At 45.3% G+C, this 71,472-nt stretch overlaps 3 protein-coding genes across 8 annotated transcripts in view; all 3 read right to left on the bottom strand.

Moving 5' to 3' along the window:
- LOC117434751 (gap junction gamma-1 protein) overlaps nucleotides 1–20,246 on the bottom strand; it is a 38,606-nt gene extending 18,360 nt beyond the window's left edge. The window contains exon 1 of one of the 2 annotated variants that reach the window (XM_034057391.3): nucleotides 19,720–20,246. The gene's annotated coding sequence lies outside the window, so the exon portion shown is untranslated. The remainder of the gene's footprint in view (nucleotides 1–19,719) is intronic. The other variant, XM_034057392.3, reaches the window with a different exon arrangement.
- Nucleotides 20,247–27,981: 7,735 nt separating this feature from the next.
- On the bottom strand, nucleotides 27,982–55,803 carry LOC117435100 (116 kDa U5 small nuclear ribonucleoprotein component). 3 transcript variants are annotated; one of them, XM_059002922.1, is made up of 28 exons: nucleotides 55,605–55,803; nucleotides 54,809–54,921; nucleotides 53,648–53,813; nucleotides 53,251–53,329; nucleotides 52,879–52,954; nucleotides 52,218–52,283; nucleotides 51,786–51,821; nucleotides 50,975–51,065; nucleotides 50,790–50,872; nucleotides 50,115–50,281; nucleotides 49,105–49,229; nucleotides 48,453–48,516; nucleotides 48,011–48,101; nucleotides 47,195–47,330; nucleotides 46,193–46,320; nucleotides 44,912–45,105; nucleotides 44,356–44,467; nucleotides 42,414–42,554; nucleotides 39,208–39,309; nucleotides 38,235–38,317; nucleotides 38,014–38,100; nucleotides 37,573–37,699; nucleotides 36,406–36,493; nucleotides 35,882–36,000; nucleotides 35,006–35,100; nucleotides 33,536–33,689; nucleotides 31,417–31,524; nucleotides 27,982–28,969 (listed from the first exon to the last, which is right to left on the bottom strand). In XM_059002922.1, exons 2-28 carry the CDS (start codon nucleotides 54,908–54,910, stop codon nucleotides 28,874–28,876), a joined length of 2,916 nt encoding a protein of 971 aa, XP_058858905.1. In that variant the 5' UTR covers nucleotides 54,911–54,921; nucleotides 55,605–55,803; the 3' UTR covers nucleotides 27,982–28,873. The 3 variants fall into 3 exon arrangements, with proteins under 3 accessions (XP_058858905.1, XP_033913934.1, XP_033913935.1); XM_034058043.3 differs by having other exon boundaries at nucleotides 55,642–55,803; XM_034058044.3 differs by having other exon boundaries at nucleotides 53,648–53,810; nucleotides 55,642–55,803.
- Nucleotides 55,804–62,420: 6,617 nt separating this feature from the next.
- LOC117434619 (probable phosphatase phospho1) lies at nucleotides 62,421–68,152 on the bottom strand. Of its 3 annotated transcripts, none has more exons than XM_034057205.3 (3): nucleotides 67,837–68,152; nucleotides 64,763–65,615; nucleotides 62,421–63,535 (listed from the first exon to the last, which is right to left on the bottom strand). In XM_034057205.3, the coding sequence occupies exons 2-3, from the start codon at nucleotides 65,584–65,586 to the stop codon at nucleotides 63,523–63,525; spliced, it is 837 nt and encodes a 278-aa protein (XP_033913096.3). In that variant the 5' UTR covers nucleotides 65,587–65,615; nucleotides 67,837–68,152; the 3' UTR covers nucleotides 62,421–63,522. The 3 variants fall into 3 exon arrangements, with proteins under 3 accessions (XP_033913096.3, XP_033913098.1, XP_033913097.1); XM_034057207.3 differs by having other exon boundaries at nucleotides 64,763–65,536; nucleotides 67,846–68,152; XM_034057206.3 differs by having other exon boundaries at nucleotides 64,763–65,536; nucleotides 67,837–68,151.
- Between the last annotated feature and the right edge of the window lie 3,320 nt (nucleotides 68,153–71,472).

Raw genomic sequence — 71,472 nt, 5'->3', positions numbered from 1 at the left:
AGGCCATTCAGCCCATCTTGCTTGTTTGGTTGTTAGTAGCTTATTGATCCCAGAATCTCATCAAGCAGCTTCTTGAAGGATCCCAGGGTGTCAGCTTCAACAACATTACTGGGGAGTTGGTTCCAGACCCTCACAATTCTCTGTGTAAAAAATTCAATTGCAGCTGCTAAAGAAATGGCCTGAAAACTCTCTGCTGTTTGATATTTTTTTGTGAAATGCCTAAATGATCCAAACACAGTGGAATGCAAACTGTGCAAGTGGCTCTTAACATGTGAAGGCTGTGATGGACTGGCTCTGTGTGATAAGTTTCTCTCCTTCAAATAAACGAGTGGAACACCACGATGCCAGAAAACACTGTTGCGTGCGTTTATTGTTTGCAATAATAAAACTAAATAAACTAAACAAACCCTAACCGGTCTGGGTCCTAACTAAGCATACGTGTTCCTACTTACGAGACAGACTAAGCCTCGTCTCCAGAAGCAAATTGCGATCCAAGCTCTTCATCCAAATACCTTTTTCAATGTTCGTTTTCCACTTTTAACAGTAATAATAACAACTGTACTACTCGCTCTCCAACTCCTCAGCCAAACTCCTACCATCACCCTCCCCGAGCCGCACACACACACACACACGCATGCACGCACACACACACACACCTGTACGTGCACCCGCATGCACACAGACGCCCGCACGCACACGCACATGTACACACGCACACACACGCACGCACAAGCCTGCACTCGCACGCACGCACACACACTTGCATGCACACACACACACACACACACACAAGCACACGTACACACGCACGCATGCACGCACACACACACACACACATAACCCTAACCCTAACATTTTTACCACAATAAAAAACATTAATGAAAAAGAAAATGTAGAACATAAAAAAGCACAACCAGATATAGTCAACGAAAGACAAATTCTTTGTCGTATTATATATTTATTTAAGTTAAAAGGCAAGTTTATTTGTTGTGCTGCCCAGCTGTACAGAATTCCTGGGGGAGAACCCTGAACACATCGCAATCGTAGCGTTACTGAATTAACGAACAGGCCGTAAGTTTATCGTGTTTGTTTGCTTCAGCACAGATTGGGCTGCCTAAATTCCAGGAACCCGACACACACGCACAGCTGACAGCAAGTAGACGCTTTGTTTCGGCAGACAGTTGCTTACAAGGAGCGCCTTGGGGCCCGGCTCTGACAATCTGCTGTGTGGCAGAGAGGGGGGGAGGCAAGGGGGGCTGTACACACATAGTGGGGGGGGGCAGGAGAGAGAGAGAGAGAGAGAGAGAGAGAGAGAGAGAGACAGTGAGAGAGAGAGGCAGTGCACAGGCTGGGTAGAAGCCCTGGTGATTCTGCTTCCCTTAGTCAGCTCTACACTTACTGGTAGGTCTAGACATGCTTGCTGTGCCACAGTGTGGAGAGAGCATTTCCAAAGGGGAGCGTTTTATATTGTTTCTGTTTTTGCAGCAGTAGCTGTGATATCTGAGATAAGGCTTGGTTCTTACTAGTACCGCTGCTCTTCACACCTGATTTAATATAAAATGTATGCTGCTATGATAATGATGCATCAATACATCATTATCTTGTGCATACATTATTTATTCATTAATTCTTTAACCAGGAATAAACCCATTGAGACAGAGGCCTCATTGTCCTGGGAAGATGACCAGCCACAGACAGCTGTAGCATCACACTGTTAAAAACAGCATCACTCTAAAAGACAACCTCAAACATTAAATCTGGGATTGGAAACATTTACACCTTGATAACTCTTGTATTCTCAGTCGTTGTTTTACGTTTAGCCGATACATTTGGGTTATTTATTTATCTGATGCACTATCACATCCCGGATACTGGCCCAGACTATTCCATGCCATAGGGGGCGCTGTGACTAAATGCTGATCGGCCAACACAGGACCTTCTCCAAGGCTCTTGATAAGTAACAGTAAGACTAGATCTCAACCTGTGCTCAGGGATATTAACCTGTCACATCAAGCCTAGGTAACCAGGCAACAAACACAACATACCCCGTGCAATTCAGTGGCCTCCAGTTTAAAGAAGCAAATAACAGTGATGGGTTTGAGGATGGCATTCTATTACAAATCATGCTTTGTTCATGAGGAGATGCAGTTTTTATAATTGTTCAGCAGAGGCATGCAAAAATAAAGTATTACCATAATCAAACAAGGGAAAAATACAGCTCTTAATAACACCATTTCCACACAGGAGCGTAAAGTTTTTTAGCTGTCGAAAAAGAAAAGTTTTTCAGCTCATTTCTTTGAGACAGTTGAAATATGCATCAAACTTCAGCAATGGATTTCCAACCATTCTTAATCCAAATAGTATTAAAACAAACTCTATCCGTTTACAGCTGCCACCCATCGTGATGCTTTTTGAAGACCCACGCACAATGAAAGGGAAATGGGTACACACTTAATCAAAACCAATGTGGATAATCACTCCGAGATAGAGAGCGTGGGAGCAGGTAGTAATGAAACGGCCCTCTCCCTCGCTCTCTCCTCGCGGCCCCGCGTGCACATTCATCACGGAAGTGTGGCTGCCAACTGCACAGCTTGACCCTCTGCTGACCTCCCAACCCCTTCCCCAAACCGGTCAGGTGGAAACAGCTATTATAAAGTTAAAAAGAAACAAGCATTTTCATACAACACTTTCATAGTGTGAGCGCAGCTCAGTGCTGGCCCCTCAACACAGTCTTGGCCTCTCTAAAGGGGGGGGGGGGGTGGTAGACTGTAAGACTAATTTATGCCTGACATGAACTTCTAGGCGCAGGAATGAATTTAATAAGTTACAGGTATTCTGTTAATAGCAGTGATAAAAAAAGCACTTTCTTTGTTTAGCAAGCGTAAATACTCTCATAAACAGACTCAAGACGGTCTGAAAGACCCCCCAGCAGTCTGGTTTGTATTATTTGTTTGTGTCGTTTTACAATACGCACATAATTGACCTTCTATAAAAAGCTGTGGGAAGGAATAAAGGAATGTGTGACACACAGACAGATACATTATTTCTATTTTTAAACTTTTTCCATTCAAACACCAAATAGGAATGAAAAACAGAAAAAAGCTGCCGGAGGTGAAATAACCATGTCAGTGAACTGACTGTGTTGATTATCTCCTCCAGTAAGATTCCTGAAGGGCGGAGGGGTCTGCGGGGTGCGCTGCCGTGGCCCCAGGATTCTGGGAATGTTGGTGCTTGTGCTGGGAATGTTCTCCCACAGCGGAAACAGCCGGAGCACATCAACGTGTGCTCTATCACAGAACCTCGAGCTCGTCTCCCTGGGAAACAAAATACATCCTGTCCCCTTTCCCGAAAAATGGATATAGGGTGTGGGACAGAGACAGCAGCCACCCCCCCCCCCACCCACCCACCCTCCACATACCCCAGTGGCCCTGACAGCTGTATGAATGGAGATCATTTAGGTCTGTGCACAACTGGGTCACTCATGAGGTACTGAAATGTGAAATATGTAGACGAGAGGTGATGTGTGTGAGAGAGACAGAGAGAGAGATGGAAGGCAGAGTGAGGGGAAAGGTTCATTAAGTCCATAAAAGTTTTAATGATAAACAGAAATAAACTGTAGGAATTTTGCACAGATTTCCACAGAACCTGTTGGGGTCCAAGCCTTTTGTTCGTTATATCGAGGGGTTCGTTATAGTGAAAGGACAATCAAAATGAACAATAAACTGTTGGAGTAAATTAATGAGATGAGATTGTGAGTAGAATTACATGTACCTGATATTCTCATGTATGCAGTATTCTGCCTTTGCTTTATCCAATTTGTTAAAGAATTTGAACGCAGTACAGAAAGCACAAATCCCGAATCGAAGCGGAACATTTGTTTAAAATCAATCTGACATGAATCGTTTTCAAAGTAAATCAAATCAAATCTTAATCCAACACGCAAGAATCCCAAACCGAGTTTTTATTCCAAATCAACCCGACATGAAAAGTTTGACATGAAAAGTTCAACAGATCCTCAATTTTTGTTGTTGTTGTTGTTGTTTTTTTTTCTTTAATCAATTTTGCTTTGCCGCATGGTTGCTGAACAAACCAAAAAACAGAGTGCTTTTTGACAACCTGTATTCACGACAGAGATATGCTGCATTACTGCTTTTTTCAAACAATCAATATAGTTTCCAGCTCTGTTGCAACATAAAATGATTTTTGCTTTGGAGGCAGTTACACAGAGCAAGCTTTTTATCAAGACAAAAGAGTTGACTTCACTGCGGAGGTGGCATCCCGTGCGTACAGACCGGGATGTTGACAGTGTGTGTTTAGATTATCTTTTTTTTATTTATTTTTTTAATTTGGGGTCCAGGGGCCAGGTTCGTTATAATGAAGGGCGTTATAGCGAGGGTGTACTGTATCTCAATGCCTTGTAAAACACTGTGATTGAATACTGTATGTAAAATCACATTTGCACTAAAGGGTTAATTGATTAACCTATTAAAATGAGGACTGACAGTCCATGCTTTTCATGCCATAGCTGGAGGAAGAGGAAGAAGATGTGATCAGAGGAAGGTCGTAGCCTCCTGACCGCTCTCTTTCAATCCTCGGCAGCCACACTTACAACAGCCAAACTGACAAAAGGCACACGGCCCAGGCAGACTGCAGCCTGCTGAGGTTTCTGGGGACCGCCACTCTCTGGGGTACGAGTCACTACTGCTTTGGAGAGGACAAGAGAAGAGGAGGGCGTGGAAGAGGTGGCTTGCGTCAAGCCAAACCAGAGAAGAGGAGGGCGTGGAAGAGGTGACTTGCGTCAAGCCAAACCAGAGAAGAGGAAGGTGTGGAAGAGGTGGCTTGCGTCAAGCCAAACCAGAGAAGAGGAAGGCGTGGAAGAGGTGGCTTGTGTCAAGCCAAACCAGAGAAGAGGAAGGCGTGGAAGAGGTGGCTTGCGTCAAGCCAAACCAGAGAAGAGGAAGGGGTGGAAGAGGTGGCTTGTGTCAAGCCAAACCAGAGGAGGAGGGCGTGGAAGAGGTGGCTTGTGTCAAGCCAAACCAGAGAAGAGGAGGGCGTGGAAGAGGTGGCTTGTGTCAAGCCAAACCAGATAAGAGGAAGGGGTGGAAGAGGTGGCTTGTGTCAAGCCAAACCAGATAAGAGGAAGGGGTGGAAGAGGTGGCTTGTGTCAAGCCAAACCAGAGAAGAGGAAGGCGTGGAAGAGGTGGCTTGTGTCAAGCCAAACCAGATAAGAGGAAGGGGTGGAAGAGGTGGCTTGTGTCAAGCCAAACCAGAGAAGAGGAGAGCGTGGAAGAGGTGGCTTGCGTCAAACCAAACCAGCCTGGAATGAGAATCTTAGACCTGCTGGTTCACTGCTGGCTCGAGAAGTCCAGCGACACAGCCACTTTCTTTTTTGAGATAAATATATATATATATATATATATATATATATATATATATAGTTTTTGTTTCCCTTTTAATAAAAGTGTCCCACTAAACCCGCTCATTATAACTTTACCCAGCGCAAAACAATATAACCAAGGAGGCAAATTGCTTATCCCCTGTTCACACTTGTATCGGAACGATACTGGTAAAATGTATTTTGATTTATAATATACCGATACGATACCACTCTCTGTCCTAACTCACTTTTCAACACCAGTACAAGAGCGATACTGTTGCGATACAGCTGTCCACGATTAAGCTGGTTTATATCAGGGACGCAGCCACGGGTGGGCATTGCCCACCCAGTTAGCACACAGGCCCACCCACATCTGCGCCAATGTGAATGCCAAGTTTAAGTACATTTATAATAAAAAAAAAATGTAACTGTGCACCCCGAAGGCGGGAGCTCAAGTTCAGAACAAATAGCCTATTTTAAAAAATGTCGATGGCTTTAGCCAATCAAAGCAAAGTAGTCATTGTGATCCAATTTTTGGGTGGGATCTTCCTCCGACACAACGAATCATGTGCAAGCTACGTTTGATTGACAGCTTGTGAGGCAGCTGGCGCAGATCTGTTCAAAGTGCAGACGTTTCCATATTTCAACTGTATTTTAAATGTGCAGTTTTTTAAGCAAACTGGCAGACTAATTATTACCACTGCGGCAGTCAACGTGGCAAAACAAATGAGTCAAGTTGTTTAAAAAGACAACGGACAGATAATGAAGTCACAAAACCTGACATATCACCCTCTTCTTACTTCAGCAGTGGCTGAAATGGCAACATGTGAACATAAATGTCAGAAGAGAAAATGACCAAATGGACTGGATGATTCGTTGCTTCTTCTTTGGGAAAGTCAACCAGGGATCACTCTAACGAAGATTAATTGAGAACAACGTGGAATCATATTTTAGATTTAGAACTTCGCGAATTGAAAAGCCGCTTTCAAAATGCCACATTTGTTTCATGTAAGGCACGTATGCATGCATCCAATCCCCAGCAAAGACCGGCGACTTTGCACAGCCAGGAACCTGCACTCCAGACTGTATGACTCGGTGACCCCGACATTTAACAATTATAACCCAAGTGAAAACTCTTTAAATGGCTCGAGCCAGCCACTTAAAATGTTTACTCTTTCCAATAAATAAATAAATAAATAAATAAATAAATAAATCTGTTCTCACTTTAAAAAGAAAGTCCCACAATGTTTACAAAATACATAAAAAGCAAATAAATTGCAAGCCAGGTGTTGAAGGAACGTCTCCTCCTTTGCCAAGCCCGTTCTTGGTCAGACTCCAACCACAGCTGGTACAGCCACGAGAATAACTCAGAACGTTCCACACAGCTCAACTTTATGAATCACGTAAAACATAATGGGTCTGTTGTCCTGCCTGGATCAGTAACGAGAAGAGCAAGCCTGGCACTGGACCTCAGAGAACGTGGAAAAAAAACAAAACTACAAAACCCACACACAGAGAAGAAGCGCTGCCAATGAGACCTGGCAGCGGCTTTAAAACACTGAAGAGCCCAAACGCTGTGCAACACATGAGTTTGTATTTAATCCATAGTGAGCAGCAGGGATTTGTATGAATGTGTCTCGCCCTTCTCCTGCCAGCGAGATCATTGAACCCCCTCTCTCTGCTCCGCTTTGGCAGTGCGCAGTGATAAGGCTCTGGTCTCCTCCAATGAGATTGAACCCCCTCTCTCCACTCCGCTCTGGCTGTGTGCAGTGATAAAGGCTCTGGTCTCCTCCACTGAGATTGAACCCCCTCTCTCCGCTCCGCTCTGGCAGTACTTTTTTTTAAATTTAGTAAATCGCCAATTATTTTATTATTTTCTCCCAATTTGGCATATCTAATTATTTTTAGGCTTAGCTCACCACTAGCACCCCTGCGCTGAATCGGGAGGGCGAAGACGAACACACGCTGTCCTCCGAAGCATACTCAAGTAGCACTGTCGCTGCCCCCTCCTCCCCTCCAGGCTTGTTCACTAATAAACGCCCAACAGTGCTCAATTTAGAAGCACTAAAAGAAACTAAATACATTCAATGAAAGATGTCTTCGCATCGAAAAACCCCTTAATTGAAGCTTCTGGCTAGCAAAACATTGTCAGTGCAGGGAGGGTGAGAGCACAGCAAGACTCAGGAAAGCTGCCCCCCGAAGGAAGGGAAGCTCGACTCTGTGCAATCCCACGCTGGGTAACTCCGGCGTTGCCCTGGCACTGTGGCAGAAGCAGCAGCCGGTCGTCAGAGCTCAGTTCTGTGCAGAGAAAATCAATCTTCTTGCAATACTTACGTTTTAGTTTCTTTGATTACATTATGTTAAATTATATATATATATAATCTTAAAATTCGAGGTGACGCAAAACTCTTGGCCATGACTGTCCATCAGGGAGGAGAACCCAAGGTGGAGCTGGATTCTGAAAATGATTCTTTTTTTGTCCTCTGAATTCCTTTGTGAATATGAGGAAGCGGTCAGGACTCTGCCTACTGTGGTGACAGGAGAGGAGAGACACACACCGTGTACGGCCTGTAACGGAGTCTGTGTGCTCTTCACCACACCAAACCAGGAGCAGCGCGGCACACACACAAGAGATAGGACTCACTGGGCACTGAGCCATGCTTAGGGCCGTGCTGTTTCAGCAGTCACTGGATCTCAGGTAAAGGGGACCAAAACTATGTTGTTATAATCAAGGTGTTATCCTCAGTGTTCACACAGTAGTTAGTGTACGGTGTCAGACTATTTATTTCACACTCGATATTCCTTCAATGTCTATGCCATGCTGAATTCCATGCTGTACACGCGCAGTCACAAACAGGAAGGCTGTTCCGTGTCAGAAAGACCACGCTGCCTCCCCCCCTCCTCACTGCATCTGGAGGAAATCCTGCCCGCTCAGCCCCGACTCGCAGCGAGAATCACGGGGTCCTCCAGAGCCAGGCACTGCAAATTCACAGACCTGGTTGGCTCTCCGGTTGGTTTACATTCCCTAGGGTCGTTTCAGTGTCCTCTCTCTCTGAGGAGCCTGGTTCTGTCCTCGTGAGCTGATGTGGACCACAAGATTAAAACAAAGCCAAGACATGCGTACAGTATGCATCAATTAAAGGTTAAATATATAAATACATTTGTATAATAAAGGCTACTTTTAAAAAAGTGTTTGAAGCAACTTAAATAATTAAAAAAAGTTATGAATACAAGGGGCTCCCGAGTGGCGCATCCAGTAAAGGCGCTCCGCGTGGAGTGCAGGATGCGCCCTATAGTCTGGATGTCGCCGGTTCGAGTCCAGGCTATTCCTTTGCCGACCGAGGACGGGAGCTCCCAGGGGGCGGCGCTCTGCTCACCGCGCACCAGCGACCCCTGTAGTCTGGCCGGGCGCCTGCGAGCTTGCCTGTAAGCTGCCCAGGGCTGCGTTGTTCTCCGATGCTGTAGCTCTGGGTGGCTGCATGGTGAGTCTGCAGTGTGAAAAGAAGCGGTCGGCTGACGGCACACGCTTCGGAGGACAGTGTGTGCTCGTCTTCGCCCCTCCCGAGTCAGCGCAGGGGTGGTAGCGGTGGGCTAAGCCTAAATATAATTGGACATTCTAAATTGGGAGAAAACAATAAAAATAATTGGCGACCACTAAATTAAAAAAATAAAAAAAGTTAAGAATACAATACAAATGTATTTTTAAATAGCGCCCTTCACGGCATGGCATCCCAGAGCTCTGTACAAAGTTAAAAACAAGAGAGCTCATATGAACAATACACGCCACTTACAACCAATTATATGAAAGCACATTAAAAAAAGTATGTTGTCAACCGGAACACAGTAGGAATATACAGAGTTAGCAGTTCTTGGAGATAGGATGAAGGACCTTATAAGTTATTACGGCAACTTGAAAAATCACTGAACGCGGGCGGAGTGACGTTTTGTGTTTCTGAAGGCAGCAGAATGAGATGCGGCAAGAAGGAACCCCCCCACCCCCACAACAAAACCATCTTTTTGTTGTATTGACAACGATCACGGCCTTATAAGGCAGCAACCTTGTATGAAGCGGTTTTCAAAGGCACACTCGTGTGTAATGGCATGGTTTTATGGTGGCGGGACAATGCTGTGTACAGCCCCTGTCCCACAGTGAGGGATCCATTAGTTTCTTTCAGAGTCAGTTTGAAGGAAAGCAGGGCTGCCGTCCAGCTCTGCTCTACAAACACCATCACTCTCTGTCTGGAAAGTTTCCATGGGAGTCGACACCAGCGCCCCGCTGTAATGCTTCCCTGTTGCACGAGGATACATTACCCTTACAGTAACAACAGCTCACAAAACACGTCTACATCTACTCCCTCAACAGGTCTCAAACGTGCAGTTTTGAAAGAAACACATGTTAATCGCAGGCTGGTCAGCTGCCAGAGTCTCTCGGTTGACTGCCACTCTTCGGCACTACATATCTTCGGTCCCAGGTGATCCTGTATAAAAGACGCACACAGTAAAGAGCACTTCACTACTAGAGAAGAAAATGCATCACTGAAAACCCAGCAACTATCGGAAAAGCAGCGACTGGTTACTGGGAAGAAGAGCAAAATCGTCAAGCTTCTGGGAGTCTGAATTCTGGAAAAGGAAAGAAGCGGAAGAAATTGAGACTGTTTCAAATGTTTTTAGATTTCTTTTTTTTTTAATAAAATAGATTGCTCACAAAGACTCTGACAAGAACTCAAACTCAGAAAGAAAGCAGAGTTATTCTGGATTCCAGTCAGAGAATGATCCAGAGCAGAACTCGATCCCACAGTAAGAACTGCCTCTCATACGGTACTTCAGGCTTGCTAGTGCGATGGAGCACTGCCTCACCCCTCCGTAGCGCACAGACAGTAGTGCGGCTGGGAGCTGAAGTGTGTCACGTTCACGTGGGTACAGTAATACTGTAAACAATGCCAAGGATTATTTCACTGAATGATTTCAATCTGCGACAAACACATATCATTCTGTCCAGCCTCCAGTTAACCCCAACAGGAAAATATCTATCTATCTACAGAAAAATCTGCTTGCCCCCTCACCGTCCCACAAAACACATGCACAAACAGAATATCACTTTTAGGATTTTGCTTTTATTAAAGAATGAATGAGTGATTAATAATAATTTTTGCTTCATGAAGTCAAATAAAGACAACGTAATTCATTCAAAAAAAAACTGAGCCATCTAAAAAAACAAAAATAATAATTCAACTAAAAAGATTCAAACTACGTCAGACTTTCAGGTAGGTGATCACTAAATTACACTTAAGGAGACATTTCTGAAGAAAAATGAATTTGAGTACATTTTAAAAAACGTATTTTTTACATTCAAACTAGGTAATCGTAGGGTATATTTCACCAGAGAGAAAACGTTGTTCTCTTAATAATCTTCAGATTCTGTTTAGAAAAGTATAACACGGTATACTGTCGGTGGATATTTGTCCTGATATACAAGTCGAAAGTCACGTTATGTCAGTCACACCTCCGGAGCGGAAGGGTTGAAGGATTGGTTTCTGAACTACATTACCCAGAAGAACGGCGATGACGCTTGTTTAAAATGTTTTGGTTTCCTGTATGGCCATTGGATAAAGCGACATCATTTAGTTTTGTGGGCGTTTCAGTGGGATTCTCGCGTCAGAATTCAGAGAAGGTAGCAGTTCAGTTTACAATGCTAGGAAGTCATTTCAAAATTGTATTTAAAATAATTAAGTTAATCTATAGCTTTACAAACCTACTGCCAAACACCCGGTTAAGTAGCATTTAAAAAAATAAATCCATTGCTAAACCGTTACATATAAAATAGTTAAGGTTTTTGTAATTTTTATTATGTTAAATATTCATCCTAGAGCTGCGAATCAAACTTTACTGGGCTCGTCCTGCAGATAAAGTCAATGTAATAGTACTGCTGTATTGATTTAAATACGTTTGTTACTGTGTGTGACTGAGGGTTTGTGAATTAAAAGGATGTGTGTATTTGTGTACTCTGGATATATTTTTGCTCCAAGGTTTAGTTGCGCTTTTTTCATTTTCATTTGTATGAAGTAGTTTTCCGACGTGCAAAGTATAACGGTAAAACTCAAACGTGAATGCCAGACTCAACCTGCTCCTTATGACGCTGTTTCTGATTGGTTAAAAACATTCATACTGTAGCGGTTGAAACAAACTAGCGAGTGCAATTCATACTGTAGAGACTGATTCAAACTAGCGAGTGCAATTCATACTGTAGACTGATTCAAACTAGCGAGTGCAATTCATAAGAAACAGCATCGACCTGATTAACCCTGTGATGCCCATTTCTGTACCACATACGATACATGCTTGCTTAGCCAGCCTCACAAGCCAGAATTTTTCATATGCAGAATATTAAGTGTTGCTAGACACAGGAAAAAATTCAATAAAGCTTTTCTCTTTTCTCATTTCAGAATTGCTTGGGCATCGTCTTGTTAGCCCTCTGCTCCTGCAGCGCTCTGCGCAGCCTGGTCAGGTACCCAGCAGGCAATGCCACAGTGTACAGCTCGGGCCAAAAGCTCAGCATCACCTAGGATTTTAGGGTTGAGACATCTTTTTTTTTTTTTTTATGAACGTAATTTAGATATTTTATTTAACATCATGCAATCAAAGAAACTACATTGCAAAAGTCTACCAGAAGCCATAATGTAGTACAGAATTTCATGTTAGATTTCAAAATGTCACAATTTACAATTTTTGTCAGTTTTACCTTTAGGTATATGGAAAGCTACAAAGTGGTGTGCAATTCAATGTGTTAACGTAACATTATTCCGCAGGTTTCATTCGACTGCATGAAGCACACTGAGTTAATTCTACAGGGTGATGAAAAGCTGGAGATGCAGATGCTCAGCAATGAGCCGCCCTCTTGTTCTGTCCTGGCTGACTGGACTCTGGGAACCCAGGTCCCCCTCGTCTCCCATGGAGGGAATGTTCAGTATTCACCCAGGGCAGAGAAACACAGCATTCGAATGCTTACAAAGACAACAGTCAGGCAAAGCAAGTCTCCCAGAACACTGCTGAGAGAGAGAGAGAGAGATGTATATTGCCATGTATGTGCTTTGGCAACACAATTATTGTTATTGTCATGCCAGTAAAGCCAATTTGAATTGAGAGAGAGAGAGAGAGAGAGAGAGAGAGAGAAAAGACATCGTCCCGTGAGATTTCTGGACCAGTTTCATATAAAAACATTAAAAAAATATATTTAAACTAATAAAAAATTAAAACCACACTAGAAAGCTGCTGATGAATAAAACACTATTGTAGCTGCTATAGGTGTACAGCTATGGCCACATCACATACTACAGTTCAAAACATTGACTGAGAATCATGCATAAAAACAGTCTGGCAACACTGCAGCTCTGTTTCAAGTAGAGCCAGCGATGCACAGGACTGCATCAGAGCGGTCTGTGGGGTTTGACGGTGTTCCATGCAAACCAATGCAAATATAGCAGCCATAGTGAACTGTGACAATACTGAACAACTTGACCGAGACAATGACAGAACAGAATACAACTGAGAAGGACATTTCAAGCCGTATCTGCCAGCTTCTGGGTTCAATGATACAACAGTCATATTGCAGTAGGTCAGAAGTCAGTGAGTCACAATATTTTCCTGAGGGCTTTCATGAAAGATCCTGCAAACATGAAGAAGTCTGTAAGGAAATGGTACAGATTTCTGAGATGTGATGTGCTGGAACTGTGCCAGCAGATTGCCTTACTGCTATGAGCAACGCCTACAAGAACAGCAAGCCACTGGATTGAACTTGTGGGGAACTTACTGTTTGCAACCCAAAGGAAAGACCCCTTCTTTTAAAGCATGTAGTGATTTATATAAATCCACAAACGTTCTTAAAACGGAGGATTTTATATATATATATATATATATATATATATATAACCTTTAATCTTTGTGAATTGTCTAAAAAAAATAATGATAATAGAAATCATTTGAATGCTCTCTGCTTTTTCAGGACCTCCTGTGAAGTGACTGCAGTAACACCCTTCCGTCAAACAGGAAATGCATGAGGAATAACAAGCATGTCATTCAACCCCAGAATCAGAGCCAGCGCTGACATGGGAAAGCGGATCACCACCACCTGCATACACTGTATGCACGTGTGACCAACACAAAGGTGCCTCCAGACAGCTGACTCGGATTCTCTCAATCATTTCTACTGAAGAATGTCCTGTTCAAGTTTCATCAGAATTCAGTAAGTGCAGCTTCTCTAGACATACAGAAAAAACTCCATAGCTAAAGAGTGTCCAGCACTGTCCATACCATGAGATAAAGAGTGTCCAGTACTGTCAATATCATGAGATAAAGAGTGTCCACTACTGTCCATACCATGAGATAAAGAGTGTCCAGTACTGTCCATACCATGAAATAAAGAGTGTTCACTACTGTCCATTATTATTATTATTATTTATTTCTTAGCAGACGCCCTTATCCAGGGCGACTTACAATCGTAAGCAAATACATTTCAAGTGTCCATACCATGAGATAAAGAGTGTCCTGTTCAAGTTTCATCAGCACTGGGTGAGCCATTCTAGGTGAGTGCATGGCATGACAGGCACATTCTGATGACACAATCGTAGCATGTGCTAAAGAAGATCCTCAGCACAGTTAATCCCCGTTGCCCAGGCAACACTACATCCCTCTGTTTTTCTGGGGATGCCCTTTGCCAGCAGGGATAATAAAGCACTCTGTGTCACAGAACCTCTGCACTATGCACAATGATGCCTCCTAATGAGGCTGTGTGGTCCAGTGGTTAAAGAAACGGGCTTGTAACCAGGAGATACCCGGTTCAAATCCCACCTCATTGTGTGACCCTGAGCAAGTCACTTAACCTCCTTGTGCTCCGTCTTTCAGGTGAGACGTTGTTGTAAGTGACTCTGCAGCTGATGCATAGTTCACACACCCTAGTCTCTGTAAGTCGTCTTGGATAAAGGCATCTGCTAAATAAACAAATAACAATAGAAGCTGCACCAGGCCTGAGTTTAGGTACATCATTGAAATGACCTGGCTGTTCATTAATAGTTGTTCATGCAGCTTTAGGAAACAAACCATTTATTTAACAAGGGACCTGATTGCTCAGACTCCTCATCATTATTACTGCTGGTTCTGAACCCAGCGCTAGCGGGAGATTCTTACTCTGTGGTAGGGAGTAAATATCTGTGGTGCTCAGGCAATGACTGCAGTGCAATACTATATTCCAGCGACAACTAGAGAAACAGAGAAAGTGCAAACACAGTCAGACTAGTCAATAGTGTATGTCCACACTCACACACACCCAGAGAGACAGACAAACACTCCCACACAGACAGACACACTCCCAGACAGAGCAGGGCTTGAATTTCATTTCTGTCTGCTGGGGGGATTTTCCCCCTCTGCTGCACCCAATGGGGGGGACTCCGAAATTTTAGGGGGGGATGGCAAAAGAAAAGGCACTTTTGCATATAAAAAACGATATATATTTTACTGCATCATCATTCACAATGGTGTTGCTTTAAAATAAGCTGTTTCCAGGAGACCTAACAGCTGTTCATCACTGTGAGACAGAGCACTCTCCATTGCTTTTGTCATTGCCTGACGTGAAGTTGTTTCATGCAGCAGAAGAAAAAGGTGCTTTTCTTTTAAACGATCACTCCATTTCTTTTTTTCTTTTATTTAACTCTTTACACTCAGCCCTATTTCCGCCTGTTTTTCACTGTTTTCATTTATATATGTTTAACTACTGGATAGTTTGTACTTCATGCATGTAACATATCAAATGAAAGGCCACAAAACTTCCATTCATATTATGTAAGTTGCAACAGGATCAGGCATACTATATGTGGTAGAGATGAGAATATATGTGGAAAAAAAAAAGTGCCCGAGTCATATGTGCATAACCTTCGGTGCACTGGCGCCCCAAAATGAATGGGGCTGAGTTTTAAGAGTTAAAGCGAAAGTCACTGCTTGCAAAACAACACCTGTTTACTTACTGCAGTGTACTGAGTTTCTATAATCCTTAAGATAGTGGCCGAGAATCACGTACGAGAGAATAAAGTCTTGCGGCACTTAAAATATCCAGCGCTACTTTTATTTATTTATTTATTTTAACTACTCAGAATGCGGCTCATTGTGCTTTCGTTACTGACACCCACTTCCTTATAGATTGTTGTAGAGTTTCAGGCTTTCTAAATTGGGTGAATAATACAGTAGCTTGGTGTCTTCAAATGTCTCTGCAGGATTTTCCCGCACTGAAAGTTGCAGATATGCGGGAGCATCTTGGAAAATGCGTGATTCCCGCAATCCTGCGATGAAATTCAAGCCCTGCAGAGACTCCCAGACACAGACACATACCCTGACAGACAGACAAACACTCCCACACACACACTCCCAGACAGACACACAGGCACACACACACAGACAGACACACAGGCACACACACAGACACACACACACAGTCCCAGACAGACACACACACACACTCCCAGACAGACAGACATACAGACACACACTCCTAGACAGACATACAGACACACACACACACACACACACTCCCAGACAGACACACACACACACACACACACACACACACACTCCCAGGCAGACACACAGGCACACACACACACACACACACACTCCCAGACAGACACACAGGCACACACACACACTCCCAGACAGACACACAGGCACAGTTGGTTTTCAAGCCCAGCTCCTGGTGGCATTTAACTATCTAGTTTTTTTTTCACCTAAATATTTAGTACATCTATAAAAGAAAAACAGGACTAACAATACAGAAGAGATTTCCATTGTGGTTTAAACAAATGTTTTCCTGTTGTTTTCAGCCTCCCTTCTCCTTCCCTGTGTCTGCACAGCCCAGTCTCTACTCTCTGTGTCTGCACAGCCCAGTCTCTACTCTGTGTCTGCACAGCACAGTCTCTACTCTCTGTGTCTGCACAGCCCAGTCTCTGCTCTCTGTGTCTGCACAGCACAGTCTCTGCTCTCTGTGTCTGCACAGCCCAGTCTCTGCTCTCTGTGTCTGCACAGCACAGTCTCTGCTCTCCCTGTGTCTGCACAGCCCAGTCTCTACTCTCTGTGTCTGCACAGCCCAGTCTCTGCTCTCTGTGTCTGCACAGCACAGTCTCTGCTCTCCCTGTGTCTGCACAGCCCAGTCTCTGCTCTCCCTGTGTCTGCACAGCACAGTCTCTGCTCTCCCTGTGTCTGCACAGCCCAGTCTCTGCTCTCCCTGTGTCTGCACAGCCTAGTCTCTGCTCTCCCTGTGTCTGCACAGCCCAGTCTCTGCTCTCTGTGTCTGCGCAGCCCAGTCTCTGCTCTCTGTGTCTGCACAGCACAGTCTCTGCTCTCCCTGTGTCTGCACAGCCCAGTCTCTGCTCTCCCTGTGTCTGCACAGCACAGTCTCTGCTCTCCCTGTGTCTGCACAGCCCAGTATCTGCTCTCTGTGTCTGCGCAGCCCAGTCTCTGCTCTCTGTCTCTGCTCTCCCTGTGTCTGCACAGCACAGTGTCTGCTCTCTGTGTCTGCACAGCCCAGTCTCTGCTCTCCCTGTCTCTGGGACCGGCACAGCTGACTTCAACACTTGAAATGAGATATATACCTCAGAGGTTCTATTCTGGTTAAATACATTTGAAATGTGAACTTATATGGATCCAGAAGCAAAATTCCAGCATCATAAAACTGTTAGCAAATGCTGTTCCATGAAAGGATTAATCATCCATAACTATTAAACATTATTACTGCTAAATTAAGAAATACTAAAAAATAACTTAATAAATATACTGACAATAGACCCCAAAACCCCCAAACCCCGCGAGGGTTAATACTGTGCGTGATGATGCTGTTCAGTGCAGTGACTGCTCTACATTAACGATGGAAGAGAAGCACAGGAAGAAAACAAATCCGCCTCTTTACATTTTAGATTTTACTGTGTGTTCTATACAAAATAATTATATGAAAGCTTTTAGCTTCATGGCTCCAACTCTCTGGAATCTCCCAGCTTGAGTGCGTGACACTCCCACCTTCGCTCGTTTTAAATCAACTCTCAAGACCCACCTGTTCTCTCTTGCTTTCCATGCTCTTTAAGCCTGATATCTGTTATTAGCTGTTGTCTAAATTGCTATTTCAGGTTTTTCACTCCATCGTATTCGTATGATCCTGTATGACACACGCATCCACAATGTTTAGAATTCACATCCTAGCCCTGTATTTAAAGTATTATGCCTGTATTTAATGTATTTGCATTGTTTTTTACTGTTTGTATTTAATGTACTATGCCCTGTATTTCACTGTATTTAATGTATCATGCATTGTTCCTCACTATCTTGTAAAGTGCTTTGTGATGGTGGTCCACTATGAAAGGCGCTATATAAAAATAAAGATTGATTGAAAGCAAAAAATATATTATTATTATTTATTTCTTAGCAGACGCCCTTACCCAGGGCGACTTACAATTGTTACAAGATATCATATTATTTTTTACATACAATTACCCATTTATACAGTTGGGTTTTTACTGGAGTAATCTAGGTAAAGTACCTTGCTCAAGGGTACAGCAGCAGCGTCCCCCACCTGGGACTGAACCCATGACCCTCCGGTTGAGAGTCCAGAGCCCTAACCACTCCTCCACACTGCTGCCCATATAGTAAAAAACTGAGTAGAAAATATATATATTTATACAACACATGCATCTTTAAAAAAGGGCAATTTTTTGTGTATGAAAGTAACAAATCCAAAAGGATTTGAATTATTTATTTACTCCTTTGAATGTATATATATATATTTTTTTTTAAACTAAAGGTTTCTGCTTCAAATACATTTGAGAGCGACTCGAGCATCACGAGGAGGAAACTGACCATTCAGATAACCCGATCCACCCGGTCAGTCCATTTTAAACCCTGTATCATGCCCCTCATTGCATCATCACTTGTACCTACAATTGTACTTCAGTACAATTAAAAAATCACTTTCCTATAAAGATCTGGTCAACTTGTTGTTTAATTAATTGTCACTGGAGTCCATATATGCCTCATTGTGCAATATATTTTTTATATATTATTGTATCTTACTCTGTTCAATAAAGAATATTCAAATAAAAAATAAATTATAACAAATAAAACATTCTGAAGTCAGCTGTTTGTTCTCTACACATCTAAATTAATCTTAAGGTTTGGAAATACTGTGCTTTTCCTTTTAGATAAAAAATTAAAAAGATTTCCAAACTACACTGGTGCAAGAGGGCAGCATATGTGCCCTATTGTGAAGCTGCCCGCGCGTGTGGCTAATCTGGGCCGGTTCAGTCCTCTGCCTGGGTCTCATTTTGCAGCGAATACCTGGCACTGCAACGTGACGCTCCGGGATGGACTGAGACGTGCATCACCATCGGATATTAATGCTGGACTCAAACGCTCTGAACCCAGCTAGCTCCCCGGCGAGGTCTCATCATGACAAGGCAGAGTAAGCGAAGCTGTAAGAAAGGACAGCTTTGTGTTCGTTAACTCGGCGCGGCTGCAATAAACTGCAGTTGCTCTTCACCGGGTTGCTGCGGCTGAAGTTGCACGCGAGATACACAAATTGCAGAAATATGCCTGGACGCGAAATACAGCAGCCAGCAAAACAGCATGAAACTGGATTTCAATTGAAGGGTGTTTTTTGCACCTTACCGGTTTCTTGTACCAAATCTGCACAGAGCACATCATGTATTAAAGTATACCGCACATTGCAACTTACTCGTTAATATAGGCTACCCCGTGCACTCGCATTTGCATGACCTAGCTCTGCGCCGTTAATAATTTGGCGCCATTTAAATGGAACGGGGTCTAGATTCTAACACTCGAGGGGATAAAACTGAACACAGATTCATCTTAACAAAAACAACAAGTAAACACAAAGTCATACACACGTTAAGTACAGTTTTAGCGGGTTCTTAATGAAAACGTTAAACTAAAAATAAGACGGTCCTTGTCTTCTTTAATTTGTTTATATATTTTAGATGGATCGTGTTAAGCGAACGAATCCTCTGGTTTTTAATCAACTAATACTGCTTTTGCCGCGTCGCTTGCTGTGTTTGTTGACAAATAAACTAATATTTATTTAGTTACAAAACTAGCAATTGTGTTAAAAAATACATCAGTTGTCAGTGTCGGTGTCTATAGACTATAGTATAGTGTCGTAATGGTTCTGCACGGCTACGAATCTTTCGTTTATTGTTTTATTTCGCAAACCCTTAAAAATGTAGTCAAAAGGTGGTAATACTTGTATTATTTAATAATGTTTATGTACCCACATTCCCCAAGAAAGTAAATATACTTACTCACAGCAGCGTTTACACTTCACAGTACTGTCTTTTTTCGTTTAAATCTGCTCAGCCTGTTTTAGTTTCAATAAGATCTGATGTTTTCTTCCAATTTTATAAACCATGAAACAAAACAAAAAAATATATATGATCTTCTCTCAGTGAATCACTAAGAGTTCGTTTTTATTATATATCCTCTTTCCGTTTCTCAGTCAAATTGACAATTTAAGGTCCCGAGCAACTCCATTGTAGTTGCGCCGATTCTTCTGAAATGCCTTCACATGTAATTAGTAATATACACTATATAAAAAAATAGGGTTTCTTTTTTAATTCTCCGTTCCAAAAACAGGCAGCTTACTCCTCTCCAAAAAAAAAAAAAAAAAAGCAGCCTTCTACTACTCCCCTTTTTCGGTGATTCCTCCTCCTTCTCAGTTCCAGACCTCGGACTCCTCCCGCTGTCTCGCCTGCCCATAAACTCTCCATCCTAAATACAAATAATGAAACGCTGTAAGCAGCTCCATATCACCCCCCGGCCCGGCTCACTGTAGTGATGACAGGCTCCGCGTGCTGAGGGGCTCAGTGAGGCAGAGGGGAGCCGTGCGCGCCCCCTCCCACCGAGCGCGCTCCCGTCACAGCTGTTCAAATGTAGCGTGAAGCAATTTTTATTATTATGCCTCGACCCCACAGTGTCTATAAAGAGCTGTTTTTCCATAAGCAATACTGAGCCGAGGTCAATATTAAATGAGTTTGCTTGTCTGACAAAATGTCAACTAAGCCTGCATTATTCTGTCATCAATTTCAATGGCAAAAGCATATATCCAATTGGAGAAGGCATCCTGTCAGTGATGGAAGTCAATGAATTGGATAGAGGAGTGAACTTGCCCAGACCGTCTGTGCCCATACCATTACTAATAGCACTGCCATGCACGTCAATGCAGATGTAATAACTATGACAATATACTTGATAAGACACTGCTGTGCACTGCAGGAAAGCGTGTCTTGACCATCCTGAGCAGAAATGATCTGATCAGCTTGATTGATTGCACGGGGCTCTGCTCTGTTTGGTTTTTTAAAGAACCCCGCTGGTCTGATACTACCAGTGAAATACCCAGTGAAGCCGGGGCAGCGAAACGCAGTCCAAGAGACCACACCTGTAATAAATGCACATTTGCAGAAAGGTCGCTGTTGATGAAATGTAAAGGGTGTGGTGGACGTTGCTTCATAACAGAAGGGGTTGGTTTAATATTGTATGAAATGAAGCAGAACTCCTGAGTGGATTGGATTGCTGCAGTGTCTCCATGTGTCCAGACATCCCGTTCTGGGGAGCCTGGCAAGGGGAGGTTCCAGTGATGGGCAGCAGCTCCACTGATTCCCCCCCCCCAGACCGGGGCAGATCCTCACTGATCCGCCCCTGCAGTTTGAAAAGCAGACCGGGCCTGTCTAAATATAGCCGAGCTCTGCAGATTGTGTGCACAGCTCCAGGCCCTTCCACTCCTCATGCTCCAGAATGCCTGTCAGCAAAGGGTCAGGTCTGGACAGCAGCTACCACTATGACAGGGAGGCTGGCAGACAGCTGGCGACTGACTCCCTCCCCTGGGAACTGCATCAGCAGCCTGCCCCCTCCTCTCCCCGATGCGCCTCTTATCAGCGCTCCGAAGGGCTCCACTGGCTTTGCTGCTCTAATGCTGTCTGAGGTGTAGCTTTTCCTCCAGGCTCTGTAAGAGTCGTGATGGCAGCCCTGTCTAGAGTCCTCTAGCCCAGGCCTGCTGCACTGAATATTTTTCCACAGATTGCATTACTGTGTGACATACTTACTTTAAGACCATTCTGTATGTTGCTGATGGGATGTGGATCAGTTCTGTATGTTGCTGATGGGATGTGGATCAGTTCTGTATGTTGCTGATGGGATGTGGATCAGTTCTGTGTTGCTGATGGGATGTGGTTCAGTTCTGTATGTTGCTGATGGGATGTGGATCAGTTCTTTATGTTGCTGATGGGATGTGGATCAGTTCTTTATGTTGCTGATGGGATGTGGATCAGTTCTGTATGTTGCTGATGGGATGTGGTTCAGTTCTGTGTTGCTGATGGGATGTGAATCAGTGCTGTGTTGCTGATGGGATGTGGATCAGTTCTGTACGTTGCTGATGGGATGTGGATCAGTTCTGTATGTTGCTGATGGGATGTGGATCAGTTCTGTGTTGCTGATGGGATGTGGATCAGTTCTGTGTTGCTGATGGGATGTGGATCAGTTCTGTATGTTGCTGATGGGATGTGGATCAGTTCTGTATGTTGCTGATGGGATGTGGATCAGTTCTGTATGTTGCTGATGGGATGTGGATCAGTTCTGTGTTGCTGATGGGATGTGGTTCAGTTCTGTATGTTGCTGATGGGATGTGGATCAGTTCTTTATGTTGCTGATGGGATGTGGATCAGTTCTGTATGTTGCTGATGGGATGTGAATCAGTTCTGTATGTTGCTGATGGGATGTGAATCAGTTCTGTATGTTGCTGATGGGATGTGGATCAGTTCTGCGTTGCTGATGGGATGTGGATCAGTTCTGTGTTGCTGATGGGATGTGGATCAGTTCTGTATGTTGCTGATGGGATGTGGATCAGTTCTGTGTTGCTGATGGGATGTGGATCAGTTCTGTGTTGCTGATGGGATGTGGATCAGTTCTGTATGTTGCTGATGGGATGTGGATCAGTTCTGTATGTTGCTGATGGGATGTGGATCAGTTCTGTATGTTGCTGATGGGATGTGGATCAGTTCTGTATGTTGCTGATGGGATGTGGATCAGTTCTGTATGTTGCTGATGGGATGTGGATCAGTTCTGTATGTTGCTGATGGGATGTGGATCAGTTCTGTATGTTGCTGATGGGATGTGGATCAGTTCTGTGTTGCTGATGGGATGTGGATCAGTTCTGTATGTTGCTGATGGGATGTGGATCAGTTCTGTATGTTGCTGATGGGATGTGGATCAGTTCTGTGTTGCTGATGAGATGTGGATCAGTTCTGTGTTGCTGATGGGATGTGGATCAGTTCTGTATGTTGCTGATGGGATGTGAATCAGTTCTGTGTTGCTGATGAGATGTGGATCAGTTCTGTGTTGCTGATGGGATGTGAATCAGTGCTGTGTTGCTGATGGGATGTGGATCAGTTCTTTATGTTGCTGATGGGATGTGGATCAGTTCTGTACGTTGCTGATGGGATGTGGATCAGTTCTGTATGTTGCTGATGGGATGTGGATCAGTTCTGTGTTGCTGATGGGATGTGAATCAGTTATGTACGTTGCTGATGGGATGTGAATCAGTTATGTACGTTGCTGATGGGATGTGAATCAGTGCTGTGTTGCTGATGGGATGTGGATCAGTTCTGTACGTTGCTGATGGGATGTGGATCAGTTCTGTGTTGCTGATGGGATGTGGATCAGTTCTGTATGTTGCTGATGGGATGTGGTTCAGTTCTGTATGTTGCTGATGGGATGTGGATCAGTTCTTTATGTTGCTGATGGGATGTGGATCAGTTCTGTATGTTGCTGATGGGATGTGGATCAGTTCTGTATGTTGCTGATGGGATGTGGATCAGTTCTGTATGTTGCTGATGGGATGTGGATCAGTTCTGTATGTTGCTGATGGGATGTGGTTCAGTTCTGTGTTGCTGATGGGATGTGGATCAGTTCTGTGTTGCTGATGGGATGTGGATCAGTTCTGTATGTTGCTGATGGGATGTGGATCAGTTCTGTATGTTGCTGATGGGATGTGGATCAGTTCTGTATGTTGCTGATGGGATGTGGATCAGTTCTGTATGTTGCTGATGGGATGTGGATCAGTTCTTTATGTTGCTGATGGGATGTGGATCAGTTCTGTATGTTGCTGATGGGATGTGAATCAGTTCTGTGTTGCTGATGGGATGTGGATCAGTTCTGTGTTGCTGATGGGATGTGAATCAGTTCTGTGTTGCTGATGGGATGTGAATCAGTGCTGTGTTGCTGATGGGATGTGGATCAGTTCTGTACGTTGCTGATGGGATGTGGATCAGTTCTGTGTTGCTGATGGGATGTGGATCAGTTCTGTATGTTGCTGATGGGATGTGGTTCAGTTCTGTATGTTGCTGATGGGATGTGGATCAGTTCTTTATGTTGCTGATGGGATGTGAATCAGTTCTGTATGTTGCTGATGGGATGTGGATCAGTTCTGTATGTTGCTGATGGGATGTGAATCAGTTCTGTATGTTGCTGATGGGATGTGAATCAGTTCTGTATGTTGCTGATGGGATGTGGATCAGTTCTGTGTTGCTGATGGGATGTGAATCAGTTCTGTATGTTGCTGATGGGATGTGGATCAGTTCTGTATGTTGCTGATGGGATGTGGATCAGTTCTGTATGTTGCTGATGGGATGTGAATCAGTTCTGTGTTGCTGATGGGATGTGGATCAGTTCTGTATGTTGCTGATGGGATGTGAATCAGTTCTGTATGTTGCTGATGGGATGTGAATCAGTTCTGTATGTTGCTGATGGGATGTGGATCAGTTCTGTGTTGCTGATGGGATGTGGATCAGTTCTGTATGTTGCTGATGGGATGTGAATCAGTTCTGTGTTGCTGATGGGATGTGGATCAGTTCTGTATGTTGCTGATGGGATGTGAATCAGTTCTGTACGTTGCTGATGGGATGTGGATCAGTTCTGTGTTGCTGATAGAATGTTGATCAGTTCTGTATGTTGCTGATGGGATGTGTACGCTATTGAATTCGCACATTGGCATTTGTGCAAGTTTTCATTATCCTTGGCAGCATGCATTCACACATTGTGTTAGTTGATGGTCAGGCCTTGTCAACAGCACGTATTTTATAGTTCAGCAGGTCCTCTGGCACTGACTGCAATTACTTCCATCTGTGAGCCCGAGTGCACGAGGAGAAGGCTTGTGTCTAAAGGGCTGTCTGCATTTCATGCCGCTACAATTATCTGGGGAATGACTTCAATGGAGAGAAGTGATGAGATTGATGGGAATTCTTTTCACTCATTGAGTAGAGTAGATTCAGGGCTCACGCTTCACAGCCACAGCAAGGTCAGCTTTTCCCATGCCTTCTAGGGAATCGCAGTCATGTGATTGATTTATTCCTTCGGGATTCTCAGAACTCCAGTTCACCTCACAGGATGTGCCTGAGTGTGGGAGAGAGCTTCACAAAGCTTCAACTGAAGAGTTATTTTAAGGAGCCATCCCACTGGACTGGAAAATTGGCAATGTTGTTCCTATATTTAAAAAGGGAGATAAATTTGACTCTGGGAACTACAGCCCTACAAGTTTAACATCAATCAGATGTAAAATCATGGAAACTATAATAAGGACCAAAATGGAGGAATATTTATATAGTAACAACATATTGTAAGTGACAGCCAACATGACTTTAGGAAGGATAGATCTTGTTAAATTTACTAGATTTCTTACAGGAGTGGTCTACTAGAGTGTACAAGGATAGTGCGTATGACATCATCTACTTAGATTTTCAAAAAGCATTTGAAAAAGTACAGCATGAAAGACTATACCTAAAGATTAAATCAGTAGGAATAAATAATACAGTAGCAGCATGGATTCATAACTGGTTACAAGACAGAAAGCAGAGTTATAATTAGAGGCCAGGCATCAAACTGGAGTCACGTAACAAGTGGGGTACCACAGGGATCAGTACTGGGACCATTGCTATTCTTAATCTATATAAATGACTTGGACCAAGACATAATCAGTAAACTATGCAAATTTGCAGACGACACAAAACTGGGAGGGGTAGCCAACTCCCAATCAGCAACTTCAATAATACAAAAAGATTTAGACAAGCTTGGGCTGACACATGCCAGATGAAATTTAATGCGAATAAATGCCTTGCACATAGGGCGTAAAAACATTACAGGCAAGTACAGCATGAATAGTAATGAAATAGAGGAGGGTACGTATGAAAAGGACTTGGGGGTAGTAGTGGATGAATCTCTTAAGCCAACTAGACAGTGCGGAGAAGCTATAAAAAAGGCAAATAGAATGTTAGGTTACATAGCCAAGACAGTGGAATTCAAATCGAGAAGTTCTATTAAAATTATTCAATGCACTGGTACGACCACACCTAGAATAGTGTGTCCAGTTCTGATCCCCATACCATAAGAAAGACATTGAGGCATTGGAGAGAGTACAGACGAGAGCGATATGATTCATTCCAGGATTGAAGAGTGTGTCATATGAAGATAGACTGGAAGAGCTGAATCTGTATAGCCTAGAAAGGAGGAGAGCCAGAGGCGACTTAATAGAGGTATTTAAAATTGTCAAAGGGTTTAACAAAGTAGCTGCTGGTAATTATTTTTCACAGGTCACAGAAAACAGACCCAGGGGCCACAGGTGGAAGCTGAAGAAGGGCATATTCAGAACTGAGGGGAGAAGGAGTTTTTTCAAGGGTGGTGAACCATTGGAACAGGCTGCTGGACAGAGTTGTTGAAGAGAACAGACTGGATTCTGTCATGAACAACACTGTATAACGCTCTCTGTGACATAAGACCTTTAGAGGGAAGTACATGTCTTATGCTGATGTCACTATTATTAACCCATCAGCCGCTAGGAGACGATCTGTTACAAGCAGTAAGGGGCCAAGCACTGACACTTGGTACCACACCAAGAATATCACCCAATGATGATTTTACACCTCTACAAGCAGTTTTCTGTTCTGTTTTCAGTTCTGTATCCAATTAAATGCTCTTCCCAGTCATTTTACCCAAAATACACTGCTAATATGGTGAAAGCCTAAATAGAAAGCAATACAATTGCGTGTGCAGCAATCGTGTGAGGACATCTGAAACAGATCGTTTTTATGTGGGTCTTACATGTCCATTTTTCCTTAAGAACGTTTTTTCAAAGTCAGTTTTTATGAACCTTCTGCGCCACCTAGCCCGCATAAGAAAAAAAATCACTGATGTCAATTTGATTTACTGCTTATGCTGCTTTTACTGAAAATACTAATCCAAAAAAAGTGTTTTAATTTTAGTAAAACGCTGTGGGAAGTTGCCTAAGAGTTCGGAACTGCAAATGATACACGTCTATGGGAAGGTGTGTATCGTTTGCAGTGTGGTTGATCAGTGACACACAGAACAATGATGCCATGTCGCTCTTCCTCCTCGCTCACAGCAAGCAGGGTGACGGGTTCCCAGCTCTGCTCAAGGCACGCAGCCCGCAGCGACTGCTCCTGCACGGCTTCCTTGCAGAACAGCAGCGCTGTGCAGTCTCGCTGTCGCTGGGAACCGCCAGCACTGCCAGAAGTCCAGGACTACAACGGTGCTACAATTAGTAACGTGTCGACTAAAACTGAAAAGACTTTCATTCACTTGTAGGATGTGCAGCAATACTAAAGGAAAGCAAATTAAATTACAAGTTCATTCTGCATCAGTGTTGGGCATCTCTCTCTCTTTTTTTTTTATCAGCCCCTGAAGGCACACAATGACTTGAGCACTTGTTCAAACGGTTTCTTCTTAAAATACATTTGAGAGCGACTCAAGCATCACAAGGAGGAAATTGACAATTCGGATGACCAGATCCAACCTGCCAGTACTTTTAAAACCCTGCTTTGTGCCCCTCGTTGAAAAAATATGAAAGTTAGCATCGTATTACCTTAAAGGGTTAATTTAAGCACATTTAAGGTCCATGCCCAAATATGATATTCAGCAGCTACACAATGTTCTACGTATTAAAGAGTTGGCTTCCTGCTTGGGAAAGGTTTGATTGCTAGCACTTTACCCTTTGGCAAATTATTCATCCCAGTGCAAGCAAGGGTTAACATTTTACAAGTCGCATTATCAGATACAAACCCAGCGACATCTTCAAAATCATATGCATGCCACGCTTTATCTTTCAATGCTCTCCATTTCTTACAGCAGGGGTGTCCCTCCTGGGTTTTTTTGGACCAATTAAGTGCTTATTAGAAGCTTAATTGGTCCAATTAATTAATTTAATTAATTTAATTAGTGCTGTTGGAACAAAAACCAAGATTGGACACCTCTGAGTATAAAAATTTTCTTAATTAAAAAAAATGTCAGAATTAGTGTGTTAAAAACGTAATTATTATTTAGATCAGTTTTATTGGAGCTTGTTTTTGTTAGTGCAACCCCCCCTGAATTTCTCCACTTTTCTCACGTCAAATATTCACTATCACTCAGAATTAGAGACTACTCTAACCCAATTACTAAAAGTTTTTATAAAACCATCTACATTTACATAACAAACACCACCCATTAACGGCAAACAGAGACGGTTTTTATTTGGAAATTCCAGCAAAGCCTTTTATTGTATGAATTTAAACATTCATGTCGTAAAAAATGTACAAAAACATCCGCTGAGCTCGGTTACCAATGTTCCTGGGTATGTCTCCTAAACAAGACATTACCAGACTTTCTCTGTGCCTTGTGGCAGGATATTTATTTTCCTTGTCAGTTCTGCTTCTGTGTACCAGCTATAGGATCTTTATGAAGATTTGCTCCTGTGCAGCATGCTCCATTCCTTAAGTGGAATACAATCTACTGAGGTTTCATACACATTTGACAGCAATATAAAAAAAAAACTTTATTACCACTTTGTGAAAGACAATAAGAGTTCAAAGCAAACTGAAGGAAAACAAATATCCTTAACCAGGTGAGAGAGAACGAGACGTGGGTTACACACGTCCTGCATCTCAGTTCAGGTTTATAAAACCAGAGACCAAAAGTTCCTTCACAGCTGTTCCTGAAATTGGGAAGAGCGCACGGACGGAAACATGCAGAGTATGACAGCTGAAATCGCTTGGATGAAACACCATGCAGCTGAGATCGTATTAAGCTGTGTTCAAAGAGAGCTTCTTTTTGTCTATGCACCACCTGGTGGATGTCGGCCAGTACTACACCTACGAATCACGTAATGGGAGCTTGGGATGTTGTTTCAAGAACTTTAAAAAAAATAGTGGGGCGGCCTTAATGTTGAAGGCCTATTAACATTGGAGTCAATGGGATTAGGACTGTAAAAATACAGCCCAAAAGCTGCAGGGTGGCTTGTGCCCAGGTGCCCAGGTATTCCAGGATACAGCTGTTCTTGGTCTGAATGCTTCAGTTAGCAGACCCCTCCCTCCAGTGAAGCGGTTCCCTGCTGGGGGCTCCGGCTCCCAGGCTCCCCGGCTACATGGGATAGTTGAGCACCACGTCCTGCTTGGCCAGCTCCAACAACATGGGATCATCGAAGAACTTGCTGATGCTGACGTCCTCGCTGAGACCCTGCGGAGACAAACACAGCAGCCCGTCAGCGACCTCGGGGGTGGGGGGTGGCTGCTCCGGCCGTGGCGTCGACCATCCAAACCCCCGGGCACAGGGATTACATCGTTTTCCACTGAAACGTTCTGCGCTGCACTGCCCTGTTGATAATTAGTCAAATGGTTGCTGCTGTTTTGGTCATTTGTTGGGGATGCACAGCGTGCGAGTGCATAGTGGGTAAAAACAGTCGCCCACCAGATGGTTTGGTGCACACCGTTTTCAGACCACGTACACCGACACGTCACGGTCGTTCTTAGCGTGTATAGCTGCTGTATCATGTTGCCTATGTATGCTGTACTTGTTTTTCATAATCTTAGGAATATGCTTTCAAACTTAAAAATAATGATTCCTTTATTTTGAATATTTGTAGATATATTTCTGTATTTGGGTTTTCATTATAATGAATACGAAGTCTCGGTGGACCTGCCCCGTACATTGTGGGTGTGTTTTTTCGTTATTGCTGAAGCTCCGTCACTTCCAATTCACCCTCAGGAGTATCTGCACCATGTCTGTCACTGCCCGAGCGTCGCTGCCCAAGCATCGCCACAGACACGCTGCTTTGACCGGGCTGTCTGGTTAGATTTAGTGAGCTGTGACAGTAGGTGTTTGTTAAGTCTGAACCAGGCGGATCTTTGAGCTCATAGCTCTACTGTGTGCATCGTTACAACAGGCTTTGAACTTGACAATGGTAAATCACGCTTTGGAAAGTCGTCACATAAAGAGAAATATAAATGCTGCTCCATTTAATTTGTGTTTGTTTTTACTTCGCCAGAAGAGTATCTATTGAGACTAAAGTCCTGTTTACAAATGAATCAGTTTGATCTTTTTTGACATACTAATGTCTACCAATTACGTTATTCATTTCTGCCTCTAAATTAAAAGCCATTGGTCACTGCACTTCTGCACTAAACACAGCGAAGGCGCAGTTTAATCTCCTCTATTACTTGGTGGAAATTAAAGCAGCTTAATTCGATTACTAATTGCTAATTCCTATTGCTTCTTTTCAATTTCAGAAGCGTTTCTTGCAGTACTGCCACATTCCTTGACCATCTGTAAGCAACTCTTCTGTTAAGTAGCTTTAAGTCATTTCTTTCTTTCGAGTGCTCAGCCAGAGCAGAGAGAGGCACAACGTTTCAATCAAATTCAAATGAAAGGAAAACAAATATTCCACCGGTACCAAAACTGACAAACTGCATTAAAAGGTTTGTAGATTTGTATGCCTTTAACCCTTTGCGGTCCATTTATTAATCGCGCATCAGGCACGTCAGGTCTAATTAATTTTCACACGCGCAGTTAATTTTAGACGTGCTGTTTAAAAGTATTTTTTTCCACAGTCAAACGGGTTTAAATGGCCCTGCATATCAACAAAGCACTCACTAGGCATCTCCAGCCCCGCCCCACCCTTTCGTTTGCTATAGCGTTCACCTATGTAAGAAATAAATAATAATAATAATAATAATAGTCGTACATACCTATCGATCATCTCCGGATCACTCCTTTTATCACCAAACTCCTCAATAATGTAATCCAAGTCATTATTTTATTACTATAACATCTCAAAAAAGCTCTGCAAATGTCTGTGTTTTCTGTGCGCTGATTCAGTCAGCCAACTTGTTTACTTACGACCGCCCCATTATCTGATACCTGATACCATGTATGACTATTCATGAGATACGCCTTTATTTATTTATTTATTTATTTATTTATTTATTTTTTTCGACTTGTCTCGGCTCCTGGTGCTCCCACTCGGCAATTGAATGGTTTTCTCGACTTTTTCCGGAGAAAAAACGACTAGAAACCCGTTTTTTGCATTGCTATAATGATGTCGGGCCCAGTCCGACAAAGGACCTGTGAGGAATAATTGCAATGTCGGACCCAGTCCGACAATGGACCGCAAAGGGTTAAAAGGATTTCCTCAATGGTGGGTCCACTCACTGTATTGCAGTAATGTGGTACAGGTATCCCACCCAGGCGCCCCGGGGGTGGAAATGGATAACATTAGTGAGGCGTCTTGCTTATTAAAATCTCTTGCTTGTCTTTTAAGAGGGGATGACTATTCAGGGATATCAAGATTAAGATTAAGATTAAGACCCCAATTAGCACTAACCTTGGACTAGTTTACCTGAAACATCAGGGGGTCTCTGACAGCATCTATAAACATTTTAACAGTAAACCAAAACAGCCCAGCATTTTACTAAAAGAGTGACAGAAAATTGACTTTTATCAGGATTGTTTTCAATGTGTTTGTCATTATTTGTAGCATATTGATGCACTGTAAAAACCATGATATGGCATGTGAAAATCAAAGTGAAACTGGAAATAAAATACAACAGCAAAACAAAGACTGTCGACACTAAATGCAGCCTGCGCTGTCCCTGCAAGCGTGCCGCTGGTTTACAGGGCAAGGGTACCTTGCGCCGACGGGTCTTGATCATGAACTCCCTGGCCAGGTGAGGGGCCGGCTGGGGCTCCAGAGGACGGATCACGATGCTCTTATCCAGGGGGTCACCCGGCACAATCTGGGGAGAGAAACACAGAGAGACAGATGAAAAAAAGATGAAAAAAAATGAAATGCACATTCCACATCACCACTGCCACGTGCAAGGTAATCATGCTCACTGTGCAGGTGCAGAGCGAGTCACTGGGCAGGGGCGGAGCGAGTCACTGGGCAGGGGCGGAGCGAGTCACTGGGCAGGGGCGGATTTGGTCCCAGTCCTAGAGTGACCACATGGCTCTACGGTTTTAATGTATTTATTCTGCATAAACTACAAGGTATTCTAGTACTTGTAGTCCTCCATCACTGAGATCACTCCTAGCTCCAGCTGAACCACAGCCACACGCACCCTTTGCACTGGGATGACTCCCAGCTGATCCCTAGAGATCTCCAGCCAGCACCGCACACAGTAACAGTGCGTCAGACTAAACATCGAGGGCAGAACTCAAAGGAAAGCCTGCAAATGATACTCGCTTGCTGCTCAGGATCACTTCACCCACGGCACAGATGGGAATTGATTCAGACACAGGCAGAACAAGACGGCGTGTCAGTTCAGGTCAACTCAACTGTGGAGAACGACAGGACGTGAGCACGATGGCGAGATTGTAACAGCGGACAGGGAGGGGGAGGCGAGGGTCATCAGATCACGATGATGAGATTGTAACAGCGGACAGGGAGGGGGAGGCGAGGGTCATCAGATCACGATGATGAGATTGTAACAGCGGACAGGGAGGGGGAGGCGAGGGTCATCAGATCACGATGATGAGATTGTAACAGCGGACAGGGAGGGGGAGGCGAGGGTCATCAGATCACGATGATGAGATTGTGTAACAGCGGACAGGGAGGGGGAGGCGAGGGTCATCAGATCACGATGATGAGATTGTAACAGCGGACAGGGAGGGGGAGGCGAGGGTCATCAGATCACGATGATGAGATTGTAACAGCGGACAGGGAGGGGGAGGCGAGGGTCATCAGATCACGATGATGAGATTGTAACAGCGGACAGGGAGGGGGAGGCGAGGGTCATCAGATCACGATGATGAGATTGTAACAGCGGACAGGGAGGGGGAGGCGGAGGTCACTGTGGAGCCCAAAGGCAGTAAGTGTTGAGGAAAAGGCTGACAGTGTAAAACCCACCACAGGAAATTAGCCAGTTTGAATCATGTACTTTTTTTTTTTCAACTTGCCGATTTCAAATTGACTCATCACATACAGATTAACGTCAAGTCAAATAACACTGCACACACATGACGCTGCGCAGGATAATCCAAGTATGTGTGTTTGAAGATTAAATACTAATAAAGTCACACAGCTTGCAGAGGCAGATAGCCCGCTTACAGCAGAGGATTGAGACCCCTTCATTATAACTGCATTAAAAAACACAACTTCCAGGAATTTCCTGTCATCAGAGAAGGTGACCTAAACCCTGAGGGCTGGATAAATTGTCTTCAAGCAGTGCAACATCAACACATATATACTGAATAAATGCAAAGCAACAAGCAAAGAAACAATAAGATTTAGAAACTCAATGTTGAGGTGTAAAACAAAAAAAAAGAAAAAAGGATTTCAAGCTGCTTTGTGCTGCTAGGATAGCGTGACTAATGCCTGCAGCTTATTCAGCACACTGGGCATTTCAAATACCCAGCAGCCATCAAACGAAGGGCAGATCAACTTCAAAGTGCTCAATGGGACCCTTTCACAGTGTTGGACTCATGGCATGCAAAAGGGGCTACAGTTTACTGTCATGTTCATGGTTTTTTTTTTTTTGGTATTATTGCTCTTCTTTCCCCTCTCGTGATGTTTGCAAGATGCTGCTGCACCAGTATAGACAATAATTTAATCATTCTCTATCAATCAATTGAACAAGCTTATGATCCCCGCAAGGAAGGAAAAAACTGACCTTGAGGAGACAGGCCATTTCCCCGTAATGTTTAAACATACTTCAAACATTACCAATATAAAACCTTCAATGCGTAATTACTGTGTTGATCCCCCCAGACCCCTGTGGAAATCTACCGTGTCCATGTGTCTCGTACCTGCCAGTGGTGGAACACAGACAGGGAGAAGGCCTGTCCCTGGGTGTGAGTGCGCAGGTCTGTCTCGAAGCCGAACGAGTCGATGGCTGGGATGAAAGCCTTGATGGTGTAGAGAGGGGAGCCAGGGATGGGGGCGTCCTGGGTCACATGACCTCTGAACACAGGGAGACAAACAGGAGAGCGTTACACACAGAGGACACGGGCCTCCCCTTAACACACATAGGGGGCTCACACGATCAAAACTACACTCCGAGAAGCCAGCTGCATGGTTTACAGCACTCAACACCCTGGATTGCATCAACCTCTTAAGATGTATTCCCCAGATATTACAGATGGGAGTCTGCTGTAACCCAACGAGGCTCCACAGTGCTTGAATATGCTCTAATGCAATCCAAGGGTGGCTGATCCCTACAGGTTACAGGTGGATCAAATCGACCCCCCAAGTAAAAACAGTTATTAATGAGAATAGTACATTTTTATCAGTTATAAACAGACAACATTTTCCAAATTTAATACGATTTGTTTTGTATGGCAAATGATAAAACAGAACTGCTTATATTTTTACATGTTATGCAGCGTTGGCATTGAATAATTGGCCAAATTAATTTTTTAAAATTTTTTATTTGTATTAAGAAAAGCTGCTATAATGATCACTGAATACAAGGGAGTAGGAAAAGCAAGTGAACTAAGCCAGTGAGCTAGATGTCTATGTGCTGGACTGTAATCAGCGATTATATTAAAATTGCCAGAGAGGAAATAGCTGCAATTGAAGCAGTCATGCAACACAAACCAGATGAATGTTCTTAAAAAATGCATAGCAACGTTCAGCAATTGAAGCAGAGGTGCTGACTGGAGGATTACTGTCACTTTAATTAGTTCCACTTGGTCCTGTGGCCTGCAGGATAGAAGCTCAGGTGTGATTTGAACAGCTCAGTACATCCTGAAATGACTTCAACTGCAGTACAGTGGGAGTCTTACCAGCTTCTCTCCTGCACCCTACCTGCCCCCAGCACAGCAGGGAAGAAGTAATTATTCAAAATCGGGGTGCTCACAGTAAGGGGCTATTCACGATGATAAATCTGTTTTTTTTAAGGCTCAGAGCGCACTATACTACCCCTATATAGACAAGTGATGTGGGTCATGTTAATAAACAAAAAACAATTTAAAAAAGAAACATGATTTGCTTACAAAACTAAAGAAAATGAAACAAATGTACAAATTCACCCAGGCTAGAAAGCCAAAAAAAAAATAAAAGCCAGGGCTTCTGGACTGGGACACTCCTCCGATGAGAAGACATCTCCCAATTTAACACTAAGCTGTATTAAATCATCCTAACCCTTCTTGCAGGTCTGTGGTGCTTTGTTCTGCTGATCTTCATGTTATGCATGAACATAGACAGAATCATCTACAGTACTGCTAAAAGTCATCTCTGCTGTGTTGTACAGCCAGTAAATCAATGGATGCAAGTACCTCCTGCGAGCCAGCACGGTGTAGACAGCAGAGACACAGTCAGCCGGAGCCTGGACCTCCACAAAGTAGTAGGGCTCCATCAGACGAGGGGTGGCCTGGGGAGAGAGAGGAGAGAAGGGGCTCTGAAACAACACAGACAGGCAGAGAGACACACAGACACCCTGGGGAGGGAGGGGAGAGAAGAGACGAGGAGAAGGGGCTCTGTGAAACAACACAACACAGCAAACATAGACAGGCAGAGGGACATGCAGACACACACACACTGGGGAGGGAGAGGAGAAGGGGCTCTGTGAAACAACACAACACAGCAAACATAGACAGGCAGAGGGACATGCAGACTGAGCAACGTGGCACGCCACATGGATCATTCCACTTGGAAGATTTCTACAGGATTGTTCAGGAGTATCAGCGAGTCACAGAAACACACAAGTGAATCCGATGCTCACTTCCAGGCCGGCATACACAGTAGAAGTACATGAACATAATTCAGATATTTTATTTAACATCTTGTAATCAAAGAAACTGCTAAATGATATTGCAAAAGTCTACCGGAAGCCATAATAGTAGTGTTAGACTTCAAAATGTCAAATTTTTCAATTTGCCAGTTGTTCATTAAGTATATGGAAAAACTACAAAGCGGTGTGTAATTCAATATGTTAATGTAACATTATTCAGCAGGTTTCATTCGACTTTATGAAGCAAAATGAGCATTCTATATATAGGAGGATGCAACACTTTTGCTCATAGTTGTATTTCCGGGTCTGGATGGAGGTTTTAATGACTTCAAACCAGACACTTCAGAACAGTGCTGGAGGAAAGCCCAGGACTGGAAAGCGCAGCTTCGCCTCCCTGTCAAGCGGTGGCTCAGCCTCTCACCATGAGGAAAGCAGAGTACACAACTCTGCGGGCTGTGGGGATGACCTGCCCTCCTCCTCTGTGCAGCGGTTCCTGAGCGATCACAGCGTCCAGGATCTTAAACTTCACATTGCGGATCGCTGCAGGAAGGGCGAGCAGAGACACGGGGTTAACAAAAACCAACCAACCAACCAACCAATCAATCCATGCAGGGCACCTGAGAGATTATCACCTGTACACTAACTTGGGATGGAGAACAATTGAATTATTAGTTGTACTTTTATATAAAACTATTCAGAGAAGAGAAGGGAAATACACTGTTTTTTTTTTTTAAACAAGGAGACTGATTTGTTCTCAAGATATAACCGGGTTCAAAAGTAAGGATTTCCAAAAATAAAATAAAAAGGTTCCGGGGTACAGAGGTCCCCCCCCAGCATCTCAAATGGACTGATGTCACAGAATGTGGCACAGCTTATGCATGTTGAGTTTCATATAACAGATCTGTGGTGTTGGCACAGTGAGAGATGGGGGGGTGTTTGACTCACGCTCGTCACACAGCGGCCCCTCTCTGGTTCCCCACTGGAAGCCCTGCACAATGCTGTCCTTCACGGAGCCCAGCAGGGCCTTGTCCACCTGCACAGGGAGGAACACAGACAGCATGAGTACCATGGAGCGACAGCGCCGGTATTCTGTAGCAGTTCAGGGCTCTCCTTGCATTGCAGTTTGATCCATTCCAGGTTTTACTAGGAGTTTAATAGACACATGTGAGCTGGTTGCCTGTGCACTGTGGCTCGTCAAGCTTGTATTAAAACCTGGAATGGGTGAAGAGGGTACACAGTAGGCTCTGCCCAGCCCTGTAGTTTAATGTAATGCCTGAACTCTGTCAAAACTGACATCTGGTTGTTGTTGTCTGATGAAACAGCAGACAGGTGTTCACGTTGAGCCGTGTGTAGAAGTATCTGGTCCGCTATTCAGACACAGACTGAATGGAATTGAACGCGCTGTCTATTGTACAGAATTAACCATAACTATAACACTTGTTGCTGAATTTAGAAATACTAAAAAAACCTAAATTCCATGACTCAAGTCCTTTTTCAATGTCTCTCTCTTTTTTTTTTTTATATTAAGACACGAGAAAGACTGCTAGTCTAACCCTTTGTCACCGAGTCTTCTCTTAGTGTTTGTGAATATCGAATTGCTAATAACTCCAGTGCTAAGAGGTGCAATGTGTATCCCGCCACGGGTCCTTGAACAGTGGAAGAACATGAGGAGCACCCCCGCAATGAAGGAAGAGCATTCGCCACACCCCTACAATGAGAACAGAGCGCTCGCCACACCCCTACAATGAGAGCAGAGCGCTCGCCACACCCCTACAATGAGAGCAGAGCGCTCGCCACACCCACACAATGAGAGCAGAGCGTTCGCCGCACCCACACAATGAGAGCAGAGCGCTCGCCGCACCCCTACAATGAGAGCAGAGCGCTTGCCGCACCCCTACAATGAGAGCAGAGCGCTCGCCGCACCCCTACAATGAGAGCAGAGCGCTCGCCGCACCCCTACAATGAGAGCAGAGCGCTCGCCGCACCCACACAATGAAAGCAGAGCGCTCGCCACACCCACACAATGAGAGCAGAGCGCTCGCCGCACCCACACAAAATCAGAGCGCTCGCCGTTGACCCGGCTGGGTTGTTTGGGTCTGCTCTCTCACTCACCTCTGAAGGTAGCGTGTCATCAACCAAAATATTGGGACCCGTGGTGTCAGGTCCGAAGGCCCAGATCGAACGAGCCGCTAGCAGATCCCAGTCATACTTCGTCTGGAAGAATTCTCCCAGCTTCTTCCTGGAACAGGGAGAGAGGGAGAGGGGAATCATCAGCACAAGAGCAATAGAGACGGGACTTCCAAACATCATAGTGTAGGAACAGAGACTGCAGACACTGTACAGCAGCTTGGCAATACAAAGAACAGCAAGCAATCAGCAGGCTTACTTTTTCATAAATGAGGAAGTAAGATTTATAGCCAACAGATTTAGGAATGGATATTAAACGGTTTTAAAAAGCTGTATTTAAACCGGGTGTGGCGTTTGTAAAAGGCTGGTAGAGGGAAGAGATTCAGAGTGTTTCAATCGCCGCATTGCCACCACCGCCACGTTTACCTGTTCCACGTGATCTGGACCACTTCGTTCTCGATGTCCTCAGCCAGCCCTTTCTCCAGAGGCTCTGCAATCATGGTGATCTTGTTTCTGTGTGGAGACACGCCGACATCAATTACTCGCGTTTAGGGAACGATGGCTGAAGCTAAGAGTTTACAGCAAACAAGTACTGGGGGCCGATTGGGAAGAGTTTCAGGAATAAAGGCATGATGAGAGGGACTCACTTCTTGTTGGGGGTCTCAGCGAAACACTTGAGGGAGGATGTCTCTACCACTGTCTCGCAGAATGTCACCACAGGGTCCGCCACCTGTTCAAGAGAAAAAAGAAACACAAACCTGCAGTTCAGCCTGGAGTCACACCAAGCACAGCACAAACCAGAGGGGAATCAGGGAACCTGCAGTTCAGCCTGGAGTCGCACCAAGCACAGCACAAACCAGAGGGGAATGAGGGGGCGAGGGCCTGACTCCCAAGTCAAGCAGACAAACGTTTCAGAGTACGGACGAAGGAACCAGCTAAAACGTTGTCTAGTTTGATAGTTTTATCCTTAGAAACAAAATGAAAACTTTTAAAGTTCCTTTCCCCTCCCCCCCAAAAGACTTTGCTGCAGTAATAAGTATGGAGATATACAATGATACTATTTACACGTCACGACTGCAAGTACAGAATTAGAGCTATCAGAAACGTGAGCGTGACACAGTACACAGACATCATCTTATATCCAATATGGTAGCCGAGCTTCCTCACATTTGCATATAAAAGTGCCTTCCCTACAAGTACAATTCTGGCTACATTTGAAATTTGTTGGCAAGGATGAATTGCTGCTTTATTTGTCTTTCCCAGTCCTGCTTCCCATTCTCTCAGCCCCACGCTACCTTCCACAGACCACACTGTGAACTGGTGTTCGATTTACTTTGAACTGAAACTTCCACGTGAAATAAGTCTGCTGCAGGGATGGGAATAAGACTCCTATTGCACAGCAGTTTCACCCATTCCAGGTTTTGCCACAAGCTTCAGTAGATCCAGTGTGTAAAGGGAACAAGCTCAGGCGTGTCTTATTAAACTCCTAGTAAAACCAGGGACTGATCAAACCGCTGTGCACTGGGAGTCAGTCTTGTTCCTGTCCCTGCTGCTGGACTTTGTGCAGGGTGGCTGGGACGCGTGTCTGTGTGCGGGGTGGTGGGGACGCGTGTCTCTTACCTTGATGTCGATCTCAGAGTACATCTTGCGGAGGTCGTGCATCACACAGTCCAGGTAGAGCTCCCCAGTGCCCAGGATCACATGCTCCCCCGACTCCTCCACCTGAAACAGCAGCAGCGCGGAGTCAAGCAGCCGAACCACAGTGAAGCAAACCATCTCTCTCCTCTCCAGTCCAGGTCTTTGTTCTTAATTGCTTAAACAAACCAATTCAACCCACACAGCAGGTCCTAAAGCAGTACAGTATTCCATTCCCTGTTAAACCTGGACTGGACTTGCCCATCTCTGCCACACAAAGTAGCAGAGCAGTTGTTTTAACTGGGAGCCAGCTCGTTGTAAAGGTGTATAAAGTTTCAGCTTATGAAACCCTTACATTTCTCATGGCAGCAACACTTCCTGTACTCTGACCAGCAGGGGTCACTGTTGGGATGGAGCTCTCCACAGAAGCCAGGGCTGCGCTCAGCAGGCAGCGCGCTCTGCCGGGTTGCTTGTTACCTAAGTTAGCTCTTACTGAACGGTGTGTTACGAACAGACAGCTTGCAAGATGGTGGTAAACACAGCACATTTATGGAAGATTGTGCAGAAAATCTGCTGTTTAATGCCTCTATTGCATCAAGAGCTGACACCATGGCTTTGGCGGCAGTGAATTCAAACACATGCAAGAGTCCTGTATGGACTGAAAACTACGTTGAGAGGCTATGCAGAGGGTGATTGCACAGCACAAAGCAAGAGAGACCATATTGCCAATTTATTGGCCTAGGCATATAAATGTTGGTTTAATTAAGTGTATATTCTTTCATGCATTTCCACATCACTTTTTTGCACAAGATTTCTTGATGTGAATTAAATTTTGAGCATGGACACACATATGTACGTGATGTAGTTTTTCATGTATGCTGTGCTTAGAATACATCCCAATATATTCCTACTTCTGTGTTTTTGTTGAAGTTCTTTGTTTTGCATAGTTTTATTTACAGGTGGCCGCAGTTTACGCTTGCAATGAAGATGTTTCTATTACATGTAAGTATTGTTCTACAGCAAAATAAAATTTAAAAAAACTGTCCAAAAATTGAAATAATTCTCAACAATTATTCAACCCAGTAACATTTTTATACAGAAAAATAAAAAAAATAAAAAAAAACTTTCCAAAGAAATTAGTTCAACGATTCTTTGAATACATCTGTGAACGTCTTTAGCAGTTAGTTTTTGTTTTGCAACCTTCTGCATTTCCATGAGCTCCTGCAGCTGCCTTTTCTGTTCCCTGCAAAATCTTACAACAAATGTACTACTGTTTTTTTTTTTTTTTTTTTTTCTCTCCAATATGATTTAAGTCTCATAGTATATATCATTTTGTTTAATGTGCTCTTGGTTAGACAGAAATGTAAACACTGCAAAAGTACCTAATTTTAGTAAAGTTCTCGTATTCTGACGTCCCCTTTCTGCCACGACAAAAAAGGGTTTCAAGTTTTCAGTTTTCTGTGTAGCCTATACTGCTGTGCTTTTTCAGCTGAGATGCACTGTGAAGCCTAATCTCACAGAAATGGCGTTACCTATAGTTCACCTTTAACACGGCGCTATTCGTCCATTATTTCTTTTTAAATGTAGTTAAAAAAATATTCCTTAATGTAAGGCTGAGCGTTTCGAATGTTGCATGCGATGCTGCAGATTCACTTCATTTAAAAGGAAAAAGTCAAGTAATTATGCTGTTAATTTAAATAAACTCTCAGATTATTTTTTTTTACGAAAAAGAATGCATACAAATATGTTGGTCAAAAAGTCCAAGTTGTAGGGAAATTACACCCCAGTCACCACACTGGTATTGTACCTCCGCCATTTTGAAACGCTCCCTGAGTCAGCTCCTCAGCATGTTAAAATGCCCCCGAGTCAGCTCCTCAGAATGTTAAACGCTCCCCGAGTCAGCTCTTAAGAATGTTAAACGCTCCCCGAGTCAGCTCCTCAGAATGTTAAACGCTCCGAGTCAGCTCCTCAGCATGTTAAACGCTCCCCAAGTCAGCTCCTCAGAATGTTAAAACGCTCCCCGAGTCAGCTCCTCAGAATGTTAAAACGCTCCCCGTCAGCTCCTCAGAATGTTAAAACGCTCCCCGAGTCAGCTCTTAAGAATGTTAAACACTCCCCGAGTCAGCTCCTCAGAATGTTAAAACGCTCCGAGTCAGCTCCTCAGAATGTTAAACGCTCCCCGAGTCAGCTCCTCAGAATGTTAAACGCTCCCCGAGTCAGCTCCTCAGAATGTTAAAACGCTCCCCGAGTCAGCTCTTAAGAATGTTAAACACTCCCCGAGTCAGCTCCTCAGAATGTTAAAACGCTCCCTGAGTCAGCTCCTCAGAATGTTAAACGCTCCCCGAGTCAGCTCCTCAGAATGTTAAACGCTCCCCGAGTCAGTTCCTCAGAATGTTAAACGCTCCCCGAGTCAGCTCCTCAGAATGTTAAAACGCTCCCCGAGTCAGCTCTTAAGAATGTTAAACACTCCCCGAGTCAGCTCCTCAGAATGTTAAAACGCTCCCCGAGTCAGCTCCTCAGAATGTTAAACGCTCCCCGAGTCAGCTCCTCAGAATGTTAAAACGCTCCCCGAGTCAGCTCCTCAGAATGTTAAACGCTCCCCGAGTCAGCTCCTCAGAATGTTAAAACGCTCCCCGAGTCAGCTCCTCAGAATGTTAAAACGCTCCCCTATTCAGCTCCTCAGAATGTTAGCTGACGTTACGAAGCGCTCTCTCGGCGTGCGGGTCGTTCAATAGAAAGCACCGCGTAACGCTCTGGAGCGTTCTGCCTACTGAACGCACTCCAGGATGACAATCAGGTGAGGCTCATCGATCGAGCTGATTCAGAGCGACAGGAGTGAAGAAACTGCTGCTTGGGTTTGTGATGATCGCTGCTTTTCTTAAGACAGAGAACAGCGATCCACACAAACCCCAGCATCTGTTTTTTTCATTTCATTTTGAATGGCAAATCAGCCCGATCGACACCAACGACCCTCGCCTGTGGAGAGCTCTATCCAAATAACTGAACAATCGGCAGCCGAGACATTTAACTCTGTGTCCCAGGGATTTTAACCTGCAAGGACTCACTCTCTGCTCTCCACACTCCACTAGGGACCCAGGACTACTTTCAAACACATAGCAGAGCCTCTGACTGAGACAGACACACAGTGGCGACGGGGCACAGAGCCAGCCTGAGTGTGCTGCTGCAGGTACCTTGGTGGTGAGAGAGGGGTAGCTCTTGTTGACCTTCCTCAGGCCGTCCAGCATCTTGGGGAGCTCGGAAGGGTTGACAGGCTCCACAGCGATCTTAATCACAGAGGCAGTGTTGAACTTCAGGGGCCTAAAGATCTGAGCCTGAACAGCAACAGGCAGAAGGATAGAGAGAGAGAGAGGAGAGAGAGAGAGACAGAGTTACTACAGGGGAAGGCACAGCTCCCAGCACAGATGCCTGCACCCTCAGATATACAGTATATATATAAACCATAACTGCAGTCTGGACCTGCTCATCATCAGGGCTTGAAACCAGTGGTGAAAGTAACTTTAATTTCTTACTGTTACTGTACTGTTGACACCCCCCACCCTCCCCCCTTTTAATGTAGAACACTGTTAAATTACGTGGACTGAAGACTTAACATTTGAATCACATTAATACTAAAAGCTACAATAGAAAATACAATTAGACCACTTTAGTTTGATTTAAAAATATTTTGTTAGGTTGGAACGGAATCAAAAACAGTAACAGTAGGCTAACTATCGCCCCATGTCTATCCCACTGACTTGCTGTAGGTCAGTGAGGCTCTCATGGTCTCACAGTGGATGATTTGTTTTGGCGATGCTGCAAGCTGTGCGGATTACACAAGCGGTCGTTTCAAATGCTGCTTCTTCACTTTTAGCATTCAGATTGAGAAGGGTCTCTTTTTTAGCCATGATTTTAATTTTTTCAGCTTCAATGTGAGCGGAGGACTTTTTATGTTTGCTTAGTTTTTTGCGAATGGAGGAGAGCTCAGTCTCTTTATTCTTTCCATAAGAGGATATTTCACACGCAGCCCAGTTTAAAGAGATATTGACACCTCTTGCAGAATGCAATAGGAAATGTTCATGACACTTACTGTACACCCAAGTTTGCCGTCTGAAGCAAACAGCCAATTGTTTTTTCTTCTGAACTTGTCATATTGCATTTTTGACCACACAGCATGGTATTGTTGAGTTCCAGTCTCAATAGCAGGCTTACCCACCACTTCAGCAGTCTCAGTCTCCTCTCTGGGCTTTGGCTCACTTGACGTTGAAGGTAAAACAATAGCAGGGTTTTCGTTCAGACGATTTTCTGTGTCTAGTTAGTTTTTTTTGATTGGCATTCCCCTACTTCCTCACTTTTACGTTTAAAAACACCAGTGAAGGTCTGTTGAACTTCAACTTTCTTTGGCAGCATTTTTTGTTCAATTTTTTTTTTTTAACAAACAACTACTCTGTTGTAAATTGTGCGCGAAGTGACCGACTTGACAAGAAACAAAGGCGTTTGCCATGGCAACATTCTAAACGACGTGACCCGTGTCCCACCTGACGGAGTGGAGTCTGAAGCAGCACGTTTGGTTTTTATTTTTAAAAGTAAAGTAAATTAAAATGTTTTGATTTGTTCAAGTTATAATTCCTACTTTTTGTTATTAACTATATAATTAAGTCATTTTGCTTCATAAAAATCGAATGAAATCTGCTGAATAATGGTACGTTAACATACTGAATTACATACCTCTTTGTAGTTTTCCCACATACTTAACAACACTTCAAAATCTAACATGAAATGCTTTACTGTTATGGCTTCCGGTAGACTTTTGCAATATCATTTTCTAGTTTCTTTGACTATATGATGTTAAATAAAATTATGTTCATATAGTTTTTTTGTTTTTTGTTTTTTTTTTAAATTAAATTATGTCTCAATCCTAAAATTGTAGGTAATGCAAAACTTTTGGCCACAGCTGTATTATTGAAATGATCAGGCAGGTGAAAGTCAGACTTTGAACTAACTGATCACACTTCTCATCACAGCACAAGTCAAACGTGAGTCTGCAGGGTTACTGATTAAAGCTGTTCAAGCAGCTATCAGGGAGGATAGCATTTTATCAATCTTTGTTCCAATATTGAGCCCTATGGTACCCACCTCCTCGTTGCCCCGCGGCTCTGTGATGGTGGCAGTCTTGACGATGGGCTGGTCGCATCCCTCGATCAGCACCCAGTTGCCAGCGGGCACCCTGTTCACTTCGATCTGGTACCTGAGACAGAGACGGCACACCTTCAGAAAACTTAACACCAGCTCTGCACTCGCTCCCTGCGCAACAGCTCACCAGCATTAAAACTACATTCTCTAACACCTCTCTCATGCACAGCAAGGAAATCTGGTTCATTTGTACTAGACAGCACCTGCAAGCGAACTCAGTTGAGAGAATCTGTTTGCGATATATATAAAGACACTGTCTGAAAGCAAGGGGTCTTGATTACTGATGCAGCGGAGGGTTAAAACAATGTGGCACTGAAGCAGTTCATGTCTCCTGAATCACACCTGGCACGGAGCTGAGAGAATGTTGGAATACACAGCTTGTAAATACAATGCGATTGGGATCACAGCTCTTCCTCTGAGCTTGAATGGAGCTCTGAGAGAATGCTGGAATACACAGCTTGTAAATACAATGCGATTGGGATTGCAGCTCCCCTCTCACCTGGCCACGGAGATCCAGAGGCGGCCGATGGTGCAGATCTGCGAGTCCTCCTCGTCCTCCAGGGTGTAGTTCTCCCCCAGCACCTTGACGGGCTGCCCCGCGTGAATAGTGCCGCTCAGCACCCTCCCAAAGGCATGGAACTGCACCCCGTCCTCTGTGCTGTACATCTTAGTGGTGTGGCACATCAGCGGGCCCTGCGCGCACACACACACACACACAGGTTACACACCTCCGCTGCCTCACAACACCCCTTCTATATAGAATATGCTATCGGCTGCTCTATGATGCAAACTGATCAGTGGGGTCGTGGCAAATAAAAAAGCACCAAGGCTGTGCAGAGATGCCATTAGAAACATGCATGTCAGCTGTGGTGATTGCGCAGAATTGCAGGTTAAATCTTAACCAGAAGAGAGCATTAAACGCACCCGAGTAGCTTTATATAATAAAACTCGAACATGCCTCGGCTTTAACCCTTGATATAGGCAGGGTTTGCTTATCACAGGATAAGCAGGCAAACGCCACATTCTCCAAACGAGACGTGTGTAAACTCAGTCTACCCTCGATTGAAGCCAATACCCATTCCGCAATCGAGAGGTCAGAGAGATCTCACACAGCACCCTAGACCGTGGATCTCACACAGCACCCTGGACTGTGTCATTAATAATTAAATAGAGGTAATTTTAATGGGACGCCACTTCCATCCAATACAAGGCCTGTGATACAAAGACAGTTCAGGTGGCTACAGTTAGTGCCGCAGTTGTGGTCAGCTGGTAACCTGCCCTGCGAGACGATGCTCAAGGCAAAATAGAATGTGCTGGAAATGTTTTTGATTGGCTGTAGTCTTTCACTAGCCCATGGTGATCTCTTCGCAGTCCCTACACTTCAATGCCATGGTTTTTAGAGTCCAAGCTCTGCAGCATTAGAGTTCTCTGCCCTCAGAAATCATGAGTGCAGATGGAATAAAGGTTAGACTGAAAGCTTTACATTCAGCTTTGCAGGAACCCTTTTTGTGAAGCGCCCTGGGCTGGAAGAACGCTGTGCAAGTGTGATTGGACTAGGACTGGGACAGAACCAGGAGGACATTTGCTTACAATGGACACTATGTACATTCAATCAATTGGTACTGCATGCTACGGCAAGATCAGCAGATATTTGTATATCAGCTTATGTCTGTTTAAAAATGGATCCACCAATTGAAAATCAAATGCTCAAGCCAGCTCTTTTTAGCACTGTTGTGTACTCACTGCAGGTTATTTTAGGGCCAATAGAATAGAAACTCACGTCAGGGTCACACTCTGCCATGGCCTCCCCCAAATCAGAGTCCAGGCCCCCATTGTACGAGTGCTCAATCTTGTTCTTAGCGCCATCTTGTGGAGAAGGGATATGTTGCACACACATGTCCACAAAACCTACAAAAAAAGAAAAGCCAAAAAAACAAAATCAGGATATTTTCAGCACAAGGTCTTTGGGGCAACAGAGTTCAGATTGTCATGAGACAGCAGAAACATTAAAACCAGATTCCGTCTCCTCTTTCACTACAGCCAGCAACCAATAAGCAGAGTCATACTGCTAGTCTGCAAGCAACACAGGAGGAAAAGCCAGGAAAGCCTTTATTAAACATTCAAAATGGGGTTATGCAGGGATGGAAAGAAGACTCCCATTGCACAGCCGTTTGATCCATTCCTGGTTTTACTAAGAGTTTAGTAAGACACACCTGAGCTTGTTACTTACTCTGTGGTTAATCAAGCTTGTATTAAAAAGATAAAGGATTGTTAAAAGAGTATTAATGGCAACATTGCTGCTGATGTGACATTATGACACAGAGGGGTCACTCCAGCACCCCTTCACTGTAACCCCTGGAACTGCATGGGGCACAGAGACCTCACCATGCTTTGAGATTCCTCCAAGGCAGGCTCAACAACACTTAAACAAACTGGTGGACAGCAGGCTCACCACCGACGCTCTGAGCAGATGCTGCACCAGGAGGATAAGGTTACTCTGCAGGCTGGACATTCACAGATGGGCTGGGAAGAACACTGCAATTGCAGATCAGTCCGAGCCATTCCAGGTTTCACCTGGGACTCAGTCAGCTACCCAGCACAGCGTACAGGTAACAGTGTGTCGAAGAGCACAGGAAATACTGGAACGGCTCACACTGACATGCAATGGGGGAGGGGAGGGAGTTGTCTTTGCTTGCATGTAAATAGGCTATTCAGGAGAGTGGAGGAGGGCAGTACAGACGAGTGGTCACTAGTCCAGCTCCATTGCTGAATCGCTGCGCACCTGTGAACTCCCCGAAGAACTTCTTGCAGACAAGGCGCAGCAGCGGGCGGATGTTCAGTTTGAGCTCCTCCTTGGTCAGGTGGATCCCCAGCTCATCCAGCACCCGAGGGAGGGAGGTGTCAACGTCACCCACCACCTGCAGGGGGCGACAGAGAGAGACAGACAGAGACAGAGAGGTTATTACCGGGTTTTAAAATACATGCGCTCGTCTCTAATTTAAAATCACTGGGACCCCATTTTTGAACCCCTCCTAGTTCCTCGCTTGTTGGTTTTACTTGAATGCATTTAGTCTAATGGGCCCCATGTGCCCTCATGCCTGCCTTACCCCTGGTAATCAGGAGTTGGATTATTCACAGCTACGGGTCAATTGAGCTGCTGGATGTTTTACTTGAATATCAGCAAGAATTAAAAACACAGTAAAGTGTCCTACTGCTATTGCAGCAGATATTATGTAATTATATAGCCTGCTGCTCCTGTATTGCCACACAGTGCCTGCAGAGGAGAACACACGTAACACACGTAACTAAACGCATTTAAACACCTAACTAAATGCACCCCCAGATCAAGTAGAATCACAGACAGACTCACTGTATGAGACAGTGCAGATAATAAACAGGTCAAGCAGGCATCAGACCCAAACAGGGTTCAGGTTGAGGGTCCCAGAATTGAACAATAAAAATCAGGGAGCTTTCAGATGCATGGATTGAAGTCCATTCAAGTGAGGTGTACAGGAGCCCCACCTGCTGGCACCGACAGGTACTGTCTCAGAGAAGCACTAGTAAGCTCTCCCCCCACCTCCTCCTGTGCGATTCTCACCTGGGCCAGGATCTTGTACAGCGGCTCCAGGACAAACTCCACGAAGCTGCGCTGGGAGTTGCTGTTTGGAGCCTTTTTGGTGAACTTTCTCCTGCAGAGGAGAACACCACGAGAAATCAGAAATGAACAAACACACACATTCGCATAATAATAAACCTGACAGCAACGACCCCTTCATTGCGTACATAGAGGATACTAAATGAATACTGTAGAGCAGGGACCTCCAACCCTGGTCCTGGAGAGCCCCAGTCCTGCAGGATTTCTAGTACTCTTTCCATCATCGTGGCTAAAGATCTGGAACACCTGTTAATCTTGACTAATTAAGCCAATAATTGGTGAAATTAAGTAACTGAGGGCTCTTCAGTGGGAAGATCTCATGCAGAGTTCACCAAACCCTACTCGAATTCCAGTGAAGTCAATCAGCAAGGAGCGCAGGGCTTACGTTTTGGGGTTGAAGTAGATGTCTCCCCAGAGCCTCTTAGCAAATTCATTGTAGCTGATATCACCTTGAAAGGAAGGAAGGAAAGTAGGTGTTGAAATAACAGGACAGGCACACCCCAGTAAAAGACAATGAAGGTCTTGACTTGCTCCTATTGATGGCAATGTAAAGTGACCTTCGACTTTAGGACCACCCCTGTGTTCAATATTAAGACCACCATGCGCAGTAAACTACAAACCAACTTTTTTTCTTTTTAAACTTATATCAAAACAGTTTGAATAGAAGAAAACAAATAAATAACATCCATAATGGGTAAACAGTTTCATAGATTGACTAAAATAAGAACTATAAAAAAAATACAAATAAAGAAATAAAGAAAGAAAGAAAGAAATTCTATCAACTTGTTCAAAGAGATTCTCTGTCTCTTCGGCAGGAAGATCAGCTCCCCATTAAGCCCACATTTCGTCAGCACCTTGACTGGCCTCAAGCTGAGGGATTGCGGAGCCACTTTCTGGAACTTGGTTTCAGGAGACTAGATTTCAGGTTACTGCACGGCACACCACGGGAGACTTGGGATTTTGATACAGCAATATTTCCTCAAACTAGATCTCCTTGCATGCTGATTACAACAGGTGGAAGACTGTGTGGAGCTCACCGTAGGTATCGGAGTAGATCTTGGCGAAGGAGCCCAGCGTGAAGCAGATGCTGTACTGGGAGCTGGAGAAGCACACGTTCCCCAGCAAGGGAGACACGATCAGATTCTCATCCGTAGAGTACATGCTGAGAGAGGGGGAGAGAGAGAGAGACAGAGGGGGAGGGAGACAGCGAGAGCGAGAGAGCGGGGGAGGGAGAGAGAGAGAGTGAGACAGCAAGAGAGAGGGGGAGGGATAGAGAGAGACAGACAGAGAGAGCGAGAGAACGAGAGAGAGAGCGAGAGATAGAGAGAGAAAGAGGGGGAGGGAGAGAGAGAGCGAGAGAGGGAGGGAGAGAGAGAGCAAGAGAGGGAGAATTAAGACATGCTCAATGACAAATTCAACGGCAGACTTTTAGACTTTTTCACTTTTTCATTTTAGTCTCATTTAGTATTTCTTTACATAGAAACTGTGCTGAGAGCTAAAGCTGTTGAAAGCCAGTTGCTGGAATGGAATTGAAGCAGTTAGCTCATGGAGAAAGACATTGTAACTGGTGGGTTCAGAGACATTCATAAGCGCCATGCTTTCCCCCTGGAATAGGGGGCACGGTCCCAGGGTGTGAGAGGTGCTATACGAGGGGTACTATACGAGGGGTACCTGGGCTGTAGGGTTCTAGGGTGTGGAAGGCGCTATACGAGGGGTACCTGGGCTGTAGGGTTCCGGGGTGTGAGAGGCGCTATATGAGGGGTACCTGGGCTGTAGGGTTCCGGGGTGTGGAAGGCGCTATACGAGGGGTACCTGGGCTGTAGGGTTCCGGGGTGTGGAAGGCGCTATACGAGGGGTACCTGGGCTGTCGGGTTCCGGGGTGTGGAAGGCGCTATACGAGGGGTACCTGGGCTGTCGGGTTCCAGGGTGTGGAAGGCGCTATACGAGGGGTACCTGGGCTGTCGGGTTCCAGGGTGTGGAAGGCGCTATACGAGGGGTACCTGGGCTGTCGGGTTCCAGGGTGTGGAAGGCGCTATACGAGGGGTACCTGAGCAGGCTGTTGACCTCGTCCACGATGTGCCGCAGTTTGTAGTAGGCGTCGGTGGGCGGCAGTTTCAGCTCCACCATGAGCCGGTCGATCTTGTTGATGCAGATGGTGACAGCCAGACGCTCCTGCACAGCGTGCTTAATCAGCCGCTCCGTGTTCAGCATCACCTGGAGCAGGGAGAGGGACAGGGAGAGAGGCTCACACCGGAGTAAATGGGTAGCAATGAATCAGGAAAACCAAATCTAGAGGCATGCATCGTTCCAGGGATGAAAATAAGACTTTGATTGCATTACCAGTTTCAACCATTCCAGGTTTTATACGAGCTTGACTGCCACAGTGTGTATAGGTAACAAGCTCAGGTCAGTCTTATTAAAAACTCATAGTAAAGCCAGGAATGGGTCAAACTCCTATGCAATGGGAGTCTTATTTCCATGCCTGGTACTGTTTGTATTGCATTACATATGTTTCATTAGTCCCAACGTAGACCCAGCGTAGACCCATTCAGAAGTTGCTCTAAATTGCATTTGTATAAAATCGAGCTAATCCCAGGATTTAAAGGACTGAGCAACAAAGACAGGTTGAAAGGACTGAATCTATTCAGGAGGGACATGATTGAAGTCTTTAAAATTTTCTAAGAAGCGTCATATTTACCCCAAACCATTACTTTAAACTCACCCCCTCGGCCGCATCAATAAAGAGCACGATGCCATCGGAGATCCTGATCCCAGAGGTCACTTCATCAGAGAAGTTCACATGACCTGAAAACAAGCATGAGGACAGTCACACTCCGCGCAGGGCGAGCACACTAACCACGGCTGTAGGAGCAATGCTCCCCCTCCCCGGGCAGCACGAGGCGGTACCTGGTGTGTCCATGATGTTGAAAAGGTAGGACTTGTCTCTGGAGTCCGGCAGCACCATGGTCACCGGGGTGCTCTTGATCCCAACCCCCCTCTGAGGAGACACAACCACAGGGAACACAACTTCAGCACAGCTCCCAGCTGCTTCCTTAAACATCTAAAGCTGCATTTCCAATGCCCAATGTTACCACACTCAGGTGCGTGTTCAGATCTCGCTGAGCGCTGCGCTCATGAGACTGGTTATTAACATTTTGAATCTACATGCAACACTGACGGGTCACACAAAGTTGAAGTCTCTTCTTGGATGTGTGCGGACTGCTGCTCCCCAAAAAGCACTCCCCTTTTCTTGGCCTCCACAGGGAGCAACTATCAGCACGAACTCAAGCAGCTGTTTCTTCAATAGTTTTTTTTTTTTTGTCCAATCAATGGCATTTTTTTGTTTTTTGTGCAAGAGGCCTCACAAGAGAATGCATTGAAAGACTCTCGGTTAACCAGACTGGGTCTCCAAGGCTTTCAGCACACAGCTGCACGCTGGCAGACAGGACAGTGGCAGAGCCTGATTGGGTGGCTTTGGCAGTCCTTGCTTGAAATGACAATAATGCTGTAAAGCTACAGCAATAGATGCCAACAGTATTATTGCATGCATGTCCCTCAGACAGCCTTGCTGAAATGCATTTCAGGTCTCGCCTTCCTTCTAGTCCTGCTGCAATACAGGAGCGTTTACTTAGAAAGCCATGATGAATGGTTAGAAGCACTGAATCAGGATTCAGTAAGCTGGAGGTGAAGCGTGTTCAAGGTGTCTGTCTCGGCTTACCTCCTGCTCTGTGAAGAGGATGTCAGTGTAGCGGAGCTGCAACACATGAGAAAGAGGTTAGCTGCTGTTCCTTTAGATCCAAGTTGTTCATCCTTCATGACTGAAGGAGTCAGACTGTTCACAGTCATACAAAAATAATAATCTCGCCTACCAAATACAAGAGCTGAATCAACAGTAGCAATTTCGCACAAGACCACGATTCAGTTCTTTGCTTCTAGAACATGCTGTGTGTTTAAAACACAACATCGCTGTGCTGCATTTTCACTGTACATGCTGCTACTGAAAACTACAGAACCCATTTCAAACCTTGGGATACTTGGAGATCCGTCAGTCGGGCAGCCCTCCTTTAAGGAATTCAACAGAATCACCCCTCTTCCCAACCCTCACCCTCAACCCCCTCCCCTCTCCACCCTGTCTCCCCTCCCCTCTCACATCCTGGTCATCCCTCTTCCTGATCTCTGGGTGGGTCTGCTCGATCAGGCAATCCACGAAGCACGTCTGCAGAGGAAACAATGGGGACAGTTCAAAACTGACTGGAGCCGTGTGCAAAATACTGGAGTTTCCAGAGCATTACCTCACACCCTTTTCCAAACTCTAGAAGCATCGCGGTGTCCTACACACTGGTTACGCATCATATACATGAATACTAACCAGCTTTTCTTGCAGCCGTCAGCAGTCAAGCCTTTATTTACGTTTCAGAAAAAAAAACTGATTTTATAACAAGTGTGCAGTTCATGCTTAACAGGTACATTTATAACCTGGTATATACACTAGAAACAGTTTGAATTTTGATGAATGCTACGAATACAAAGTATTATTCTTTGCTTTACCGCTTAGCTTTAACCATACCAGAGCAGCCTGTTTTACAAGGGGTGTTTAATGAAAGGGCTCAGTCATGCGCACTCTCTCTGCACACTACGGTTCACATGCCAGGGGTTTAAGCAGCTGGAGAAAGCTAGAGCAACGGTCAAAAGAGGAAAGTACTTCATCATCAAGATAACATTTACATGAATAATAATGTAAACCAGCAGACCGTCAGCAAGCCTGGACGTGTCTCCTCAGTCAGGAAGCCTGAACGTGTCTCCTCACTCACCTTGCCGTGGTGCAGGTGTCCACAGAGGGTGACGTTCCTGATCAGCTCCGGACTGTCCATCAGATCAGCGAGAAACCTGCAGGCCAACGAGGAATCAAATCAGTGTGCAATCACACAGCCAGCTTTACCATCACACACACACAGCCAGCTTCACAATCACACACACACACCCACACACACACACACACACACACACACACACACAGAGCCAGCTTCACCATCACACACACACACACACACAGAGCCAGCTTCACCTCACACCACTGCACGCGCGCGCACGCACACACACACACACACACACACACACACACACACATCTCAGTAATGTCATTTAATTTATCAATTCTTGTCTTTTTTTAGTAGCTCACTCACTCCATGTCGTAGACAGTGCTGGGCAGCTCCTGCTCCATCAGTGTAAACTTCTTTGTCTTGACTGGTTTGATGATGGGCTCTGTGGAAGAGAGTGCAGCAGGACACTGATCAGCACACTGCTATTAAAGAACACAGCGACACAGACAAAGGGAGGGACACTGTCTGCACTGCACCTGCTACACATCCACGTGTGCACACTAATAAAACAGGACAGCGTCGGCTATCTGAAGAGAGAAATCTTCTATAAAGGGGATGAGTGAGAACGTTGTGATGCAGTACAAGAAAGGAAAATGGATTAGCATTCCTTTACAGGCAGTGATAAAGTTGCTGGTGCTAGTAAGCGCCAGGAGATGCAGTTGAAAGCCCTGGCGAGTGGTGCTGTGCTGTGGGGAGGTACCTGTGAGAGGCTGGGTGTCCTCCTCCTGGACTATGGTCTCCACCTCTGGCCCGTACACTTCCTCCGCAGTGGGGTAGTACTTCTTATCCTCGTGCAGCACCACCTCCATCCCAGAGTGCTCCTCATCCTGATCAACTGGCTCCTCCTCCTCATCCTCGTCCTCCTGCTGGGGGTGACAGACACCACCTGTCAAACCTGCTGCAGGTGCAAATCAACCAGGACATACACACAGACATAGACATAGAGAGAGACAAACACACACAGACCTAGAGAGACAGACAGACAGAGAGAGAAACACACAGACAGACAGACACATAGACATAGAGACAGACATACACAGACACACGGAGACACGGAGACAGACACAGAGAGAGAAAAAGAGACAGACACACACAGACAAACAGAAGCAGACAGAGAGACAAACAGACAGACACACAGACACAAGAGACAGAAATAAGACTCCTATTGCATAGCAGTTTCACCCATTCCCGGGTTTTACTACAAGCTTGATTAGCCAAAGTGTACAGGTAACAAGCCTAGGTGTATCTTATTAAACTCTTTAGTAAAACCCTAAAAGTGAATCAAACTGCTATACAATGAGAGCCTTATTTCTATCCCTAGACAGACACACACACAGACAGACAAGACAGACAGATGGAACAATGTCCTAGAATGGACTGAAAGAGCCACCAGTGAGTACCACTGGCTTAGGCAATGGAAGAGACAACAATGACACAACACACTGAATTCTGCAGTCACCCTGGGAAATAAGGGAACAAATCAATCAGATTGGGAGCCACACAGTGGAGCTGCACAAACCGATCTCTCCGCAGGTCAAGGTCGCTGGTGTGAATTGGGCTGATGTTACCATTCACAGTGAAATGAGTGAAGAAACAGCTGCTGCGGTTTGTGTGGATCTCTGTTCTCTACAGAGTCTTAAGAAAAGCAGCGATCACCACAAACCCAAGCAGCTGTTTGTTTTACTTTGAATGGTAAATTAGCCCAGTGGCCCTCGCCTGATTATTAGCACTTGATTTCTGTGGAGAGTTCAATCTGAATAGTTTGTGCCGCTCTGCCCTAGTCAGTGTGCCAGTAGCCTTGACCTGCGAGTGGTCAGACCCGGGTCCTGACCGGCGGTACCGGAGCGGTCGGCCTCGTTACCTCGTCTGCGTCACGGGCGTCCCTGTCCAGGTCATCCTCCTCGTCCGAGTCCAGCTCCGGCCCGATGTAGTTCCCGAACTCGTCGTACAGATCCGTTTCCATGGTGCAGCGCTCTGGGGAGGGAGTGGGGCTGGGTTAGACTGGGACTCACAAATCAACATCCTCAGCACACTGCGCTCACTTCACAGGGGGGCTGGATCTACTTCCCCCAAAAAATTATTTTACATGGAAGGCAGCGAGACTCCTGCTGCAGAGCAGTGCGGCCCATTTCAGAGTTTAGAGGTGAAGCAAAACTAGATATACGTGACAGATGCTCCTAGTAACCGCCAGTTCTGCATTACCAGGTTAGCAAGGTTAATAAATATAATGCACGCCTTGTGCACCGATATTGCCTCGGACAGCCCCGAACTTAATCAGTCTTCACAGATCAGCGAGATTCATACAGAATACTGCTACTGTTTTTTAATCGCAATCACACGGCAAAATAAATACAGCCAGGCCCAATAGATTATAACATTACTATTTACAAATGTATTTGAAAAAGGTTACTAGTCGTGGTGAGACTGGCCAAGGTAGCAACACCGAGCAGAGGTCGGATAAGAAAGATGGACAGCAGTAATTATTAGAAGCGGGTGTAAACACAGGTAAGAAGGACGCGCTGCAGATCGGATGAATTCAGTCCGCATCTAAGTTGTTTTTTTATGTATTTTTTTTCACAAACGACGCACATGCTATTGTTACTGAGAGTGTTTTCATTCGTCAACAGCAGCGGTTTCTGCTTTTAAGTTGAATTCACCTTACTGCTATCGACACTGTGCTGTCCTGCCACGTACCTTTGAATCTGCTGCTCCCGGTGTGTGATGTTTTATTTTACTCGTAGTTATTTTGTTTTCTCCGGTTAAACTGCCTGGCGCCACACTCTCTCGCCACAGTCCACACTCGATGCGCCAGCCTGATAGGAGGACCCCGCACTGGGAAAACGCCGCTGAAACGATTGAGACTGCCGGAACGGTGCCTGCTTTAAAACACACGCGCACATATTTTTTCGTTACACGTTTGCAAGTTTTCAACCCTGCTATTGGACTATTAAAATAGTGTTTTTTGAGAAATGTGGTGTAAAAACAACAATAAAATGTTTTGCTTCTATGCAGGCAATATGATAAAATACATGTCTATTTTCAAGACCCTGTATGTAATGCGGCGGTATGACCGCTAGGTGGCTCCACAGAACTGCACGTTCGCACGTCTTTTCCTACGGTTTTACTATAGTTTACCGTGGTTTGTTATGTTATTTAATTTAGCAGACCTGTCTGGGCGTTGCGATGCTGTGCTGTGTTTTATTACACGTTGCTGTGCGTTTACTGTGGAATCAGAGCCTCGGAAGTATATTTAGGCACTAGGACCCAGGGAGCGTCCGAGTCGACAGAGTGGCCTCTGTAATTGTGTATAGAATATTAACCGTGGTCTGCAGTACACACGCCTGTGGCTGTAATTATGTGGCGGGGTGATCCAAAGTTCGGTCATTGTAATGAAAAGTGGGACGCTTTACAAAACAACCCTGAACTTTGAACTTGCATCTTATTATTCTCAGACTTTCCAAGCCTCATCTGAATGTGAACCGAGGCATGGAACATTATTCACTGCGGAAGGAATGTTTTTAGAAGGCCTTTCTCGAAGAGTGTTTATAAACAAACAAACACGCAAACAAAAATAAATAAATAAAGGGCACCATACAAATGTTCTCCTGGAAACTTGTAGTCACTTCATTAGAGTGTAATATAATCCTGTCGTTGTTTAGACTCACATTGCAGTTATTTCCTGAACACGGTTTAGATGTTGTAAAAAGTTCAAACCCCAGCAAGGCTCTGTTATGGTAACAGCACTGACACGGCCCCGCAGGTCACAGGGAAAGGCAGTGAGTTTGAAAGAAGAATGCAGAAGCACAGGTAGGCAGGTGTTTAGAGTCCTGTTAGTGGGAGGGGCAGGGCGAGGGTTTCTGAGTGCACTGCGCTGGCTAGACCCAAAGCTGCAAGGCCACAGAATCCCCTGTGCTTGACTCGGCAGGTCACGATGGGCTGGCAGCTCCCGCAGCTGACTGTACAGGAGCTGTGCCAGGGCTGAGGACCAGCTCCTCCTGGGCCGCTTCGGGGCTACTGTGAGCACCCAAGCCCGTTCTGTCTGTGGGCCAGTGTGTCTATGCCAGGCGAGTGAACGCTCTCCAATATGGAATACCAGTGGGGACAATGGGTGGACTCCTGGGTCACAAAGAGGTCTATCTCTGCACACCCATACCTCCCAGGTAAGGTTCACAACCTCCGGTTGGAGTCGCCATTCCAAACTGTGGGGGCCTCTTCTCGAGAGAAGGTCCACTGCCCAGTTCCTCCCCCCTGGCAGGTGAACTGCTCTTACTGAAAGTAGGTGTTCGTGAGTCCATAGAAAAAGCTTCCGGGTAACATGATTGAGATTGAGAGACCGGAGTCCGCCCTGGTGGTTGATGTAAGCCACCACTGTGGTGTTGTCTGTGCGCAGCGACACGTGTCTCCCTTGTATGCCCTGGAAAAAGTGCTGCAGGGCCAGATGAACTGCCTGCAGCGCCAAAACATTCACGTGTTGACCCTCCTAGGCGGTTCCCACACGCCCTGCAGCCCCAGGCCATTCCAGACAGCGCCCCAGCCTAGGTTGGAAGCTCTCCTTGTGACAATGTCCAGAACTGTGCCCAAGCACAGCTGAGCTGATTGTTTCCACTACGAGAGAGCTTCCACACAGACGAGACTCTGTGAGCAGGCAGGGCTGCTCCATGACAGGGTGTAGGACCCTGTGGTTGAACCAGGCTTGGAGAGGGCGCGTTTGTAAGAGCCCTAATGGAAGGATCTGAGATGCTGCAGCCATCAGGCCCAGATGTCTCTGGAATGTCAGTATCTTCACCACTGTGTTGGGCTGAAAAAGCTCCAGGCAGACAGGTAGCCTCTGGATTCTGTCGTTCGACAGAGTGGCGATTATGCTTGCAGAATCGAGATAGACAGCGCTTTGAGAGAGCGTCAGCTGACTTTTTGAATGGTTCATCGTGAGGCCTAGCCGTTGGAGGTGGCTGGTGACCAGCCCCGTGTGCAACACTGCCTCTGCTGGTGACTCGGCACATATCAGGTAATTGAGCACTCTGATGCCTTTGAGTCTCAGAGGAGCCAGTATAACGTCCATGCACTTTGAGAAAGTGGGTGGAGCTAGAGAAAGGCCGAATGGCAGTACATGGAAGTCATATGCGGTCCCTTGAAAGACGAATCACAAGTATTTCTTGTGGACGGGTCACAGAGATGTGAAAGCAGGTGTCCTTGAGGTCCACTGTAGTGAACCAGTCGCCTGACCTGACTGACTGCAACAGCTGCTGCATTGCCAGCCTTGTGAACCTTCGTTTTCTCAAGTACAGATTGAGATGTCTTAGGTCAAGGATCGGAAATACCTGGAGTAAAACACTTCTCTACTTTGAGAGGGTGAACAATTGAAATGGTCTGTTTCTGCAACAGGGCCGATACATCCTGATGGTTCATGCCCTGAAAGGGAGGAGGGCCGAAATGAAACTGCAGAGAGTAGCTGTCCTTGATGGTGGTTAGCACCCCTGCTGCTGGGGCTGAGGGTGCCTGTTTCGCCAATTCTTTGCCCGCTTATGGGCTGGGGGCTTCTGCTTGGGGAGGAGGTGTGCCAACTCCTTGGAAGTCTCCCGTGCCTGGTGAGAGCATTTTAGCTGGCGTACAGCAGCGGGAACCCTATCATAAGATGTTTGGGCTCATCTTCCATAGGCCAAGGTACCTGCAAGGCCCCACAACCCAGTCAGAATGCCTGCTATGGCAGCTTCTGTCCCTCTTCCTGGGCGGAGGAGAGGGAGAACTCTCCAAGCCAGCGGACAGCGAGGAGGATTTAGAGGAGCGCAGGCTCTTAGTCCTGCTCCTACCCCTAGAGGGTCGCTTCCTAGCTCTCGGTGTAACACGGAGTGGGGGACTTTCTTGACAGCTCTAAAGGGGACAAATGTTTTTTTTTTTCCAGCCAGCTTTTCAAGCCGCAGAGACACTGCCAGTGTTAAGGGCTTTTTAGCTACACTGTACGGTTGATTTGGCTGGAGCCTTTTCGAATGGAGCGTCTTTTGCCGTTGCTGTGTCTACTTTAGCGTCACTGCCAAAGAAGTGACATCTATGCACAAGATACAGATGTATGGGATTTCTAATAGTTTTTAAACTCCTCAGTCATGTTGTTAAACCATTTGCTTCATGTCGTTTTATTTTCTACCAGCTTTTAATCTGCAGACAGATGTTCCCTGCGTGTTGCAAACTCATTTGGGGACCCTCACATTGTGTTGTACTGAGAGCCGCGACCCTCGCATTGTGTTGCACTGAGAGCCGTGACCCTCGCATTGTGTTGCACTAAGAGCCGCGACCCTCGCATTGTGTTGCACTGAGACCCGTGACCCTCGCATTGTGTTGCACTGAGAGCCGCGACCCTCGCATTGTGTTGCACTGAGAGCCGCGACCCTCGCATTGTGTTGCACTGAGAGCCGTGACCCTCGCATTGTGTTGCACTGAAAGCCGCGACCCTCGCATTGTGTTGCACTGAGAGCCGCGACCCTCGCATTGTGTTGCACTGAGAGCCGTGACCCTCGCATTGTGTTGCACTGAGAGCCGAGACCCTCGCATTGTGTTGCACTGAGAGCCGAGACCCTCGCATTGTGTTGCACTGAGAGCCGAGACCCTCGCATTGTGTTGCACTGAAAGCCGCGACCCTCGCATTGTGTTGCACTGAAAGCCGCGACCCTCGCATTGTGTTGCACTGAGAGCCGCGACCCTCGCATTGTGTTGCACTGAGAGCCGCGACCCTCGCATTGTGTTGCACTGAGAGCCGCGACCCTCGCATTGTGTTGCACTGAGAGCCGAGACCCTCGCATTGTGTTGCACTGAGAGCCGTGACCCTCGCATTGTGTTGCACTGAGAGCCGAGACCCTCGCATTGTGTTGCACTGAGAGCCGCGACCCTCGCATTGTGTTGCACTGAGAGCCGTGACCCTCGCATTGTGTTGCACTGAGAGCCCGGACCCTCACATTGTGTTGCACTGAGAGCCGTGACCCTCGCATTGTGTTGCACTGAGAGCCGCGACCCTCGCATTGTGTTGCACTGAGAGCCGCGACCCTCGCATTGTGTTGCACTGAGAGCCGCGACCCTCGCATTGTGTTGCACTGAGAGCCGTGACCCTCGCATTGTGTTGCACTGAGAGCCGAGACCCTCGCATTGTGTTGCACTGAGAGCCGTGACCCTCGCATTGTGTTGCACTGAGAGCCGAGACCCTCGCATTGTGTTGCACTGAGAGCCGTGACCCTCGCATTGTGTTGCACTGAGAGCCGAGACCCTCGCATTGTGTTGCACTGAGAGCCGTGACCCTCGCATTGTGTTGCACTGAGAGCCGTGACCCTCGCATTGTGTTGCACTGAGAGCCGTGACCCTCGCATTGTGTTGCACTGAGAGCCGAGACCCTCGCATTGTGTTGCACTGAGAGCCGTGACCCTCGCATTGTGTTGCACTGAGAGCCGTGACCCTCGCATTGTGTTGCACTGAGAGCCGTGACCCTCGCATTGTGTTGCACTGAGAGCCGTGACCCTCGCATTGTGTTGCACTGAGAGCCGAGACCCTCGCATTGTGTTGCACTGAGAGCCGTGACCCTCGCATTGTGTTGCACTGAGAGCCGTGACCCTCGCATTGTGTTGCACTGAAAGCTGCAGAAGCTGCGTTCCCCCTCGTAGGGCTGGAGTCGGGATCACAAGAGACTGCACTACTTCAGCCGTTAGACCAGAATGAAAGAGCTTTTGCACTGGCACAGTGGGGGCAGCTGTGGACTAGCATAGATCCTAGCTGTTGAAGTAAACCCATACACTGTTCGATATGATTATGTTTACTTGATTTACATTTTTATAAGCCATTATTAATACAACTATAAACACAGATGCTCCTCCGCAGAACATGCAGCGATCTACTTAAAATTTCTGCAGTTGTTTGCATATTTTCCTACAGATTTGGACTGCCTCTGCATATAAGAAATGCACAATAAAGCCCCTCTTTGTGAATAAGGGAGATTGCATTTCAGAGCCCATGTTTGTGCTGTAGTGCCCTCCTCGCTGTGTCTTTGTTCTCACTGTTAGCTAGAACATATGAATATAAAAATTGCCTTTCAGATGAGAACGTACATCTGCATAATAAACCTCTTTCATAAGACAGAGCTTTGTATTCCAAAATACATTATTCTACTCCCAGAACAATTTACAGTACTTTTATTTTATTATTTAAAAGGAAATCGGGTTTTTTTTTTTTTCGTGTGCTCGTTTATTGGAACACCTATAATTTGTCATTTATACCCTTTATAGACCTATCTGCATGAAAACCTATGGGGGTGAGAATTTCAATTTTCGGTCAGTAATCAGTGAAACAATTGTGTGAAAACATTAGACCACTTTGTGCTTTAATTAGGCATCTTAAACAACTTCTAAAAAGTCTCATGCATTTCACCATGTGTAGCTGTGTTCCTTATCTCTTACTATTTTAAATGAATTGCATGCCTATTAAATTCATCATTTAAATTAGACAATCACTAATTTGCCTATTTTGACATTTTTCCCGAGATTTTCAGTTACAGTGGTATGATTTCATATGCATAGGTGGCTTGGGGGTCCAGTGGTTACAGAAAGGGGCTTGTTACCAGGAGGTTCAAATCCCAGCTCAGCCACTGACTCACTGTGTGTGTGTGTGTGTGTGTGTGTGACTGTTGATGGATAGATAAACAATGACACCTGTGCCTTCTGCCAGCTCTGCTGGAGGATACAGTCGGAATGAATTTCAATTGTCCAATAGTTCATGCCTAATTTGGATGAAGTACCCAAAGAAAACAAACCTTGCTTCTGGGGCTATGCGAGGCTTCATTTTTGTCAAGCAAAGAAGTGCTTCTGTGTGCATAAGAGAGTTCAGCGTCATTCTGATTTGGTTTTGCAAGCCATGCAAAACCAAATCGAGTGATTTGTATTTAAAAAATAAAAACATTTCAGAAAGCTTTTTTGTTGTCAAAAAGCAGTCTCCGTCTTTATTCCACAGGCAGGTCTGCAAAACCTGTTTTCTAAAAAGTGGTAGTTTAATTTATGAGAATATTATAAACGTTTAAAAAGCATATTTTCTTTCTTTCGCTTAAAAAAACTATAATTAGACAAACGCGGATTGACATTTGATTTATCAAATCGTGGTCTACAGTAGTCTTATAATAGAAATAAAAATATACATTTTTAATTGTGTTATTTTTTCCCTCTAACACTGTATTTTCTAAATAAAAGATGAGAACATTAGGAACGTTACTTCAGACTCGCTTGAGGTTTAATGTTTGGGGTCGATATCCTCCTACATTGCTGACCACGACACTCTTGCAAACGAGGCCACGGTCTCTACCGGTTAACTTCCTGCCCAATTTTAAAACAAAATCGGGAAAGTGCTTTTTTTAACATAAAGTGAGACAAGTGGGAAAAAAATCGTTAGAAATAAAACCGGAAATATGCCTCTAATCATGTCTTTATACAGGATAAAACATTAATGCGTGGTCTCTGCTAAATACATTTATTAATAATAATAATAATAATAATAATAATAATAATAATAATAATAATAATAATAATGTAAGAAGGGATGCAGTGAAGTTAATTTACCCAAGTACAGGACCTAAAGATTTTACAGAAATATTAATTAAAAAAAATAAAAAATAAAATAATTGCCATTAAGCTCCCTGATGTTACTTCCAAATTCACCTCAAATGCTGTAGGATTTATTTTATACATTGACCGCTGAGGTGGTAAATCTACACATTTACTGAATAATCTATAGATTTATCCATTTTACACATGAACCGTAACATTATATATATATTGTAAGTTAAACCATGAGCAGTAATAGAGGTATAGGTTGATGTAATAAGCCTACTGAAGGCTATCAGTGAGCTGATATGAATAAAGAGGATGTGTCCCCGACTATGAGGTGTTATTGCAATGTTACTCTATATAAAAAACACAGAATTGTACAAACAGACCAAACTACAACACACGACTCGCACATCAGACAGGCTGGCATTCAGGAAGTGCTTTCTCATCATGAAACAGTGGGTTGGAAGTTTTCAATGCATCGTCAGAATATATATTAGATGCATGTTCACTTCGTAACCTTCAGGGCATGCATAGAGAATATATTAGAGGCATGTTCACTTAGTAACCTTCAGGGCATGCACAGAGACGCATGCTAAGGGCGGTTGTTATAATGTGTGCCATCATTTGTTCATCTTGAATTGCAACGTGCACCTGATTTATTTCCATACATAAATTACTATAAAACTGGGACTGTAGTGATTTTTGTGCAGTACAGCACTGAGGAACCATTCACTCAAATGTAAAAGCTGCTCCTAAATCACACAACTCCTGAAGCCCAGTTCAATCATGCCTCATTTCCACCTGCCATTCTCCGGGACCGAGTCAAAAGCGGTCTGAAACCAGTCCTGCGCGTTTCCATTAGCAGCAAACCGGGTTAGGCCAACCCGCTTTGAATTGGGACTCCATCAGTCAGCTCCAGGATTGCAGCTCTCTGGCAGGCTTTGACCTCTCCACTGAATTCACAGATTTCACAATCCCATGAGGAGAGCCTGCTGTCTCTTCAAAATCAACCAACTTTCCTTGGGAAAGACAAGCATTGAAAGAACGTGTGTAACAGTTCAATACGGTTAATAGATGCTTCTTAAAACAAGGAAGAACACAGAGGCTTCATTTCGTGATCAAAGTGCCCACTCTCTCTGCTCCCAGCTTTTAAACACGCTGAAGAATGCCATTCCTTCATAATATATAGCAGACCCTGATATTCATGTGATACAGCCACCTGAAATTTTATTTGCATCAGATGGAAATAACGTCACATTAAAATGAGCTATACTGCATTGTTCCAATTTAACTATATACAACGAAGAATATAATACAAGGTGTAGAGTAAGATACAGGCGGATTTGCACCCACTCAGGATCAGAGAGGCCAGTAAGCCCACTCGTTGCAAATCCCCTCTGGCCTCTCACTAGTGGAGTGGGTATCACGGTGTATCACACAGCACCCTGTACCATATTATAGTTTTTAAAAACATTTCTATAGGGTTTAAATGGCACAGGTTGCATTTGTTACTGGCCACTGGATGGCTTATGTTTGTTTGGACCAACCCGCCCCCGCCCCCCAGTCAGGTTCACTAACTTCATTACCCCCCATCAGACAGCTGTAAGGCAGACCAATGATGATTTAACCCAGGGGTCCAGGCCGTTGCTTCAGCCTCCAAGACTCTATATAGTACGTGTTCATTCTAACTCTGCTGTTCTACTAGTCTACAGGTTAAAATACAGATTCTATAAAAAAAGAGGTTTTGAGAACCCCCAGGTTAAAACAAAATGGACTGCTTCCCATTCAAGGGGAGTCCCTCCCTTATAAAAGTACATTCCCACAGTAAATGTGCAGTTCTTTTTAGTATATATTCACCTCAGTGTAACATGGTTTTCCATGCTTTTTAATATGCTTTATCATACCTCTCTGTGCTTTACCATGCTTCCCTATGCTTTACCATACCTCTCTGTGCTTTACCATGCTTCCCTATTCTTTACCATGCTTCCCTATACATCACCATGCTTTCACTGTGCTTTATTGCACTTTGCTATGATTTTACTGTAGGGTAACTTTTATAAGGGGCTGCAGTGAGACAAATGAAAGCTGTGTGTTTACAGGACTCCTCTAATGCGTTTCTCCTCCCAATAGCACGTCTCTCAGATCACAGTGCTGGTTTCACTCCCTGTGCGGTTTTCTTTAGCACGGCTCGGTTCTTGACTCCAGGGGGGGGATGGTGGGTGGGGTTTGCTTGTTGCCGCGGTTACCTGCCCAGCAGCTTCTTCAGGTAGTGCAGGATGTCGTCTCCGCTGTGCCAAGGCACCACGTTGGCCCTGTAGGCGGCGGGCGAGCTCTGCTGCATCTCCCTGACCAGCCGGTGCATGGGGTAGTCACGGCGGGGGAAGGCTGTGTCCGCGGGGCCCAGCAGCACCAAGGGGCAGAAATCATTGGCCCCGTCCCCCGCGTATAAGAGCCTGTCGAAGGGGCGGCCGCCGCGCTCCTCCACCCGCTGCGCCAGGTACTCCCCTAGGAGCTTGCGCTTGCACATGTTGGCGGGGCAGCGCGGGCAGGCGTGCGAGTGGCAGGGCTGCAGGGAGAGGTAGCCGCGGGAGCTGAAGGAGGCGGGGTTGGTGAGGATGCAGTGGAAAAGCGGGCGCAGCCCAGCCGCGCACAGCCAGGTCTCGATCACATAGGAGTTGGCATCAGAGATCAGGACCATCTCAAACAGGTCCTGATTGGCCTTCAGGAACTGGAAGAGGCCCATGATGCCCGGGGAGGCGGGGATCTTCTCGATGACGGCGCGGAACCCTTCTTCCCTCACGCCCTGCTCCCCCATGTAGGTCAGCACGCGCCCCATGTACTCGGTGTAGTGCCCCTCGCGTCGCATCTCCCGCAGCCAGGCGGGCAGCGTCTGTCCCGGAGCCGCGCGCACCACAGAGTCATCGCTGTTCTCGTTCACGATGGTCTCGTCGAAGTCGAAGAAGAAGAGGTGCTTCTTCAGGGGGGCTTCCATGTTGGAGGGGGGCCACGCTCCTCGTCTCCTGAGGGAGGGGGGGATGACAAAACAGCACGTCAACATGGTGTTCCGCATTGCCAGCGCCTCTCCAGAACACACAGGACCTGTCAGGAGGGAATGTAATCATGTGTCAGGGAGCCCTGAAGTTTCGATTTGTCTTCAGAGAGGGTTCAGGAGGCTCAGAATCCCAGCAACAGCATCAATGTAAAGAGAACCAGTAGGGTTCATCTGTAAACACAAAGATACCGGATCTTAGCAGTAAGGAAATGTACTGGGGATCTGCAGTAGCTTGTGGGTTTTGTGGCTGGCTGATCTGATGAACTGGAGCATCACATGGTAGTTTTTTTTCCACGTTTGGGGGACAGAAAAACAAGTCATTTTCTTACTCATAAACTTAACCCAACAAGAGCCAGAGTGCCTTAAACTTCTAATGCTGAACTATAATAAGTCAATCTGAGAAGCTTTTTGGCAATAACAGAGCAGATGAATAAATGCAGACTTGCCAGGGCAGCGATGTCTGGTTCCCATTTCCACACTGTGATCCCTCGCTTACTAACATTCTTCACTAAAGGGTAAATCTCCCCAGCTGGATCTGCGACGGTGCGATGTCACGCCGGGACGCTGTTTAAATCATGTAAGCGCTGCGGCTCGCGACGCTGTTTAAATCATGTAAGCGCTGCGGCTCGGGACGCTGTATTAACCCAGCTGGTCTTATCCCTGGGGTTCCTTTCTGACCCACTTCTCAAGATTAGATTATTAAAATAGACCCCACTCTGTAACGACTATTGCACATTGTATCGGTGCCATGCTTCACAGCCAGCGCTGCAGAAAGCTATACCACTCTAATGCTTGTTAACAATCTCTACAAGTGATTTTAAAGCGGTCGTTTATTGAATTTTGCAGTTAAGTTCGTGTTCTATTATATTGGCGAAAGTTCACAAAGGGTTACCACTAGCTGTACCAGTGTAACTCGCCTACGCACAGTAAGCAATTAATACAGCGAGTACAGTGGGAGGAAGCAGGGAATGAGGGAGTGTGCCGCGGGATGTTGGTACAGATAAACCCGCTGTTATAATTATTCTACAGAGCCGAATGCTTCCTGGGCCAGCATCATACTCCCTGAAAATAAAACGGCTCCACGGATTTTCTTACTCAGGACCCTGACCCGCAAACCGGACCCTTAAAAAACGTTTTCACTTTCCCCGAATTTAAGGACAGTGAAATACATTTGTCCTCTTTTTTGTCCTGATATATTAATAAGTACAAACGATTCCCAAACTGCTTTAACTACTAATCTTAATCTAGCTGCTGTACAAACTAGCCGTTTAATTTCTAATCTTGACGTCTAAGGATTACGTTTTTGAAAACAACAACAGCAGAACAAAACAAAAACACTGACATGTATAAAGTTTAACCGGCGAGTGCGGCTCCGGTCTGTGTTAACATCCCCCCAGGTAAAAAGCTGTGCGTCTCGCTGTCTCGCCTCGCTCAGAGAACCGTTTTCAGCACGCAGGAGTGTTACATCACCAGGGACGGTGCACTGAAAGTGCCCGAGCTGTCGCGCAGCCCATCAGGCGCGCAGCTCAGCGGGGTTGCTGTAGCCTGACCTTGGGAGGTATATATTTTATGAACCGCAATGTACAAGAACCCCCTCCCTCTCTCACTCCCACGCCTCACAAAGAAACAAGAAAGCTGTTGGGACAACATCACAGTGACAGAGAGTGCACACCATTGAGATATCCCACTTTGAACCCCTTCGCTAATCGGCACGATATAAAGAAATAAGTAAATACGGATATGCATGCTAATCGGGATCTCTAAATAACAACAGTGGCGCCAGGCAGCATCGCCGCCCGTTAAAACAGATTGCTGTATGTAGCACTCGCATATATGTCTGATAAGCAATCGGAGAAACTGCAGGGGCATGCGGTACGGCAAGGGCATTGCAGATGGTAACACGGGCGATGTTGGCAGCTTGTCCACAATGTAAGTCACCCTCACCCTGTTATTACACAGCTCAGATATGACTAGAAATAAAATCCCAAACTGCCATTGAAGAGTGTCAAGGGCAAACCAGCGAGAGAGACCGACAGCATTACCCTGACGTGGTATAACAGTCTGCGAGATCGCACAGCACTGACAGCGCTTCTGCGGGGTTTATTGAAACACACTTAAAATACGCTTTGGAAAACGCTCTTCATGTAAGCGTTGCGTTTCTTATTTTTTTTATGTTAATGCTCACCTGCAGTAAATAATAATAATAATAATAATAATAATAATAATAATAATAATAATAATGTTATGTTAATACAAGTTACAGCCTACCGTGCTTGCCTGGGTATAATGCAGTTCTACTTGGTCACTTAATGCCCTGGTTTCTCAGACGGCAGAGCGGTGTCAGGGTAGCGTGTGAAGACCGCAGACACGCAATGAATCCTGACCAGTCACGTTCTGTCCTCACGGTGCTGTTTTTGCTGACAGATCGAGCCCTGCTTGTCTGCTGTTATTGTCGTGATTATGAGTATTCCTCGGCAGTCGTGTCGCCTCCGTGTCGGTCTCGCCATCCCACGGTACTGTTCGGATCGATGCCCATTTAAAAGGGCAGCGCAGCGGCTGTCAAGGAGAAAAGGCATCCTTGTGACGTCACAGAGCTTTTTGCCACAGGGCACCGCCTATTTGCGGTCTTCATTTTAAAGGGACCGCGGCGGATAATGAACGCCAAATGATGACAGGATAGCTAGCAGAAAACCGCACTTACCCTTTGATTTAATGTTTTTTTTTTTAAAAATGGCAGACGCTGTATTTGTTTTAAAAGGGGTAAAGATCAAAACTGCTAATTAAAGTGCAACTATAGGAGAGATAGAGAGAGAGAGAGGGAGGGAGGGAGGGAGGGAGGGAGGGAGGGAGGGAGGGAGAGAGAGAGAGAGGGAGGGAGGGAGGGAGGGAGGGAGGGGGGGAAAGAGAGGGGCAGAAATAACTTACTTTAAATTGCACCCCCACCCCTCATTTTTAATTCCAGAGATGGAGAAGGCAATACGGGAAAGCTGTCATGATTTCCATTACACGAGAGTAGATGTTAAAACTTCATGCTGATTTGAACTCGGCTCTCACCAAGATAAGCACCAACTAAGACGTAGCTTTACAGTAAACTAATGTGATCCATATGTGTCTCCATCCATTTACGCTTCCTTCCATATGATGATGTAGATATCTTTCTGTGTTGGTGTTGGTGGCTGAAGTGTAATGCTGGCTCCAGGGATCAGCTTATTTTGCCTCCCTGGCGCATCAGCACACACAACGGCTGCGATGCTGGCTCCGGGGATCAACCACAGTGCGGTCTCCCTAGCGCATCAGCATGACAACTGTCTGGATTGAGCTAAGTAGGGTACATCTCTGGGGTCTTCAAGGTGTTTCGTCGACTAGCCCACGACACCTCAACAGGGCTCGACGATGATTCTGATGTCCCAGCATCACCCCCCTCCGTCCCACACTCAACTCAGCCCAGCTTACTTACCCGTACATCAGCGTTTCTTTCTTTCTATTGTGCTTGAGATCCCAAACCAAAATCTTTCCATCTCAACCACAGCCAGCTGCTGCTCCTCTCTGCTGCTTCAGATAAGTTCTTCACTGTGCGACGTCTCTGAGAAACCGGGTTGTAGAGTGTGCCACAAATCCTCGACAACCCACTTCCACTGGGTAAACCCGGACTCTCCATCCTCGCTGTTCCGCTTCAGTGGCTAGTTGAGCATACCGCAGTTTCTTCCTCTCATACGCCTCATCTACAGCATCCTCCCATGGCGCTATTAACACTACCAGATGAACAAGGTGTGCTGATGCAGACCACAAGACCATATCCGGTTGAAAGTTAGTGGTGGCAATCTCATGTGGAAAAAAAAGCCGTTGTCCAACATCTGCCAGCATTTTCCAGTCTCTAGCAGCATCCAGTTGTCCTGGGCGAGGCTTGGTTTTAACACCTTTTCTTGGCGGTTGGTCATACATTACGGTCTGGAGTGCTGCAAATAGAGCGGTCGATTCAATTGATCTTAATTACACGGCATCTAAAATACTGCAACAGTTGTGGAGTGACACATACTGTGCCCAGCTTTGTAAACACACCCTCTACCAAGTGTTCCCTCTACTTTGGGGCACAACACCTTCAACGGAGGGAACACAAAGCCACTTTCCAAGACACAAAGGGGCTTCCTCTTCCCTCAGGCATTCAAAACAAATAATGAAACAGACTGATGCGGGGAGGGGGCAGGAGGTCTCTTCACATTTCTAACAAACTGCCTGCCGCTGTTTTCACTCGGGTCAAGTCCTAAGGGAGAGACTGTTTTAGTCTATTTAATCATAACATGACAATCTTGAAATGACAAGTTAGGATGATCCATTTCTCCTGTCAAGAATACAATAAGCAATGCATTGCAGGTGTCAGTGCCAAGCAAAAATAAGAGGACCTGCTTCCACCGCATGCTGAATACAATCTTACAACACAGCCTGATTCACTGGCTTTCCCATGCCTTTGCAAATCTGGATTTGAATCTGGCTAAAGCCACAAGTCAAATGAGTTGATCACAAAACCCCTATGCATTTTGGTGCAATTTGCTCGTCTGTGCTTGAGAGAGGCCCAGGACTGAATTGCAGGCAGTGGGTGTTCAGCAGGATCGAGGGTTAGGGTTATGGGGATGATGGGGGTGATTTTGGGAGCAACAGCAGGCTGATGCCACCAAACTCCACTTTGTGAGACTTATTAAATGCTTTTTTTTTTTTTTTTTTTTATAAAACACTCAAGCACATCACTGTTGGAACTAACTTTCCAAAAGAGAGGCAGAGTTAGACCTTATTGGGTTGTCTTATTATGCTTGGGCAAAAGTTGAGGGATCTGGAAAAATAGTTTTAGCAAGTTCCTAAAATCTTTTTTTTTTTTACCTTCCGTCCCGAAGTTCACAGCGATTATGCAGACATAGCAGGGCTAGTTTAATATTTTACACAGCGGAGGACCTAAATCTCCCCCAGCCTGGGGGACTTACTGACCCTCTTGCTATCCCCCCTCCCCCTCGTGAATGAATCCCTGGTGGTGGGGAGAGGCAATGGCACACTACACAAGCAGGATAGATCTGAACTCTCATCCCCAAATGCTACACAAGCAGAATGTATCTGAACTCTTATCCCCAAATGCCACACAAGCAGGATGGACAGAGCTTGTATGAGAGTGGGATTTCGAGTCAGGTGGATTGATATTGAGATCTGGTGCGTTCAGATCCTCATTAAAAAGGAGCCAGAGTCTGACAGTTGAAATGCTAGACACAGCCCTCCAGCCTTGCAGGGGCTCGACCCCAAACCGTGGAAGACCATCAGAGACATGAGCTCAGCGTTTCTGTGTGGCTTTTCCACTGCAGGGCTCCTCGCCACTTCACTGTAATTAGAGACCGCACGCTGTTATTTCAAGATAGGTGCCAAACAGCTCTGTGCATTTGAAGACATGGCAGAGGCAGGCTAGCCTGGGCTTATTTCCCTCCCTGTATTTAAGCAGTAAAAATAGAGCTCTGTGTGATTATAGATAGACATTGTGCTGGCACTCCCAGCCAGTCCACTGGAGAAGGGCTACTTTCAGGCTTGGTGGCGGATGGGAGGAAGCTTCACTCTTCATTGCTGGTTATGTGATAAACATCCCTCAATCTAAAAATATGCCATGTGCTTCTGTAACGTCTGGTCTTAACTTTGAATTTACAACTGCTTTTTATTTTAGGGTCCCGATTCAAAATCTTCGCTACTCACCTGCACTCCCCTGCCCCCCGCTCTACAGGGGAAACCGTACAAAAGGTATCACAGATTGCACCCCCCCCCCCCCCCCCACCACTCCACTCCACTCCCGATTTTGTATTTTCAGAAGTTGACAGGTATGAGCAAGTCTTCAAAAGATCTAACTGAAAATCAGACTGGGCTTTTATCACTGACAGC

Source organism: Acipenser ruthenus, chromosome 28 (genome assembly GCF_902713425.1).
Source record: "Acipenser ruthenus chromosome 28, fAciRut3.2 maternal haplotype, whole genome shotgun sequence".
In the NCBI taxonomy this organism is placed as follows: Eukaryota; Metazoa; Chordata; class Actinopteri; order Acipenseriformes; family Acipenseridae; genus Acipenser; species Acipenser ruthenus.
The sequence above is the reverse complement of the archived record's forward strand: the minus strand, read 5'-3'. Positions and strand labels throughout refer to the sequence as shown.

Coding starts and splice junctions, on each gene's coding strand:
- LOC117435100 (XM_059002922.1), bottom strand. CDS start 54,910: ATGGAAACGGATCTGTACGACGAGTTCGGGAACTACATCGGGCCGGAG. Junction 45,106..46,192: donor TGGCAGAGTGTGACCCTGAC/GTGAGTTTCTAT, acceptor GTGTGCGCGCAG/GGCCCGCTGATGTGCCACAC. Junction 33,690..35,005: donor ACCGTGCTGGCTCGCAGGAG/GTACTTGCATCC, acceptor CCCTGTGTTCAG/AGGTCATGTGACCCAGGACG.
- LOC117434619 (XM_034057205.3), bottom strand. CDS start 65,586: ATGCGGAACACCATGTTGACGTGCTGTTTTGTCATCCCCCCCTCCCTC.